The sequence below is a fragment of the Diadema antillarum genome, unplaced genomic scaffold (genome assembly GCF_040938485.1).
Source record: "Diadema antillarum isolate AM-2024a unplaced genomic scaffold, OU_Dant_1.0 seq00000981_RagTag, whole genome shotgun sequence".
NCBI classification, from domain to species: Eukaryota; Metazoa; Echinodermata; class Echinoidea; order Diadematoida; family Diadematidae; genus Diadema; species Diadema antillarum.
In genome coordinates, this window is record NW_027271821.1 from 88058 (window position 1) to 149005 (window position 60948).

The 60948-nt window shown below is 39.2% G+C and overlaps 4 protein-coding genes across 4 annotated transcripts in view; 2 read left to right on the forward strand and 2 right to left on the reverse strand.

The window, feature by feature from the left end:
• Positions 1 to 15047, reverse strand: part of LOC139742174 (protein MTSS 2-like) — a gene marked incomplete at its 3' end in the record, with an annotated part of 94808 nt that extends 79761 nt beyond the window's left edge. The window contains exon 1 of the mRNA XM_071652748.1: positions 14517 to 15047. Coding sequence (XP_071508849.1) covers positions 14517 to 14585 — 69 coding nt within the window. The remainder of the gene's footprint in view (positions 1 to 14516) is intronic.
• A 10371-nt stretch (positions 15048 to 25418) lies between these two features.
• On the forward strand, positions 25419 to 33758 carry LOC139742150 (proteasome subunit alpha type-7-like). The gene is made up of 6 exons (XM_071652718.1): positions 25419 to 25551; positions 28795 to 28921; positions 30006 to 30130; positions 30612 to 30734; positions 31662 to 31844; positions 32736 to 33758. The coding sequence occupies exons 1-6, from the start codon at positions 25450 to 25452 to the stop codon at positions 32841 to 32843; spliced, it is 768 nt and encodes a 255-aa protein (XP_071508819.1). The 5' UTR covers positions 25419 to 25449; the 3' UTR covers positions 32844 to 33758.
• Positions 33759 to 43171: 9413 nt separating this feature from the next.
• On the reverse strand, positions 43172 to 53791 carry LOC139742151 (dihydroorotate dehydrogenase (quinone), mitochondrial-like). Its single transcript, XM_071652719.1, has 9 exons — positions 53780 to 53791; positions 52029 to 52238; positions 51127 to 51326; positions 48349 to 48431; positions 47012 to 47202; positions 45907 to 46026; positions 44897 to 45050; positions 44145 to 44304; positions 43172 to 43223 (listed from the first exon to the last, which is right to left on the reverse strand). Exons 1-9 carry the CDS (start codon positions 53789 to 53791, stop codon positions 43172 to 43174), a joined length of 1182 nt encoding a protein of 393 aa, XP_071508820.1.
• A 610-nt stretch (positions 53792 to 54401) lies between these two features.
• Positions 54402 to 55615, forward strand: LOC139742152 (tartrate-resistant acid phosphatase type 5-like). Its single transcript, XM_071652721.1, has one exon. It carries the CDS (start codon positions 54540 to 54542, stop codon positions 55578 to 55580), a length of 1041 nt encoding a protein of 346 aa, XP_071508822.1. The 5' UTR covers positions 54402 to 54539; the 3' UTR covers positions 55581 to 55615.
• Positions 55616 to 60948: the final 5333 nt, after the last annotated feature.

Here is a 60948-nt window from a genome sequence, read left to right on the forward strand (position 1 = left end):
TTTACACTTCATTTCAATGCAGGATTCATTCTAATGTTGAAAGCACACAATCACATTCATCCTACCTGTACACCTTCTCAGTATACATGTAGTTCTGCTACTATCCATAGTTTCAGTTGCCCTCCTTTAATGTATATACTGTAGACATAAAATAAACATGACTATTGATACAGGAAAGTTTTATTTTGGATCTTTATGCAGGTAAATAGACCTCTTTGTATTACAAATCAAAAAAGCAAAGATTATCAGATTCTATGCTAGTCTTTATGTGCTCAGGCATTTAACATGCCAAACATTTCTAATACCAGCATTCAGTAATCCAAGCAAACTTGACATGTACAATGTAGTTATCAAGTTTAATAGCGCGCTCAATCAGGTATAGCAAGGTGCTTCAGTCCAACAGGAAGGCCATGTGACACAATAGGGATTAAAGGGATTAGATCATCTCTATTCATGGACATCTGTGCCAGTGGGCAAAGAAAGTGCTCCAGCATGGGTGCCAACTAGCAAACACAGCACAGTAAGGGTTTTAAAAAAAAGGTCCTGTTTACCTTTGGGAGCAGTGATTTAAAAAAATGTTCAAGATATCATATTTGACGCATCTATGTCTAGGTCCATTGTATCACAAAACATCCTTGTTACCATATTAAATTTTTGCAATAAAGCCTAGAATATAAGGAGATATCAGTATTTTTCTCATTAAACCATAACTGCAGGCAGTTTAGGTTGGAAAACATTTTTATTATAACTATTGTTCACATTTTGTGTATTTAAAGGACAAGTTCACCTTCATAGACATGTGGGTTGAGTGAATGCAGCAATGTTAGTAGAACACATCAATGAGAGTTTGAGGAAAATCGGACTATCCATTCAAAAGTTATGAATTTTTGAAGTTTCTGCTCAGTCACAGCTGGATGAGAAGACTACTATAGCTTGTGATGTCACATGAGTACAACTACAGTGTATATAAAGAAAGTATAAAGAAAATTCAAGATATTCTCACTTTTCTTTCATAATAAAAGAACACTCGACTTCTCTCTTTCAGAAGTCAGGGGAAATAACATTACCCCTAACATAAGTCAGTTAAATGTCGAAGAAATGTGCACTTTATTCAAAAAGTCAAGTTTTGTGAAATTCTCTTTTTATTTTCCTTATATTGTTGTACGCATGTGACATCATGCACTGTAGTAGTCTTCTCCTCCAGCAGTGATTGCACAGATACATTAAAAATTCATAGCTTTTGAATGGATTGTCGGATTTTCCCCAAATTTTCACTGATGTGTTCTACTAATATTGTTGCCCTCACTCAATCCACATGTATATGAAGGTGAACTTGTCCTTTAACAATACTTAACTTTGATTATACAGATTCAAATTTTTACAGTGGTTGTTTCTATTCCCAACTCACATTTTTAGAACTATTTTAAAGCACTAATGCTGGGTTTTTGTTTCTTCTGCAAATGGTAAATTATGCCTTCAAACTCTCTAGTCTGTGTAAAAATTGTAATCAAGTGCAGTGTAGGTGATGTGCTCTACTAGTTGACCCCATCCCCCCCCCCTCCCCCACATATCAATATACAATTTGTAATTGCATACAGAATCAATGTAGAACAAACTACATGATTAATTCAAAAGCGATAAGGGAATGTTACTGCTCCCTTTTAATTATAATGGATATTGCATGCAATATAAACTGAGAATTGCCAGCTACAAGTAGCATATCTACGGGCATGAAGTAACAGTGGCACATTCATTATTGTAAACCGCTGATTGTTGTGCACACCACTGAACTTTTGTTCTAGGAAATAAAAGCTGCAAACATATGGCACAAAAAGTGTCATGGAGATTTTATTATGTGAGCGAATGCAAGTCACAAAAGCAATCTTTCCACTGATTGCACTGCCATGGTAACGGGAGAAAAAAGCACAGAACAAAATCTATTCATCAAGAATTAAAACTACTATATATTCTGCAGACGTTGCATGCCCTCAAAATCCCACACCTCTTTGCAGCAACCTCATTACCAGCAATGCTATTAAAACTGTGGTCAATACAAAGGGAGCACATTGCCATGACAAGGAAAACATGACCTCATCTGCACACATTCTTTATACTGGCTGTGTGCTTTTTGAAGTATAACATGTATAACCGGATTCAACAGCCCTCTAGGATCTAGGATCTGGGCAATCAATACTAGCACATGCATTGTACATATTCAACCACACACACTAAAAAAAAAGAAAAAAAAATGTTCTTTGCGTCAGAGAATAAATGGTCTACTGATCGTCCATCACACAGGGAATGGTGACCTAGCCTTCCTCAAACACAAGCCTTTCCATGCTTTGACAGTTTAGCTTTCACAGAAAACTGCACCACCAAACAACCTTGATCATGAACACACCTCCAACTGTGCAGTCTGATGAAAAAAGGGCGAAATAAAAGGTTGTATTTATTCAACTCTGTCACAGACGCATACAACGATAAATGCAAACACATATATCATTCAGCTCACCTCACAATTGAGTACCATTGACTACTGGTCTCCTTTATATCATATTTCCCAATCTCTGATTTTCATTGTTCCCTTTCCAATGTCCATACAAATTAATATTTGCACAAGTGGTTTGCACAACTTTACAAAAACTCAGAGCATAGTGTGGAAAAGAAGAAAAGATGGGGGAAAAAATTGTTAAGAAAAATGCACTGAGTCATAACTTTAAAACACGAAATACAGAAATCAGGATTCACTGTTCCACTTAAGTATTCAGTACCCTATGCCTGGTCATTACAGTAAAATGTTGTGTCTCACTCTTCTCCTGACGTGCTTTTTATCAGCAAAGCAATCATGCCACAATGCCAATCTAATCCTGAGCGTGCTGTAAATTTGCAATCAAGTTGAGAGTGTCCACATTTTCCTCTTGGGCGCATTTATGGGAATATCTCACAGTAAACCTATTGGGAATTTCTCTGTCTCTTCGGGATTACGATCCATTTTATAAATACATACCATGTTATCATTCGTCATACAATTATCATCACCTTGGACACATACAACTTGTACAATGTACATGTACCTAGGTAATATAATGGACTTTGTATACGGTATGAATGATCATGGTAAAATATCTACCCATGTAATTACCAGCATACAGACTGCATTAAATTTCAGCAATACAGACTGTGATATACAACATCAAGTATATCGTAGCTTGAAGTATTCAATAGAGGTGGGCTTTGATGTTGTTGTTACTTTACAGTATTTTGTTGGGAAAGAAAAAAGAATACTGATGGGTTCACTGTGTATTATTCGGCAGAGAAAATTCAAACCATCATTCAGTCATTGTATTGGGATTTCTGCTACAAGCACATTGTCTCAACTCATTCCTCATTAGCATTGAATAGGACTAATTGTAATATGAATCATCATTATTTGAGGTCACGAAAAATGCTCTGTATATAAGCCATGAAGAGATGATGGTGGTATATCAATGTACTTTATAACTCCACATCAGACTTATATGTACTGGGCAAGCCAAGAGCATAATTTGCAAAACATCATTTTCATCTCATGTCAAGTGCATGTGTGTAGGGGAGGGGTGGAAGGGGGGGGGGACATCTAGAATTCATGGGACTGGTTAAATTCTCCTTCATCACTACTTCTGAATGTAAATGCACACAAGTGGAATAAATCTCCCGCGTGAAAGATGAAAGGGGCAGAAAATCCAGCAAGCTTCATTCAAGCTTCCAATATCATTCTCGAGAGGGGAGATGGGGGATAGGAGAGAGAAAGAGAGTGAGGCGGAGTAGAATGCAAAGCACGGAGGTTGTAATATTTGCTCAGTCGAAACAGAATTGCAGAGAGCCTCACACTCTTCATTCATGAAGAATCCTGACAGAACCTCACGGCATAACGGTTTATACTGGGTGCTGAATGTGTAGGCTTCATTTTTAGCTATAATTGCAGGCACAAAAAATGAATGAATGAATGAATGAATGAATGAATGAATAAATGAATGAATGAATGATGGATGAATGAATGAATGAATGAATGAATGAATGAATGAATGAATGAATGATGAATGAATGAATGAATGAATGAATGAATGAATGAATGAATGAATGGATGGGTGAATGGACGGACGGGCGGAATGAATAAAGAAATAAAGAAAGAAAAACAATTTTGATGAATAAAGTAAAACAAAACAATAAACTTGAGTCACAACCATCTAGAGAAAACATAACCTTGTTTTCAGATCATCATTGTTATCAGTTTTGCGCCAAAACAAATCTTCAAATGCAGCAGACCAATTTAACTGGGGTATCCCATGGGTACTATGTGCAGGAGCTGTTCTTCTCTGAAGATCTGATGATACATTCAGAAGTGTGGCGGACAGGCACTGCATGTACCATTACTCCAGTGTGCACAATTTGCTCTTTTGCATGCACTCTGTTGATGCAGAAGGGCAGATGTCCACACCACTTGAGAGGGATGGTCTTTTATACAATGTAGCAATGATCATCTACAATCAACATGACGATGGCCTGCAAACAACAGCATAAAGGGCACTAGTGCATATTTATGTACAATAAATACACTGCACATACAGCGTATTTCAAGCCTTCTGCCAAATCAAGAAATTCAAGCGTACATCCTCATGTGCCAAGCACTGGAATAAGGCAAAACCTGCTTTTACAAACGAGTGGAATACCGAATCAGCTGGAGTTGGCCATACCTGCATAGTAGCAGGAGGGACATATTTCCCAGGTCATTGACATCCTCATCTCAGTGAACTCGCCAGCTCGGAATTTCCTGTCATGTTACTTTCATCTCAAAGATGTTTAGTGTATGTGTGCAACACTTGGTTTCAATCCAATGCTATTCAAAGTCTGTATCAAGTTGTGTATCACATGCTTTGATGACATGTGTGTTCTTGTTGCATTATGTGTAAACCTGACTAGTTTTTGCATATAAAAATGGTGCGTCTCCTCTTAAAACTTTGAATACAAAGCTACAGAAAGTAATGATTTCATGACAATAAGTTCAAAGGAAAAATATAAGTCATTACATGAAATTATATGTCATACAATGTAATGTACAATATAAAGAATTAAGACTAAATATGCATCACAAACATAATTCAAAGCAGCTACAATGCATATTATTTATTACCCTTCATATGCTGCATCTGAAGAGAGAGTATTGTGAACATAAGAAACCAAGCCACAAGTCAATGCTATATAATCGGTAGGCAAATGATACGAAAAATGTGTGCGTGCGGCATTTCTATGGACACATCTCCTCAGCTTATAGCAACAGAATTTTTGGACCGTCCACCCCATGCACTGCACCACCAGGGGCATCCCACATCCCACATTGCCTCCCTTTGAAATGAGATCACATGTGTGACTACGCAGGAGATCAAAGTAATGGAGAGAATTTAGGGGGCAAAGCATGCATGCAGATGATCCTCACAATTCATGCTTGAACTTCCGAGAAGCCGGCAACTGCTTCCAGCGTGATCAAACTTGACCAGTGATTAAAACCTTCCCTCTACAACAGCAGATGACAGGATGCTATGGAGTGATGAAAATCAGGGTAAGAGTGGATGGGAGTAGGGAAGAGCAGGATTTCACAAATTGTGAGATTGCATATATACATACAACATTGTATATGGGCATTTCCACAGTATAAGGGTACATTTCAGGGATGTCACTTTATTTTCTGTTTCCAATGTGCATTACCCCCCCCCCCCCCCCCCCCCATAAAATATGATCTTTTACAACAGTTTCATGAGAGAAAACTTTGCCCCAAAATTGCTTCAAAGATGCAATCTACTAGAATTTTGCCAAAATAAAAAAAATTGGGAGGGTAATTATGTAATGATGGACAGACATCTACGGAATGTATATTAGCATACATATTGTATGATGGTCAAATAATGAATGCTCACTGAAAATTTGTTGTTTTTCAATAGCATGGCCTAAATTGGTAAGAAATGATAGTAACAGCCCTAAAATTCTGAACACTGTGTTTTCTATCATTTCTAGACTTAGTGGTGAATGTACATGTAGAACATGGACGGACAAAACTATCACATATTCGTCTGTCCATGTTACGTACGCATGGTACGTGTATGTTACCCTAAAATTTTTCATTTTGGCAAAATTCTACTAGATTGCTTCTTTAAAGGCAAGCAATTTTGGGGCAAACTTATCTCTAATTAAACTGTTCTGAAAGAGTGTATTATTGGGGGGGGGGGGGGGTATGCACTCTGGAAACAGAAAATAAAGCGACATTCCTGAAAAGTACCCTTTTACTCTGGAAATGCCCATGTGCATGTACAAACAATGTCTGCTCATCGAAAAATAAAACAAAGCACACAAAAAATCCACAGCACAGACAAACATTACCATGTAAGGATTGCAGGGCATGATGTCAGAGACCGTGTGTGTGTGTGTGTGTGTGTGTGTGTGTGAGTATGACAGAGAAGATTTTTTTTTTCATCAGTGATCCAATTCATCTTCATAACAAACTTAACCTTCATACATTATGTACAACAAACATTGGACCCATGATCAGAGTTTCAATGTAATCTGATGATAGTGTACCTTGTACAATGTACCTAAAGTGGTTAAGCATCAGTTATTACATCATAGAAATAAGAATCTGAAATGCAAACAGTGCTTCAGAGGTCACAATTAGCAGCTGCTGGAATTGGATTAGCTGGAAATACATATATGCAGTACTAAGACAGTTTTGAATCGAGAAGTATCCAAGATGAATGTTTAGAATGTTCATCTTTCATTATACAATGGACACATATGCGTGGCTGTAGGCCTACACTGTTATTGTTTTCATGGATTTTGGAGTCATGACTGTCTCTCCAAAGTATAAATTCTTCAATGTTTACCATTAAATAATATTATAATCAGGTCTTATTTTTCTCCAAATAAAAAATCATTGCAGAGTCATACAGTTATACATGCAGTGACTAAATCTTACAGTACGTAGAATGTACAATTGTGAATGTGATGTATTATACAGATGATTTTGTATCATACAGTACATAAATGTACATGTACAATGTAGGTGCCCTACACGTGTCGGTATGTGCAATAAATATTGCTCCTGAAATGAATCGTTTGAAGGCATAAATGATTCTCTTCATTTTTTCTTTTCTTTTTTTTTTTTTTTTTGGGGGGGGGGGGGGGGGGGGGGCAGACAGAGCAATGTGCTTCACCACAATTGTACACTGTAATTATATTACTGTAATTTTACAGGCATATTCATTACCATGACAAGCTACAGAAGCTGAGCATACGTGTGTACATGTATACATTCATATACTGCATTCACCAGCCTACATGTAATGGAATATGAATACTTCATTGTATTCAGTGGGAGAAATCAATATTCCCATTCCCGGGGAAAGAGATTTTCACAGTGCTGCTGGCAGGACAATCCCCTTAATACAACGAGACAAATATCTCGTCACATACAATGTATGATGCACTAGACACTGTATCTGTGCTGCTTTCATTCAATTCACCAGACATGAAGCCTTGAGAATGCATGAATAGCTTGGAGTGTAACGCCATTCATGCAGGCTATGATAATTTCATAAATGGTTGTTGGTCTGTACAAGGCCTGCTATCATCCGTCTTCCCGCGGCATGCTTGCATGGTAGCAGCACGTCATCACTCCCCTTTTTCAAATTGATTGGCTATTAATAATTAGGGAGGGAGCAAGCATCGCATAAAAAGCTGGCTGTGAAATTATCTCGTCCCGCGCACACTAGAAACAACCATCCATTGCATCCGTGGACAGTGTGGCATGCATGGTAGGGTGTGGACACTATGAGGTTTCATTCTGCAGCTTGAAATGGCTTCCATAGACCTATAATTAAAGGTTTTGACTAGAGTTTGTGTCCTCTCCATGAACTCAATGCCAGGACAACACACTGCAAGCAGAAATAAGGCAAAGCACAAAGGTATCTAAAGTAGGTATGTCTTCAACTCCTGATACCATTTACACGCTTTGCTTAATGACTGTAAAAAAGTAACTGATATTGGAATAATAGCAATATTTACTATAAAGTACATGTATATTGTAGTTAACAACAAATACATTTATGACTGAATACCTAGAGATATGTCTACAATGTAACACATGAGATCCACTAATTGTTACAGAATTACATGTATGAGCATGAATCTTATCATTCAGGAAAAGGAAGTCTTGGAATAGAGACAGCACTATAAGAGTATTAAATGAAAGAATTGATAAAATGCAAAATGAACACCATATTGCAGACTGATTAAAACACTACAACATATCATGTGCTTCCTTTTTTCATTGAAATATTTCATAAACTGAGAAGATTGTACAATCACAACTTTATGCAGCTAGATAAAGGTTTAGTTTACAATTTCATTTGCAAGGGTGGCAACGAACTTGTCGTAAGACGAACTTGTCGTAAGCAGAACTTGACTTTGCTGTCAAAATCATATCATGCATATAACATGTGTACAAGTGCTGTACAATTGAGCTTCTTTCACAGATTCTATGAAATTACATAACGTACCATGTACCAAAAAATAGTGAACTCAATTTTCACCCTGTTTTCTGCTGAAACTATAGAGTTTTCTTATTTGAAGGAAAATACAGCTCAAAGACAGGGTTTGTCAGAGTGAAATCAATGAGATTTACATGTACAATGTAATCCATTTCCTATGGAAACCTGGTGGCCTGTGTATTACAAGTCTATGGGGACTTCAGAATTCAGGATGGAATGGGTTAAACACAGCATATGACAAAACTGAGGTGGATTGTCGCCTGAACACTTCTCCCTCAGGAATCCTACACTATGGTTGAACTGCAAGTGGCAAGACATAATGTACTGAAAATTTTTATATGGCAAGTAGGCCTATACACAACTGCTTATATCGTTATATCAAATAATAGTATAGTGAGAAGGGAATCAGAAGAGGAGTGTACAAGTAAGTAGGAAACAAATTAAAAGAGAAACACATTGGATAGAGAGGATTTCAGTTGTATATCTTGGATCACACAAAACTGACAGGGAGCAACATGTGTTGAAATACATTGTAGGTCAGGTATGTACTGATGTATTGCACAGTCAGAGAGGGACTAACTTGGCACTATTGTATACTGTATACGCTATATATTTCGCGGGGGTTTTATTTTCGCGAATTTCGCGAGTCGTGAGCTATTCGCGAAATTAATAACACACGAAAATATTACCTTCCAAAATGAATCCCTTGCCTTGATGATACGAACATTTCAGTACTACAATACCATGTCACGGTTTACCGAACAGACCATACTGGCTAAGCTTGTTTACGCACGTCCACGTCTAGCGTTACTTACGAATACTGTAGAGAGCCAATCCATTATCGCAAGGGGACTGACTACTCGTCAGAAATACTAGCGCGATGGACTTTACCACTTCAAAAATGTTGAATTCTAACTTACTAGTTCGCAGATTTTGGCAAGTCTTTTTCATGCAGTGTATAACTAGTATCATTCTTATATGCTAGTAAGTTGAAAATTCACACTTTCTTTGCCACTTCATATTTTCTCTGGTCCCCCAGTCGCGAATTTAACCACTCGCGAAAATTTGTGACAGCGGCAATTCGCGAAAATTTATGTACGCGAAAATTATAGCGTATACAGTAGTAAATTAATAAAATCTGTTATGTCTGAGAAGGTTCTGGATGGACTTCAACATCTGCAGTCTACAATAATGTAAGTCTAGCATCCATTGACTGGCACAGTGACCCGGCATTCCAAGGAACACGTGTACAATGTACAACTGTACGTGTACCTTGTACACCTTTATTCCTGAACAATCAATCATTTGCTATGTTTGTTGTTAGCAGAATATGAACACATTACCGTTCCAACACACCTAGCCTACAAAGGTTATGTACACACAGCATATGACACAGAAGTTATCGCCACACGTTGGATTGCATTGTTGACTTTTGCCCACACGTGGGTGCATTATTCAAACGGAACCAACACACACACACGTCAACAGACATCCTTGCTTGCAAACGCTAAAATGCAGTTAATGTAGTTTCACGGCTATTAACACAGTTATCATTACAATGTACGTCTATAAACTTTTCCGAAAAAAGACAAATTGAAGGACTCCTGACATGGATACAAGTTTCTTTTTTTTCACACAAAGCAGAAGGAGTTAGATGATCCATACAGTTTGGTAGCTCTTAGAAGAATGAAGACATTTATCTATAACTTGGGAATTCCCTTTTCCTAGAAGAATCAAGATAGCGGAAATTCCACAATGATTACGTTTGACACGACAACAATGACAGGCATAGAACACTTTTCACCTGAACTCAACAAGTTACAAGAAAAATGCTAAAACTGTATGAAGAATACAATGTAATACAGTGTACATGCTGTAAATTGTCTTTGGCAATTTAACATGAAATTCACTACCGGTACTGGGAAAGACATTAAAGGGCATTGTATTCCAGTGATTATGCACTTGAAGAAATTGATATCGGTATTGGTACAATTACACATACAGTACAGCTAATAATTACTGGGGGATAGAAACTGAAGGAAAAGGAACCAGATACAATCAAACCTGTCTATAACAGCTATCCAAGGAAGATGAAAAAGTGGTCATTATAGACAAGTTCTTCAACATTTTTTTTTTTTTTTTTTTTTTTTTGGGGGGGGGGGGGATTTTCATTTAGCAGCCCCATACGGAAGTGGCCGCTAAGACAGGTTTGACAGAACTTTGTCCTGGATACCCAATATCAACTTTGCAATATACTGCATATCATACAGATTTTTTTTTTTTTTTCCCATGAGCCCCATTTTGGGGTAGATAAAGTTATCATTCTTGATGAAAAGTCGAAACATTGATTAACTAGTGTTCAGTCACAGGGAGTATAAACATGTACCCCATACTAAAGGCCCACTGGAAAAAAAATATCGATAAAGCATTTAATATGTTTTTGTTGTGCCATTACACTGGCTGCAAAACCCACAGCAAAAAAAAAAAAAAATGATCTACATAGTACATTGTATGTCAGGAATTTTACAGCAATGAGAAAAAAGAGCAAGTATTATTCACACTTTTTTAACATCGTAAGTGGCAAAATTCACACTTTTTTAAGATCTTGTTTAATTGTTTGTTTCCCCCCCCCCCCCCCCCCCCCCCCCCCCAGGATACACACACCAGCATTGTACAGTATTTGATGAGAAGCTTCGAATGAGAATTCAAAATGTGAAGAAAGAGTACAGTAGTGTTTTTCACTGTCAATGTTTACAAATGCCCTGTTGAGAGCACTGCCCTATCACTCAATGTCTTGGTCAGACCTTGCAAATGTATACATGTAATACTCTTATTTCTTGGGGGGGGGGGGAATAAGAAAGTCTACAGTACCACACAAAATTGAATAGCATCATAGGCAGAATGATGAGTGTTCAGTTCAAACAATTACATCTCTGTTCATTCTGATCACATGATGGCATCAAGCGACAAATATTTGATCTCCATAAAATCCATAGTAATGTACATTATGCATTTTACACTGAATTCAAACAGACTCTACAGCACATCACACTGACTTCCAAGGTCTGACCACAATGTTTCTTGAAAGCAAACCCCAGACCTCTCCCTGCACAACAATTTGGAGCAATTTTGTCGACTCAAGGTGGGTAATTTGCCCGTTCTACATTTCGCATATACTTTACACACATTACTTTACTAGGGTTTGCAAATCTACTGAATGACCAACATGCAGATATACAATAGTTTGTGTGTGTGTAACTTTATTTCTTATGATTTCCACAATATGATCTCCAAAAGGTCTCCAACATTAAGAACGTTACTTTGATGCTGATAGGTCAGTTGAAGAGAGGCAATTTACAGACCCTCTGTATACCCTCATTGCCAATCTTGATATAAGAGTTGGCCTATATTGAAATACATGCACATCATCCCGAGTGTGATGAAAAACAAGTGTCCACGTTGCAGCTAAACCCAGACAGCATCATAAACACAAACAGAAGCCCACACAAAGGGAAGGATTGGAGGTAACCTTACAAGGACTTGCAAACTCGCTCAGGTAGAAACACAAAAGTACATGTGGAGTGATCGGCTATTGTTGGCCCGCGGACTTTGGATGGTTGGCTGTCTACAAAGGTTGCCGGTTATTCAGAGTGGCCCAGCTGTTGCTCACGTCAGCCACTTAACCTTCAACGGTTCATAGGGCAAAGAAATGTCCATGTACAATATGTAGGTGCTATATTTTGTGCCATGTGTATATCAATGCATATAATGATAAAAAGTTGTATGCATGAACAGTGTATAAAGATGATGTATGAGCTCTTGATAGTTGCAGGCCACTCCTGCACCATGGTAAAGCGAGTATAGACACATATAAAGTGTCATACAATGTGTAGTCAATTGGAAGACAAGGACTTGTTTTGCCTTTAGAAGCAGCCGACCAGTAAGCAAATATGTAAATTATTTGAATCAGCAATGTATATAAACACACTACCAGTGGAAGGTTGATTTGCACGATGAAAGGTGTGATCAGAGAGTGATTGTAGAATTAAAGAAAAGAGTCAGAGAGTAAATAATCCATGGAGGTAGAAAAGACTACCTCCATGAATAATCCAAGGCCCCACCCCCACCACATCCCTGCTGGTCTTTAACCCTTCAAGTACCCATGCACTGAGCCATAATTTATCCCATGACTTTTCCAAGTCATATTATCATCACATTAATTCCCTACACTTGTGAAGTCCATCTTCTGCAGCAGGAGAAGGACAAATCCACTCAGGTGTGACAGTGCAGCAGCTTCCAGATGACTGTCCATTCACAACACTGCCATTCAAAAGGATTAATGGGATTACGCAATACTCATTGACTGTGAGTTTTTCAGGACATCTGTGCGGATCAACAAAGGAAGCGTGCCACTGGAGGCTCAGATCAGAAACAAAGCATAGTACAAGAGTCAGTATAAGATCCATTTTACTAATTCAAGCTACGGATCAAAATATAATGCCATGGATGGATGTCTGCTATTCTAGATTTTCTGATTATCTGTTTTACCTTTAGATTGTTGTTGTTGTTGTTGTTGTTTTGTGTTTAGTGGCGTTTTCCATTCTCTTTAGAATATTTACGCCAAACACTTATCTATAAATTTCTTTTCCTTTTATCATTTTTTTTCCAAAAAAGAATATTGTAAGGAGTATCCTTGGTCAGCTGTCGGTACGTCTATTTGCCTGCTTAAAATATTATCGGGCTATAGAAGATGTCAGGCTACCAGACGTAATTCCAGGACTAAATTTGAATAACACAAATCATGCACCATAAAAAAAAAAAAATAAAGTCTACAGTGCAGTGTACAGTGGCTACAACATCATTAATACCACAAATTTCAGCAGATGATCTGCATACGCAGTGTAGACTCTACAGTGTATCACTTGTACAGGCAGCTACCGGCAGGGGGTAGTGAGCCAGTAGCTACCAGTAAATTTTCAATTTCTTAACAATCTATACTCAATAGCATGAAAAACCCGATAATAAACAAGATCAACAGCAAACCAATTATACCACAGAAAACTTTTCTAGGGGATGCACATAGGAAAAAGCATTAGGTGCATTTCACATGTATTGCCAATAAAAGGGTAGGGGTATGATTCATGATGTCGGTTTCAAAATCTGAAATATAAAAGCATTAAAGGCATAACCCAGCGCGTCAAAATAAACAACCCATACGTTCGAAGCAGTTATCTTGGAGCATGTACTGCAAATCGCATTTTCAATGCGCACCTGTGGATCCAGAGTATTTTCTTTACATGTGAGTAAAAATTGGAATTTAAGGCAAATCGTGAGATATTTTATTTCTATTGATAGAAAAACATTAGGGTGTCAATGTGTTGGACATCCAACCATCACATCACAGAGACTCCAACTCTCCCGTTTTCGACGGGAGATCTCCCGCCGAAAGCCCATTTTTGCAAAATCTCCCGTTCTCCCGTTTGAGATTTGATTTCTCCCGCCCTGGCTCTGTGTCTCCTGGTGGAAAGGATTTCTTAATTATTGCTATCGTATGTTGAAAAAATAAGCCTTGGATAGCACCAGAGAACATCTAGAACCATAGAAACTTCGCGCTTCGCACACATCAACTTGGAGTCTCCCGTTTGCTAGGGGTTTCAGGCGGGAGAATCTCCAGATCAGAAGGTGCTTGGGGTTGGAGTCTCTGACATCAGACCATGAGTATGACCATACTTTGTTGAGCTACATTTGTAGTTTGTGCTGTCTGGGTAGACTAAACTTTACACTGAACTCAAATGAACTTTGATACTAACTAACATTAGTATTGTATGGATTTCATAATTTGAAGTGCCATGCAGGATTATAACACTAACAGTAACACTTCAGTTCAATTAGACCTATCATTCTCTAGTTTTGACTTTAGGACTCGGAGGTTATACTAACCTTCATATCATTCACAACTGTTTGGAACAGTCCTCCAAGAACACTGCAGTCTCTTTCACTACCTTCCATGGTGACAATGCTATCCAGTCACAAAACAACAGAAAAATAATAATCCCTTCAGGGTAGTCCACACGGCTGTGTGATCCGACTGACACGCTGCTGGTCTGAGCTGAAACCTATTGTTTGCCCGTCCGTAGCGTTGTTGGAAGTACGAATCGCCGCGGCACGTCGTGAGAAACCTTCCGAGCGGGGATGGATCGGCACGGGCCGAACCAGGACGGCGCCGGATGACGTCCAAAGGGACCTCTCCTCCACGACTTTGAGGGCCGCTGGATATACTCACTACACTGCGGTAATAATTAGATGGGATTTCCAGTCAGTAAGTTACTTTTCAAAATTTATGTTGCCTACACTCCATGGATTTTGCCATCAGCCGAATTCCAGTAATTGCAATATCACTTGCATGGGTTTTGAAACGCACTGGAGTCCCTCACCGGGTTCACTAGCGCTGTATGAAGCATAGACACGTTGGGCTAGGCTAGAAATTGGTATACGAGTACGTGTACTACATTGTTACTGCCTGCATGCATTGCTATGCTGTGTGCGGTGTGTTTGCCCGATGGCCCTGTTAGCCAGGCTACACAACAGCTGTTCGAACCTGCCGCACTGTACTCTGTGTGGTACGTACGGTAACGTGCACGGCGGAGACTGCGCGCGCGATCTCAACCGGTGCATTCGTCATGCGCTTATTACTAGTATGCAAAATGCTCAATAAAGCAGGGAGGTGGGAACATGTCAATATAGTACATGTATTTCGCAACTTTTCATCTGATCCGGATTGTTACTAACCAATTGCCAAGGGTAATCATGATACTATGTATGGGATGACCGTCGTTTATATATGATTTTTTAATTCTTTCGTATGTTCCCTTTTCTTCTGATTACGTTATTGCTGGAATTAAGTGAATGTACAACATTATTTTTAAAGAGAGAGAGAGAGAGAAAAAAAAAAAGAACACTGAAGATATTTAACAGTAGACCTCTGTCTGATAACTACTCAGTACTGCCCAACATCCATTTGAGAGGAATATTCATAGAATGATCTTACTTTTTGGACATGGCAATGGGGAGAATAGAAACACAAAGCAGACAAAACTACGTTACCAACGTGGTAACAAACCAACCATCAGAAACGCAAAATCAAAGCGTGTCGCTATGATAATAATAATAATAATTATGGACTAAAAATTGCTACTCACACTCCCCCCCCCCCCCAAAAAAAAAGCGTTCGAAGTGACCTGTTTTTAGACACACGGTATCGTCAACGTTATGTTTTTGTTTTGTTTTTCTGTCCTCACGAAATAGATTTTTGACATTTAGGGAGGTAAAATCTTAAAGAATGATATGAAGATCACTTCTACATGTAAACTGTGTGTTGAAGATTAAATGCAATTAGTTGTAAATCTGACATCTGTTAAACTGAATTCTGTATTTCAGGAAAGTGCCATTTTATTGTTATTTTCCAACTTGTGTGAGAAGCACTTATTCAAAATGTCATTTGGTACCATAGCAAAATACGCCATTTAGGATAGGATCTATTATGTTTCAGAGACGGTGACATTCAATCTGTTGGTGGAAACTTGACGTGCATGTTATGGTCTATTTTCGAGGTGTCGATCACTGGAACATGGGTTCTTTCCAGCGCCTTGTCTGAGAGTGATCCCCTTACGCAGTCAGACTGGAGGAAAGGGGGGGGGAGGAGGGGTCTAGTGTGTAGGGTTGTCATTTCCGGTCAGGTCCATGGTCTCCTGCATGCAAGACCATGACAGTGACGTGAAATAGTAATTTCGTTGTCATGGCATGGGATCCAGTGAAAGGTTTGAAGGTTTACAAACTTCACTCTGTAACATCTGGCCAGGAAGAGACGGATGTAGGTATGGGACTGCTTCACGTTAAAGGAGTTTTCGACACTTCACAGATTGTGTATTCCGAATTCAGAGGCAAAATGTATCTGTTAATGTGCGTTATGGTTAGGCACATTACACAGCTGAAATACATAGTACATGCTCCTCATGTTGTGCAGTCCTTGGTAATCAAAGTGATGTATCACATAATTATTATTCTACCTTGATTTACCTTGATGTTGGGCATAAAATAGTCCGAACTTGTTTGTCCCTTTGTATCCTCCTGTGATAACCATCGTCAGCATTATCTATTATAGGACTATAAATAACAATATTTTTTGGAATGAATGATTATTGTAATTAAAAAAAAAGAAATATCCCCTCCATAGTCATGATTAATGGCTCATCGTCTTTAGTTCTGTCACACGCTATCTGGAGCAAATTGCCTCGTATCCAACATGCCAGCAGGCCCTTTTAGTTCTTTGACCCTGATTGACTCTGTGTCTGGAAATGACAATCAGATAATGTTGTTAGTAAGACCACAGTCTTAGCTGTTGGCAACCAACATAGAATTATTTTCTTTTGCTGTGGTGGGGTCAGAATAGTGAATAAAACTATAAATGCCCGGTATGAAATATGATTAATCTAATGCCGATGTAGCACTTAGTGGACGAAACTGCGGACGATTTGTCAGCAAACTCTCGAACACTTGAGGGCAGCATTCAGAAAAGGTCCATGCGCTTTTTTCGAAAGCGTCGATAAAGAACAGAGCGATACAGTGAGCATCGAAGAAAGGGGGGGGGGACAGAGTACAACGCAACAAACACTTGCAAAACTAATGGTCTCAATGTCAATTCTGCTGAAACACCTGAAGTCTTGAGTCTTACTTTATCAGCGAAACTTGATTGACTGATTAATATAATTTTATAGACAAGGACTTGATAATCTTCTAGAAACAACAGCGGGGTGTTGAAAGAGCAGAATCTGCAAAAACATTCTTCTCCTTACATCGTATTTATTATTTAATTTGTATTCCCCGACAGAAATACAAGTTCTGTTGAGGGGAAATATAATTCCCAAATGCCTGCAGAACTGTCATTTTTGCTGTAAAAAATATACCCATAAGAAATATGTGAAATAACGCTACACTACACAATTTTAGTCGGGTAACGACGAAAATGCGAAATATAAACAAAAAAGGTTAGCCGGAAGTACAGCCTTACAGCATACCGAATTGTGGTTGCTATAATATACGTACTTCCCCCCCCCCCCCCCCCCGCCAATCTATTAGCGATAATCGGCAGAGGATCAGGCCATGATAATAGCAGTATCATCTACCGATCCACCGATCCACCGATCGCTATCGAGTGAAACGCATGCAGCTTCGGAAAATACGATCGCTAACATCAGGTAACGTTTTACCTATGTAACCACTACTGACAAAAACAACAACAACAACAACAAACAAACTCCTGAAACCGAAGAAGTCATATGCTTACGATCGGAATTATTTTACACTTTTGATCTCACAGCAGTAGGCCCTACTCTAAAACAACTCATTATCCTGGCTAATCTGTCAGCCAGACAAGGTTTTTGGTAAAGCCTTTCGAAATATTTATTGTTATTATTATTATTATTACTACTAGTATTATTTACGGTGCGCTTTTCCCACAAGGCCCAAACAAATTCCAAATGTGGTGGAAGATGAATTATTTTGAGCCCATCTGAGAACTATGTCTTGGCTTTATTATTGTCCTCGAATTCTAATGTGAGAAAGAGGAAAGTTTTCACAGACGAATGCACCTGACAGTACTGATACTTAGTAGTCACACGCGCTATCACAATCAAAACATCTCTTGAAGCCAACGCGCATCATTCTGTAATGATCATACGTCATAACACATTCATGCGCGTATTTTTTGTTGACCTGGATACAACTCGTCAGTATTGTAGCGATGATGATTTTGAGGATTATTCTCTCAGTGTCAGAGGTTATATAGTTTATGATCTCTTATAGACTCTGAATTGATCATCTTCTTGGATATCGATTATGTCGAACTTATCACCACGAGGTGCTGAAAACAATCATCCTGGTCATTCTGATCACCGTCGGTGAGTGGGTGCAGAAAATGCATAGCTCAAAAACCATAAAATGATTTTCAAGGATTTTCAAGACTCGGTTTCGCAAAGATCTGAGAAGTGTAGGGCCTATAAGTAGGCCTACATGACGCAATGTATTCGCAAGGATAACCCATTACAGCTCTTGAACGTTAAATTTATTACATTTCATATTCATTTGAAGTGTCTTGTATGAACGATAGGTCCATTGATTGGTATTAATGTTCCTTTCTATAATATTGTGTTTCCTTATTGTTCCCTCACCTGACAGCCATTTCTCAACTTTGGGATGTATAGGTGCCTATGTGTTTCTCGGTACTCAAACGTTATTTCTGTGTGTTATTAATTGATTGTTAAAACGTTTATACACACAGGCATGGTATGACGGAAGGACTTTAAAGGGATCATATAGCTTTGGTTGACACCTAATTTCAGGTTTCTAACATTTATTGGTGAGATATCATTATGAGAAACCTCTTTTGAAATATGAAAGAGTATGTAATTCTACGAGGAATTCAATGTTTATTTGATGAAAATTGGTTTTGAAATGGCTGAGATATCAAAAAAAGAGCGATTCCAATTAAGTGTGGGACCCACACTTTCTTACGATCACTTTGTTTTACTTTGTTTTTTGATGTTTCAGTCATTCCAAACCCGATTTTCAACAAATAAACTTTGAATTCCTCTTAAAATGGTATGCTCTGTGTTTTCTTGGTATCTCGCAAAAAGTTAAAAGCCCAATTCTCAGCTCCACCCATACTGTACCATCCCTTTAATAAGGAAGAAGGTAATTCAGATTTTTTTTCCCCCTCTGTTTCCTCAATATTGTGTAAAAAGTTTAGAGACCAACGCTGACAATAAAGGTCTCCTTGAGTCTTTTATTCTTACCGAAGTGGAATAGAGGCCTTTGCTAATCACCATCTTGTAGCTCATTGTTTTGTTAATGTTGAAAAAGAAAACTGGTGTCATTAATCTTTTGTTGCTGTGGTTATATCAGCCTGTCGCTTTGCTAAATCCCCGACTGTTTTCTATAGTTCACTGGCGGATCCAGCGGGGGCGCACCGAGCGCGTGCTCCCCTTTCATTTTTTTAATCAAAATAAAAGAAATGAACAGAAAAATGAAGGGCGGCGCGTGCGCCCCAACCCCCCATTCATTTTTTTTATTATTATTATTGTAGTGGTACCATAAAATTGCGTTGAAGCTTCCCCCTTTTTTTACTTGTCAGCCGATGAAACCCGGAAGGAAGTGGCACCACAAGTAATTTTCGCCCCCCCCCCCCCCTTTACGGAATTCCTGGATCCGCCCCTGTGTAGTTCGTCTTTCCTATCGGTTTGAAGGCCTATACACTAAACCAGACAAAAAAGTTGTATAAAAAGATCTATAGACGTAATCTTCCAAGTATCTTCGTTTGTAAAAGCCATTTCTAAAATTTCAACAAAAAGTTGATGAAAAATTACACATTCCATCAACTTGATACTGGCATATATACCAAGAGTAGCAATTATTCCCTTGCTCTTTGGAAGCAGTTAGTCAAGTGCTCTTTCATTACGCTAGAAAAAGTGAATTTTTGTAGAATTCCCTTTATATTTTCTTGTGGTCCCCACATGACGTCATAACCTCCAGTAGTCTCCTCATCCAGCGGTTCCATCACAAAAATTCATAACTTTTGCATCGATTATCCAATTTTCCTCAAACTTTCAAACTGTTGTTGTTGTTGTTGTTGTTGTTTTGTTTTGTTTTGTTTTGTTTTTGTTTTTGTTTTTTGCTTGTTGGCTGACTAAACCCGGGAGTAGTCAACTTTTTCTAATTCTGAACCCCCCCCCCCCATAAAAATCCTAGTTATACGGGCCTCTTCAACGGCCGAGTATAATGAATGGCCTTGTATAGGCTATAAATATGCAGAGCGCTGTAAGCACTATTTGGAAAAAAGTGAATGATGTTTCGAATTTCAAAACGCTTTTAGTTTTAGTTTTCTAATTTTTAGTTTTTAAGTTGCCTTTCACTAAAATTTCCAGACTCCCTTGTGTGCATCCCAGTTAATGGTCAGTATCAGCCAATAAGAAAGGGATATTTATATCGATATGATAAGTCATTTTATATTACTTTAAATACCCACCCGACCTACTCGTAACATTCTGACATCTTTTTATCTTTTCCTCAATCTTTTATCCTGTTTTCCTCTTTTATTACTAAATCCTTTTTTTTTTTTCATATCTTGTGCGCAATGGTGATGCAACCGAATTAGGTTGGTTTTATCTTCTCAATCAAGTAATCATTTCTTTGAACATTAACTATCATGTACAATCATTTTTTATTAGAGAAAAATACTAGTAGTCTTTCAAACATAAGTCCTCCTCAGATACGTTTCTGTTATTTTACCGTATATACCATTGCGTTTATTCTCTCCTTCTTTTATACCCGCTCTTTTGCATTAATTACCGATATGATTATGTAAACGGTTTATTCTTTGCACTATGATACTATTCAATCCAGGTTGAATCATATCATAACTCGTATGGCATCATAGAATCTAGTTTGCTTGTGTCCACGATGGCACGTGCTGTATATAGTTTCATTTTTTTCTTTTTTTTTCTTTCTTGTCCTTCCTAATCTGATTTTGTGTCAGTTGACATTGGTTCGTTTGATTTTTGTTGTATTATATCCTTATACACTGTGAAAACATCGGTGTTAGATTTAACACCATGGGTGTTAAATCTAACACCGATCAAACATCAATAGAGGACCACACCCACATGTGTAGAAAATGTATTGTGACGGTGTTAAAAAGTGTTCGCCTGACACTTCGTGGTGTTAATTTGACACTGTGGCTGGTGATATTTTTGACACTGCGCGAGATTTAATTCAATAATGACAGCGCATGGTGTTGATTTGATATTGGTGGTGTTAATTTCAATGGTATAACACCCGTCCAGCTTCAATAGGGGACCACACCAACTGGTGTTACTGTGGTGTAAATGTATTTACAGATTTTTTTTTTCAAAAATCAGGTAATTTATCGGAAAATTCTTTATCGTCTTGTTGAAGTTCAAAATTAACAAAAAGTGCAGTAACTAAGAAACTATTCAAAAAACAATTTTGAATTTTGAATGACACCCGGAGGTGTTAATGTAACACCATGAATGAGCACCGGAAATTTAACACCAGCTCGGTGTTTCATATTTAACACCGGACTTTTTGCAGTGTAGTTTCTTTAATTCATTATTCACAACCTATCTGAGGATTCCATATTGTACAAGCTTTGCTTTTTATAGTGGGACCCTCCATTTCCATTCCCATCCTAATTCTATTGTGCTATGCATAATATGTATCTCAAAAACATACCCCCCAAAAAATGTTTTATTTAGTTTATTCGTTTACACTTGTATTTTGATAATTTGTTTTTGAAATTATTACAAATAATTATGTTGAACTTTGAAACGGCCCCGTGTTAGAAATTCAATGTTGGTTTAACACCGAGAAAATTGAATTGAAGTATCGCCGCGTTCAATTTGATTTAGGCCTACGTACGTAAACGAAGAGAGACTCCCTTTTAAACTTTAAAGTCTTTTTCATTTTTACTGTGTTGATTATAGATCCTAAAATTAGGCCACTTGCACGAATAAGAGGAAACAAACTGATGGAATTCTTAATTGTTAAAAAAAACCGCTTATATTCACAAGCGGAAGCCACTCGAATGCTTGAAGTGTTCCTTGAAATGAATGCACTGAAAAAAACAAACCAACTTTTTACAAAAATAGCTATATCAATCCCTATTTTTTGTTTAAATGTTATCAATTTCATCATCATCATTGACGTCGATCATAATCACTCATATTTTTATAACACATGTACACACATACATGTACATGTGAAGGATACAACGATGATACATGTACATGTAAGCAATGCACACAAAGTTGGATTACCTGTGTATAGCGGCCACCTGTCTATAACGGCCACTTTTTCCGTCTCCCTTGGGTGGCCGCTATAGACAGGTTTGACTGTAATGTGATATTCAAAATTTTTACCATGCCACTATCCTGTTTGGGTAATAACGCAGTTAATTATCGTCATCAGACATGAAGATTAATCCTCTCAAGTCACAGAAAAATAATACATGAACCCTGGCTGACTTCTTCCTCTCAGCGTTTTTTCCACTAAAATCTATAATTTGCTGATTTCATTTTCATGCTTTGTTTTAGAAACCACCCTGCGGTGTCGGACGGGAGATCGACGCATGATGACCAGACTGAAGTGAGGCAAGAGCGGCGCCTCTTTCCGACAGGGAAACGGATCGCCTGTGCCACTCTTCCCTATACGAACGACAGCAGCGATGATGCGGATGACGATGACGACGCCAACGATGTCGACGTCACATTCTTCGCCAATGCGCGATGCCGCCTGATGCGCGTCGCCGGGAAGCTTGGCCAGATCCTCCGTGGCCTCACATTTGCTTACCGCGCCAAGTACGGCACGATCCGTGCAGTGGGTAATGGTTGCATCTTCGACCAACTCCTTGACGAAAAATTAGCCGAAGTCTCCTGCGATGACTGTCAGTGGGAGGAGATGCGACTCCTCAACACTCTGGACATCCTCGACGCCAAGACTGACGCTCTTTCCAAAGCTGCGACTTGCTACAAAAAGGCAGCATACGCCTCGGATTCAGATTCGGAGGGCGATGTGGCTGATGAAGTAGCGAGGAAGGGCACTTCCCTTTCGCAAATTACTTTCTTTGGCAACGGTGAGGATGTGCCAGACCAGTCGCAACACAAGCAGTCCGCCTTAAATGCTATAACAGTGTCTGGTGTCAGACATGGCTTCGTGTGTGCCTTTGTACTGGTATGTGCAATGCTCATCAGATTTGTCCTTAAGCCAATCTGCAAACACACCATGATAAATCACGAGATTGGAAAGATCATGGACAGCGCTTTCGTCGAAAGAGACAGGACACTTCAGGAAAGACTGAAAGGTGACAACTGGTTGATGGTAAAAGATCGTTTTCATATACCTGGTATAATACAGCGCTGCTTGAATTTCAGTACGTCCGATTCCGCCGAACTAAGCACCAAGTCACAAAGACGGCCTCTTAACGTGGTGGATTTCTTTCGGTACAGGAACATAGCTGACTCACTTGGAAGAGACACTATCGGTATTTGTTCTCATTTCATCAAGCGACTAGTGATGCTCGAGAAAGAGATAAGTCACTTCCAGAAAAACCTCAGTAGTGTCAACGACCGTCCACCTAAGAGGTGTAAACCGTACAGTGACAGGGACGAACTACTTCGACGCGTGACAATCAAGGGACAAGCGACGCAGGAGTTTGGTGAGATTTCGTGCACCAGCACCAGCAGGTACGACTGTCTCGCCAGGCAGACGTTGGTAAAATGCATCCTACGACTGGAGAGGAAAACTGAAGGACTGCAGCAGTTCTATTGCGCCTGGAGGAGATCCCGAGGTGTACCACCGATTGGGATGGCGTCCCAACCGGGATGCGGCCGATGGGCAAGGAAGCTCCGGGCGACCCATTTACGCTTCCAACGGCTTTCGGGAGGACTGGTTATCAGAAGATTCTATGATACTGCAGAAAGGACACTTGTTGAAAGAGCGTTCGGTGGTAACGCAGCGAACGTGATGAGTGGATTAAACGCCATTTCTCTTCTTTCCTAAATTTTTTATTCCTCTATTTTTTTCGCAGATAAAACTGCAAGAAATAATAAAGATGACGTTATATCCGTTTACGACTTTATTCTTGTGCTATCACTCGAATCTAACAAAATATGCTCTGTGCTCAATTCGTAACCTGGGATTCGTAACCTGTAACTGAAATAGAATCAGACCACTCATTGCCTTGACATTCTTCATAACACACCCTGACAAACACACGCTTATGCACACAAACACAATATAATACACAGTTAAAACAAAATACATCAATAAAACACACGGTTCTGGGCTTGACGTTGCATGAGGAAATTGGTCCAAAGAATTAATCGCGCATGTTGATTCCATGTCATTTTAAGATGTTACAAAACGATGTATGCGTGTACACAATGCAATGCGATATATAAGGCGAATTATTCTCTCATGTCTTGTCATTGTTTGGTCTAGTAATAGGGTCAATGGTGTCCCTATCCATCACCTCGCCTGCTTCGACTCGAAGAATCTCTGGGAAAAGTCGTGGATTTTGTTGTCGTCGTTGTTGTCTTTCTTGTGTTTGTTCTTCTTGTGTCCCTTCCCCCAGTTTTCCGTTTTATGAGAGCAAAGAGCAAAGGGGGGGGGGGGAGGGGAGGTGCCCGCCGGAAGGGGCTCGGCCCTATCCCCCCCCCCCCCCCCCACCCCCCTTTCGGCGGGTCCCTGCACAACACTTATTTGAACTGTTTCCTTCCCTGATTTCTGTTCAGACTGCTGTTTCTTGTTGATCCATTGTGTTATTAAGTATTTTTGCAATATCCATGTAGAAAATTAATTTTATCTGGCAACCTCCTCAGTTTTAGTGTTTTTGTTTGTTTGTTTGCTTTTTTAATTGAAAGACTTGGCAAATTAATGTACTCACAAATGGTTAAAATTTCTGCAGCGCTTCACTTTTCTGTCTGATGTTGATTTTCACATCACTTTAGGTACTTCTGTCTGACAACACTGATTACTGTTGTACTAATACATTAATTGATGTTACACATCCAGACACGCATGGCATACTCGTTATGGAAATTAGATCTAGCCAATTAATAATCATCGATCAGTGAATAATTATTGATCTCTTCCCTTTCATCAGTGATTTTTATGGTCCTTAGAGACAGAACGCATCGAGAGAGGGCGCCTTTGAAAGAAATTGCAAGTCAGCGTGTACGTGTGTAGTGTGCCAATGAATAAAATCTAAAGACTGTCTGAAGGCCACATTTTACTCCCAAAAATGAGTTCCAGGTACGACAGAGCCATCACTGTTTTCTCTCCAGATGGGCATTTATTCCAAGTTGAATATGCACAAGAAGCAGTTAAAAAAGGCTCAACTGCGGTGAGTAACGCGTGTTCAAGTCCACTAAAACCTTTCCATGTTCGCAAGCCGTGGTGAAGATAACGTAGTCCCATGCGAGTAAGGTCTTGTAGGGTTTATGAGTTTGCAATTTACAACTCAACAACTGTCTAACTTTTTAGTTTTACTCTGTGATTCAGTCTGAAGTATCTCTGAGGCTCTGAATTTGATGATATGTACATACAATAGTCTTAAATACCTTAATGATATTGGTATCTGAGCAAATAGCGGAAGGGAGGCCAACTGTGATACATTTCATGGAATCATGTACCGGTACCCCTTCTCGCGCTTCAGCCAATTCCGCGAGGACACTGCCTGTAGTGTACTGTATAACTATTAGAGTGTAATTAACAAAAATCTTTTTATTTTGACTTTACATACAATTGAAAAGCAGAACGTTTCCCCAAAGCATCACTGTGCTGTTGAATGTTGTCTCAGAGTAATGTGGCACATGGGGTTTACACTATGAGAAAAGTAGTCAACACCACGAGAAAAATGAAGTTTGACAGACAAATTAAAACCTGCCCACCCACAAATCCATTGCCAGCTATTGGTAAGTTTTGCCTTTTGGCACATAGGTTAACCCGTTGAGGACGAGTCCCGAGTATACTTGGGCAGGTGTCTATGGGAAATGCGTGTTGTAGCAAAATCAGTCCGTCCTCAACGCCAACGGGTTAAGAGCACCAGTATTCGGTCAGCTACCGGTTTTCGGTCACTTATCACTAGTTACCAGCCAGTAAGTTCAACTGTCACAACACACGCAAATCACATCAATTCACATACTTACACACTCATTCACGACAGGAAACACCCTTAGCGTTAGCCCCCTCCAAAAATCCATCCAAAATCCCAAATTTTACCGTCAAAAGTGCAGAATTGGCGCTACTTTCTTAAAGCGCGCGTGGATAAGGCCCAGTTTTAAGAGTATGGGTCACCGAAAAAGCGCTAAAAATCGAGAAATGGGCCGTTCTCTCATGGGATTTTTTGCTTATCGCAAGCTTGGAGTGTGATGGTAATCCTCAAAAACGCAAAAGAAAAACAAAATTTCAGTACGTGCCGATACAGTGTCTCAATGTACAAGGGTTGAATGCAAGTGTAGAGTCCCCAGTATTCGGTCACCAACGGGCACCGCGACGTCCCCGATGCAATTTTGCACCAACAAGGTAGCGCGCGCGCATTTTTCAGCTGCCTTGAACATGCATTGACTTTGAACGCGCATATCGCGTGACTGAATACTGGTTGCAGTTAACGTATACTGGGGAATTTTCAAGGTGATATATTTTGCGATTTTGTGAAATTCTGTGCGATATTTAACAAAATGAAAATTGAGATTAAAGAAATTTTATATATTTCACTGACATTGCTGTAGATATGATGTTTTTGAAAAATATTGCAAGAAAGCTTAAAGGGGAAGGCTAGTAACTGATCAGTGGGAATCAGTGGAAATGCTGGGAGATGATTGTTCCAATCCTTATGGGATTCATTCAAGAGTACATTATATATCTATTGTTGTGTGAAAATTATTTGCTTCAGAATGGTCTCATATTCAAGTAATGTGCAGTTTCATGTTTCCAGGTAAGCATGCCTGGTCAGTGACAGGGCATTAAACTGCACATTACTTGAATATGAGACCATTCTGAAGCAAATAATTTTCACACAACAATAGATATACAATGTACTCTTGAATGAATCCCATAAGGATTGGAACAATCATCTCCCAGCATTTCCACCGATTCCCACTGATCAGTTACTAGCCTTCCCCTTTAAGTGACCGAATACTGGGGATGTTACCCTATAGATCCTACACGATCTCTATTACCAGTACAGAAAAACCAATGCTGGAGTGATGCGACCGGATTTCATCATGACAAAAAGGATGTCAATTCACCTTGTTATAGCTATATAGCTCACTGTGCAACGCTTGAGCAGAATTTCTGGCAAGTCATATGTGTGCAAAGTAATGGACGTGCGCACGAGTGCCAAATATCACCATACCAGTGGTGTTAGGTAGTATCATGACCTGGAAATAATTTCAAAATGGGATGGCTTGGGTCTGTAGAGCTATAAATCTTGCAGTATCACATATCAATGAAAATGTTAGGGTGGCACATCCTATTACCGGACGCTTTTCTTTGTGGCTTTGAATTCCGTACTCATAGAATGAAATTTCGGCTAAAAACAACACCACTTATTCACAGACTCATGGAAATTACGAATTCAGCCAACTTATGTCAATTCTTCGTTCCAGTTATTAGAAAATATGCTTCAAACATACCCCTCTAAAAATAGTGGTTTTTTGCACGGTTCAAAATCGCATTGTATTACCGGACGCGATTTTCGTAATCGAATAATCGAGGTCTTTCGTACCTAATCCTTGCACCAGAATCACAATTCATCCCACAAATCACCGTACACATTCTCACCGAGCGGATGACAAAAAAAAAAATCGGCAAATGAGGCTCAAATTTCGTATTTTACGGTAAAATGTCTGTCTTGACCATTTCGAAGAGTTCACGCAATAAAACCTTGTGAGAAATCGACAACTGGTTAGATTATACGTGCTTTGTCTATGGGAGCTGCACGCGCGGGCGATGAGTTGCGTGCCCCTAAGCGCACAACTATTCCGCATCGTTCGCGTTTGAGGACGATAGCTACAAATTTCCGATATTGATCAGTTAACTTTTGGTTCTAATAGAATCTTCAGCATTTTTCCTGTATGTGAGTGGGATTTCATAGAATTTCAGTCGCGAAATGTGATTCAAACATGCATGAATATTAACTATGACGAGGTGCGGGTCACTCAACTATAAATTTGAGGTAAAATGTGAATTTTTTCGTGTTTTTACATTTTTATGTGGCGTTTTTTGTGATTTCGTTCCACACAAAGTTCTGTGAGGCTAATCTACGAAGTCTCGCGCGTACAGAATGTCATTAGTACGCAAAAATGTGCGTGTCCGGTAATACCATGCGTCCGGTAATACCATGCTTGCCCCTACTTGAAGATATACCAGGTACAGCTTAACCAATAAAGCCTACATCTCCATGAACATTTACTCAAGGTGCACAAATATTAACTGTTCCTTATTTTGTGGGATAAATGTGGCCAGAGAAATGCACTGTATGTGAGACACTAAGCTTATGAGTTACAGGTATTTCCATCATCTCCTCCCCCTTCTCCCTTCCTTGCGTTATTCACACTGAACATTTTTCTTCTGATGATTTCAGGTTGGTGTGCGAGGAAATGACCTGGTTGTCCTCGGCGTGGAGAAGAAGTCTGTAGCCAAGCTTCAAGAGGAGAGGACGGTTAGGAAGATCTGTGTCCTTGATGACCATGTCTGTATGGCCTTTGCAGGTAAATTATGTGTACCTTTGCAGGAGTATACAAAATGTAATTGCATGGAAATGAGTTGCAGCAAAAGTTACAAGTTCACATTATTCAAGTTTTGTTGTATTTTCCAATGATGTACAGAATTAGGATGCGTTCAAGCGCTCTAAAGCGAACCAAAGGGAACTGAACCAAAGCTTACCGTACCGAACTGTGCCAGTTTTGGAGGGTTCGAGTGCTCTGTCGAGAAAGCATACCTCACGAGTTGTTTTTATAAAAGGTCAGGCATTTTTGTAGCAAGAATGTCATCCACCTAGCGCTTGAACAACTTACAGCTGTCCCGAACAAAGAAAATGATGTCTTTCCATTGTGACGTATGCGCATGATACGCGCATGCTTTACAACGAACTTTTGGTACGCTTTGGTACGCTTTTGGAGCACATCGGGAAGTGGTCCACTTTTGGCTCGGTACAGTATTGTACGGTACACTTTAGGAGCGTTCGGGCACTCCTCTGGCGCGGGTACGGTACGGTACAGTTCGCTTTAGGAGAGCGCTCGAACGCACCCTTAGATGCTTGATCTACTAATTCAAAGAGTGCTGAAAATTATGCAGTGAGACATGAACCCATCACCAACTGCTTGCAGGAGGGCAGGGGCACAACCAAAAGACTAAATTGCATGTTGGAAATGCAAGAAGAAAATGATATTTTAAGAAGAATGCATTTGCCCTTGACTGTTTTCAGAAGATAACATCAAAGAATGTTAGAGGTAATAGCCTTCATGTTGAAGCCTTTCAGTGCCACATAATAGAATATGGAACGTTATGTAATACACACTGTTGTTGAGGTACAATTTCAGTTGACTACATGTATCTTTGATGAAATGTCTCTCTTTTTCTTTTCTTTTTCTTTTTTTTTTTTGCCGTTGCACAAATTGAATGAGTGATTGATTGATAGATTTATCTTTATTTTAGTCATTAATTCTTCTAACAGCTATAAAGCGTTGTGGGACTCATGTAAATGTGTAAAGAACCATGGTAGTAAAGGCAAACGTATCCCACTTTCATTGATCACACCATGTTCTGACTGAATTCTGATTCTTTACCCTGTAGGTTTAACAGCCGATGCTCGAATCCTGATCAACAGGGCTCGCATCGAGTGTCAGAGTCATAAACTAACCGTGGAGGATCCTGTCACAGTAGAGTACATCACAAGATTTATGGCCCAACTTAAACAGGTAAGACACGCACACAATATGTGTTTCACATACCAAGTAGTCATAAAGAGCTCTCATTTTTATTGTTCTGCCTAGTCTATGGTCCAGTGAAACCTCTTTCATTGATATGATCTAGAATAATGAGCAATTTGTTTGCATTTCTTTTAGATGTATTCTTACTGCATGTGTATCTCAAAACAGAATTTAAGACATACACTTGTACAAAGTGTATTCATTATACTGTATAGTTGATTAAACTGTACACATTTAGAGTATTATACCTGTATGAACTTGCTACATTGATACACATGTTTATGTGCTTTGTTATTGTTTTTTAATGTTTTTGACAGTTATGTTAAAATGTATTTGTCTCAGTTTGTGAGCTCCGTGGCGGGCCAGTCACGGCATCTGTTAGTGATTTTATATTGTACCTGTAAAGGGATTGAACTCCTGGTAGAATTGCACAACTGGACAATTTTTCTTTTCCTCTCTCTCATTTCAGCGTTACACACAGAGCAACGGTCGTCGGCCATTTGGTCTCTCCACCTTGATTGTGGGGTTTGACTATGATGGCTCACCGAGGCTGTACCAGACAGATCCTGCTGGCACCTACCATTCGTGGAAGGTAATGGGTTGACCCATTTGCCCCTTAACCTGGTTTATGTCATTCCTGTATCATGCAACCATGTATTTCAGCTTCCATGATTATGCAATCAGTTTCTCCAAATTTATTTAAAACTGTAAGATTTATAGCTGCATTCAGTGAAAGAGGCTAACACAGGCTGGGCTAACGTTACACAAAACCTTGTGATGCTAAAAGTGTTGATCAAATACCTGAATGATGTTGAAGGAGCTGATCGGACTTACAGACCTCATGATATTGAGGGCTACATTGTTTTCATGCTATTCATGGTTTTAAGTATCAATCACAATCTTGTAAGTGAAATTCAGCGCCAGTCACATGTACACAGGGATGTGTCTCCACAAATGCATGTTTTACACTTGCAATTGTATTGATGAATTAATCAAAGATGCATTCAGAGAAATGAAAAAACAACAACAACTGTTGACCTATCCCAATTGTAATGTACCAAAAATCATGTCTGTTTTTCTTTCTGAAGTGTATACTTAATGTTTTTATACTGCACAGGGATTTTACCATTACATGTCCTCAATCATAAATCCCCCTCATTGCCTTATCAGGGGTCGCACTTAACTTTTTTTTTAAACTAGCCAGGCGGACTACTTAGAATCAATTTTGACACTGAAGCAATATTTTGGCTAGCCAGACGGACTAGTTACTTCAGAAGTTTATGATTTTTAGCTAGTCCGACATGATTTTGGGTGGCCAATGGCCAGCGGACCATCGCCAATTTCGAACCCTGCTTATGATAGAGGTGTGCAACAAAGGTGTATCATAAGTTATATTTTTACTAGGAGTCTGCGATGTCAGTTCCAGTCTACACCTCAAAATTCACAGGAGGTAAAGTTGTTGGTTTGTAGCTGCCATGACACGTCCAAAAAGTATTCGTTATGTTCTTTTTGTTGTCAGGCCAATGCCATCGGACGCAGTGCTAAAACAGTTCGGGAGTTCCTTGAGAAGCATTACTCGGATGAGATTGTCCAATCTGAGAGAGAGACAGTCAAGCTGGCGGTTCGAGCCCTGCTGGAGGTGGTCCAGTCTGGAGCAAAGAACATCGAGCTGGCCGTCATGAGGAGAGGCGAGCCTCTCAAGGTCAGTTATCAGGGTTGTATGATGAAAAGGGTAGTCACAAAATAAAAAAGCATTAGTACAGTAAAACTTGTCCATAGGAGCCACTCAAGGGGGATGAAAAAAGTGGGTGTGGTAGACAGGTGGCCGCTATAGACAGGGTCGTTAACATGGCTTTTCTCTTGGGGGAAATTGTGTTGAGTGGTCGCATTGTATGGCAGGTGGCCACTATAGACGGTGGTCGCTATAGACGGGTTTGACTGTACTGTGTCATAAATCATTCATGAGGTCATGTCATCAGAAACAGTATTAACAAATGTGCATGAGATAAAATAACTTGGTCCTTGCTTTAGTTTGAAGGTGTTATGATGGACATGTGGTTGGATGGTGGTTGTAATTATACATCTAACATCTTGTCCATGGCAAATCATATGAGTCATAATACACAGAGTTGAGTAGTGATAGAATGGCAGTGCAAAGGATGAAGTAGAAGGTGGTTGTTTGAATCGTCGTGAAGCAAGACGACTGCGCATACACAGATGTAACTGTGAAGTAATTCAAGTATCATGGCATAACATCTTGCTACAGACGCTGTAGTTACAGTACCTCCTAATGATTGGTGTGGTGTATTATGCATTAAATCCCAACAACAACAACAACAACAACAAAAAGTAGCCAGCTATAGAGTACTGAGTGATGATGTCACAGTCTTTTGTTCCAAACATGGTTAGCAACCGTTGTATTCACAGATGTATGGGTTACGTGAAGTTGTTTAGAATTGGATTCCATGGCAATGGATGGCTATGACATCACACTTCAGTATTCTATGATGTAGGCCTATTTGTAATCATCCATAGATGGTATACTTCAAGCAATTACCTTTCATACTCTGTCTACCGTAATTTTCTTCCCCAGATGTACGAAGTCTCAGAAGTTGAGAAGTACGTAGCGGAGATCGAGAAGGAGAAAGAGGAAGAGGCAGAAAAGAAGAAGCAGAAGAAAGGCAGCGGTTCATCCTCATAGGACCAGCTAGGCCAGTGTTGTATCATTTCTCCTGTCACTTCATTGTATGCATGTAGCTTGTACATTGGTTAGGAATTGTAATTATTTACAGAAGATCCCTCACCTTTTTTAAGCAGATGGGTATCTCACATGAAATTCACTCGTAGAGAGCTTCTTATACATGTTTCCATTCCTGCCTGCTGATGTTGATGTCATGTCAGTCATTTGACATTCTTACCGTACAAAGAGAGTGAAGAAAAGGATGAACATCCATCTAGTTTTGTTGACTGATGAATATATAGGCATTGATTATTAAAGATCCACATGATTTGTGTATAGACACAAATGTCACAGTAGAAGTTGTGATGTTGCATCTCACAAACTTTATACTGTATGGTTTTGAATTGTGTTTTGTCCACCTTGCTGGCATCTCATTTGTTTGTTTGTTTGTTTGTTTTTTCTCTCTATCTCTGCTGTATTACCAGATAGGCCTACAGTAAACTCCAAGTAAGTCGAGACCTAAAATGTAAAATAATCGCAAAGTTGACAAAAATAAAAAGTCCCAAATTACATTCAAAGCCTTTTGTGTGTTATTCCTCTGTACACGCAGAAGTCGAATATTGCTTAAGTGGACACATTTTCTTCAGTCCCCTCAAGATCAACTGATGCAGAGTTGACTGTATTTCATAATTTGTATGTGAAATCCATAGAATGCCCCAAAATGTAGAAAAAGACTCTAATTCCAAAGAATCAACTTGTCTATGGCAGATGTGCTAGAATGGCATTTTGCATATTTCAGGTTGTGATATTTGAATTGACGAAAGGTCATCCCCAGTTTACAAACTTACACACACAGGCAGCCAAGCTAGTGATGGTCAGCAGTCAAGATTACCATTATAGCCCTTGTCCAGTGTGAGATCACTATTCATTATTTGGCTGTACAGTGAAACCCCGTTATAACGAGTTCGGTTATAACGAGGAACCGCTTATAACGAGGTGATCGCGTCGGTCCCGTTTTCCTTTGCGTGTAAACCTATGGCAGAACGAATCGGTTATAACGAGTTCGGTTATTACGAGATTCCGGTTATAACGAGGACAATTTCAGAGCATCATGATAAAGAAAAACATAAGCAATTTGATCGGATATAACGAGGTTCAATTTCTTGACTAAATTGCCGCTTTCAAACACGCGACAAACGATACACTGAAAACCGAATTCACGCTATCCACGTCTTTTTCCCGTTTTGCAGAGAACCGTTCCTTCCATGTTTCTTCTTAATCACGCGATAAGACACAGGAATGCCTTCCGATGTTCCTACTGAATCATTAAACATAATCGTTCGATTTTTTTTTTCGTAGGACACGCGTGCGTGATATTAGGGCAGAACACAGTGCAATGAGAAAAAAAAAAAGAGAAAAAGATAACGCATTCAAAAACTTCATGTAGCGACACTTGCGGCCAAAAATGGACAATTGGAATGCGTGTGCAACTCATCACTATATCCTTTCCATTTTTAGTTCCGACTTCCAGTTCTTTTGCTGGTTAGCGAATATGAGTGTGGATGATTAAAGGCCGAAATGATTAACGAAATCATCGCGATCTTAAAATAGTTGAATAACGCATGTTAACCTACTTAATCGGTGTTCAGAAAAAGAAACAAACGCATTTATTAATTTGAATAGATCTGGATTTGTTTATTATCATTTAACAACAAATGATAATTTAGATATGAGTGTGTATGATTAAAGCCGAAATAATTAATGAAATTATCGCGATCTCGCCGGGTGACAGTAGCGTAAAAATAGTTGAATAACGCAAGTTAACCTACTTAATCGGTGTTCAGAAAAAGAAAAAAAACGCATTTATTAACTTGAATAGATCTGGATTTGTTCATTATCATTTAACAAATAATACTTTAAATATGAGTGTGTATATTAAAGCCGAAATAATAAATGAAATCATCGCGATCTCGCCGGGTGACAGTATATAGCATATAGTTGAATAACGCACGTTAACCTACTTAATCGGTGTTCGGAAAAAGAAAACAGTTCAAGGATGTACAACACGCGAAGAGATTTTCGAAAGAAAATAACGCATTTTTAATCCCTTCGGACGCAACGATCATACATTGTATAAAATTACAGCCAATGATTCATGAAAATATCGAATTCCCGTTGGGCACCAACAGCGTAAAATACCTCGCAAGTTAACGGTAAACAATGCATGTATGTTACTCTAAAATCATCGCGATCTCGCCAGGTGACAGTAGCGTAGAAAATAGTTGAATAACGCATGTTAACCTAAATCAGAGAAAGAAACAAACGCATTTATTAGTTTGAATAGATCTTGGTTTGTTCATTATCACAATTTTAACACTGCATTTCACGATGGAGATTTTTCTTTCTTTCAGAATGGTCTACGAGGTACAGATTTGCGTAAGAAGGATCACAACGTAACCTTCCACATTCAATCCTGTCGCATATTTTTCAAGAACAGATGTACAAAACGCGAAGAGATTTTCGGAAGAAAATAAAGAATGCATATTTTTAATCCCTTCGAGCGCAACGATCATAATTGTACAAGATTACGGCCGAAATGATTCATGAAATCATCGCAATCCCGCTGGGCACCAACAGTGTAAAAATACCTCGCAAGTTACAGTAAACAATGCCTGTATTTTACTCTATTTGCGCTGGTTTTAGAAAAAATTAACGAACAAGAATTACAATAAAGAATTAACTCATTTCAACCCCTACTTTTTCGTCTAATTCACAAATAATTTCCCTCTATTATATCTCAATATTAATGATCCATAAGTGTGTAATAACAACGTGAAGATTGTTCTACAGTCTGATTGATAGGTACAAATGTATATGATTTCGTGCTTATGTTTTTCTTTGTTTTTGATGCGTACGGTTATAACGAGGTACCGGTTATAACGAGGTAATATCGCCGGTCCTAAGGACCTCGTTATAACGGGGTTTCACTGTACTACTATCTGAACCCACTGCTAGTAGGTGTGCCGGGCCGCTAGGCCCCTGTCAGCCCAAGCAGTATAGCTCTTCTCATTTGTCGTGATTCGCAGGTTGTCAAATACTAGTGCGTCAAGTGGTCAAATGATAGCTCTTGTAGATGTGCGCATGGCTGCCAGATACTGGTCATTAAGAAGGTTTTGGCAGCTTGTATGTGTTACTGTTATGTTGTAAGATTGCCTGCACGTGGAGAGCTTACTGTCTCATTTGACCATTGCTTCAGTGTCATCCCCTCCCTACCTTTCTTACATTGTCCTCTAGTAGAACCGTTGTATAGAGAAATGTTTGCCGAATGAGGCACAGTGCACTCACATGATATCCCCCCATCATGAAGACAAAGAATGCAGGTTTCTGTAGATGCATTTGAAGAGATGATACATTGTTCATTTTCTCTGCAGTCTAGTGAGATCATGTGATCATGTGTTCTATTCTATTTGGTCGATTGAGGTGATCCCAGTACAATAGGCAAGATGAAGGAGAAAAACTAGTAACATAAGTTGTCTACTATGTACCATTTTGTCCTCCACGACTTTGCTTCTAATTGGCCCAGAAATAAGATAATGGGTATGGATATGACACATATTCTTGATTGTTCTATTACTTTCTATACTTCTACATGTATTACAGCAAAGGGATAATGTATCATATCTTATGTGCGGTATAAAAATTGTCATTACATCATAACTATGAGCATTTATCTTTTTTTTCAACAAGTGCAGTTACATCTTTCTTACATCGACTTGTGTACATGACTCCAAGCACATACATAGCAGCTCCTATGTACTCTCCTGGCAGGCAGATGTTTATGTTGGACCTTTGCTGCTAAGTTCTGAATTAACGTCTCATTTCCAACATTTTTCATGAGAATAGGCTTCTGTGAGATATAAAAATATTCACGCAACGGAGATCCTACCTCGATATTGAGTTTGCTTGCAGGCAGTACAGTACAAGTGTAATCACAATTTCGAATTCTAAGATACGATTCACTTTTAGTTTAATAATAAGAACATATTAAAAAAAATATGAAAACTTACTTGTCCCCGTTTTGAACACGGCAGTGGCACTGTTAGTGGAAAATCGTAACTCATCTCCGAGAATCTGGGTGCCGAGGTTTTCTTGCTGTTTAGGGGCGAGCTGGTTGAGCTCCATTATTTTGTGACAGGTCTGATGGTGGTGTGAGGTTGGTGTGACTGTGCAAAATGGGCTGCGTTTGTGTGCATCTCCATACAATTGTACATATACAATCCTACAGGGGTACAGCTTTCCCTTTCCTGCAGATGGGATACTGTATACGCTATAATTTTCGCGTACATAAATTTTCGCGAATTGCCGCTGTCACACATTCTCGCGAGTGGTTAAATTCACGATTGGGGAACCAGAGAAAATATGAAGTGGCAAAGAAAGTGTGAATTTTCAACTTACTAGCAAATAAGAATGATACTAGTCTAGTTGTACACTGCATGAAAAATACTTTACCAAACTCTGCAAACTAGTAAGTTAGAATTCAACATTTTTGAAGTGGTTAAGTCCATCGCGCTAGATTTCTGACGAGTGGTCCCCTTGCGATAATGGATTGGCTCTCTACAGTATTCGTAAGTAGACGTGGACGTGCTATATGTACGTAAACAAGCTTAGCCAGCATGGTCTGTTCGGTAAGCCATGACATGGTATACTAGTACTGAAATGTTCGTATCATCAAGGCAAGGGATTCATTTTGGAAGGTAATATTTTCACATGTTGTTAATTTCGCGAATAGCTCCAGACTCGCGAAATTCGCGAAAATAAAACCCCTGCGAAATATATAGCGTATACAGTATACATTGTATTTACCAAGCCATGTTTTCACCTTGTACAATTGCCACATACAGTGGACTCCCGCTTTAACGAAGTGCTCGGGTTTGGTAGTTTTCTTTCGTTATATCAAAATTTCGTTATAACCGAACAAACAAACAATAAAGAACATAGAGCTCATAATGTTGGAGCCTAAATTTTGACTTCGTTGTAACCGGAATTTTGTTATAGCCGTGTTCGTTATAATGGAGTCCACTGTATCTTCCCTTTTCTGCCAGGTCTCCACGACAAAGAGGAAATGGAACTGCACATGGGCATGTGTGATGTTTGGAAGCGTGCCTCATCCCATGTGCCAGTGTATATTAATCACATTTACTGTGTCCAGAAATTTGTGCATGACTTGCTTGTAACAATGAGAACTCAATGGAACTTTCAATCTCAGCCAAGAGGTTTCTCTGCTGTGGACATGATCACTTCAATATGTCTGCGATAATTTCTATAATATAATTTTGTAATTAATTAATAATACTTATAATTTTGTAATTAATTAATAATACTTATAATTATTGTTTTGTCTGCAATTTCGTGTAAACTTTAAAAAAGAAAAAAGAAGAAGAGAGAGTTAAATTCAATGTTGCAGTAATGGGTGCTGCATTCAAACTGTACTTGTGTCTGTTAATCAACAAATTTTCTGTGACATTCTGTGGCAAGGCCAATAAAAAAGTGATTCATTTCTTTCCAAGACCAGTAATTGATACTCCTGAAAATTTGTATCACTGTGTCATGATGAGTACATTCTACAGTGTATTGGAACAAGGAAGTTATGTACAGTTGTATTATACCATGCAAGCTGTACCAGCTCAAAATTCTGGGAATGAGTGATGGAAATTCGGCCTGGTATGTTCTGGCCATATTTTTACACTTTTTTTTTTCTCATAATAAGGCTATGTATGTTTTGCAGTGGCCTACATGTATGCTTCACAATCAGGAACACACACACACACACACGAACAACACTACACATAAATACGCTACACATGGTAATACATGTATATACAATACCTGCCATTTATTGTGTACACTGTACAATTTATGTCATGATTTCACTCTTCTACAAAATGCTGGGCACATATGAATGTAAAATATTCCAGCCTTCACAAGTACCATAGCTGAATCATGTTTGTAATAGGACCCTTGCAGTAACTGTCCCTCTGACATATTAGAACATTCATGTTACTTGTATAGCCAGTATCCCTCTACTAAATCTTGGATCTTTCATAAAGAGCTACAATGTATTTCCTTCTGGATCAGAAGTACCGGTAGTTGGTGAAAAGGTAGCTCCGTCATATCACACTGATTAAATACAGCACTATTAACTTTAATAGTGTACCAGGAATTTAAAAAAAAAAAAAATGTAATGCAAACTGTGAGTTCCTTCCTGCTTCAAAGGTGCCCTGAGGACCTGTGCCAATGCACTTATGTTTCTTTCATGGTGTCTATTGCAGGACGGAAAGCATTCAAACACTGAAATGAGGTCAATTCCAAGAAGCAGTCAGGGAGATGCTCATGTATGGTATTACATGCATCTCATTAGGTGCAAATACATGTAGCACCCAAATCAAGGTGGTTTACAAATTCTCTTGTCAATGGAGAAGTAGTTCATCTTTAACCCTTCAGAGACTAGGTCCTGAGTATACTCCAGCAGATGTCTATGGGAAATGTATGTTACATGAGAATCGGCTCACCCTCAATGGGTTAAGGGAGTGCCCAAGTAACAGAAACTTGGCAGGTCAAGCTGATTGGGACCATGGAATTTTCTCATTTTATTCAGGGATAATAACAGAAGCATGTAAAAGGAATGGGACCTGCAAAATTACCATGTTATAACAGGAATCTCACCTAGATATACCGGTACGGTACAATGTATTGAAGTCTCACTGTATTTCAAAGCATTTTCTTGCACACTGGTGTTCAAATCATACCATACTGACAGAATCAAAGAGATTATCCTGTTCTTCCATAAACATGATTACCTTCTACAAGCATTTCAAATATTAACCATTTATTAACTAGAGGTTTCTTGCACTCTCAACCTCTTTTCATAGAAAGAAACAGTTAATTTTGCACTATTACTGGAAATTAAAATGGAAAATATGGTGAGACAGGGATGATATCAACTACATGGACAAGCACATTTCCACACACCCCCATCCCATGCATGCACAAGCATACACATAAATATACAACAGTGGCAACAGTGGTTTACAGACCCTAGAGTGGGTACAGTCATGAGCAATGCAAGTGCTAAAGGCTCAATACATGGTTCTACACACATATTCTGGCACAAAGGCACTCTTCCTCACAATGAGATTTGGCCAGTCTACACATAATGCCATTCCATAACATTCTAATAGACTGGTTTGCTAAAACATGCAAATGGTATGTACGCCATCAGAACTAAGGTTGGTCCTTACAACCTGAAACCTTGCACAAGGCTTGTTCTAAAAAACGAAAAGAACAAATATTTGCATTACAGGCTGTGATTACTTCCTCAATCCTATTGGATGGAGTTGTTACATTGGCATAATTGACCTTAACTGACCCACAGCACATCAGTCAATCGCATAAAAGAATTGACAAAGTTTCCTTTTGCGGTTACATCTGAATATTTCTTTGTTACCCCTTGGACTGTATTGCAATAAGATGATTTCCAACTGGCTGATGGAATCACAAGAGAATATAATCTATAGACCACCACACATGAATCTTAGATGTTAATCGGATTAACATTAGATTGGACCTTCCAAAGCTTGCACAAGAAATTTCTAATTCTGTGTCCCCTTCTATTCACCTTGCTGCTTTGTCTCGCTCATTTCACCCTAGGCTTCAAAATAGATAATACTGGTGTGGCGGCAGTGTTTCAACATGGATCCCTGCTAGACTAAGTACCTCTATTCAAACCACTGACATTTCATTTTTAGCACAAACAAGCAAAGTCTGTGCAGACTTGTTCCACATAGCCATGTTAAATGAAACCAATGTAGTACAAATTCTACACTGTTTAATTCCAGTACTTGTAGTTCCCACACCATACTGGAGATTCGCATTGACCGAGTCATATTCCTTACCAGCACATTTACAACATTACTGGGACACACAGTGTAACTGCTAAAGGTATTTGAAATGTGCCTTGTCTTTCATAATTCTTCAGTCTTTTCTGCGTAACTTTTCCTCAAAAATATTTTGAACCTGTAAAGTCAAGGAATACTTTGTGTCAAACAAGTCATGCATTCAGATCTCAAAGATCTTTCAGCTCTTATCAAAATAATCTACATAAGATTACATGTGACTTTACTCTGCATAACTGTAATAGGTAGTATGAACACATCAACTCTTTTAAGGAAATATTTTTGCTGAGAGAGAGAGAGAGTACAATTACAGATATTCCTGCTGTAGCTCTCTGTACACAAGATTGCATTGAACGATATGTATCAATTCTGTATTGGGGTATTTGTTCCAAGTTCACAATACCACTGCCATAAACTGGCTGCAGCTAAGCTGGTAGCTTCACTGCCTGGTAAGCTGAAGGTGTAGTAGGGTTCAAATCACAGGCTGATTCCTTTTTGTCACATGGTCTATCGCTTCATCTAACATGATACTGATTATTAATGCAGTCTCTTTTCTGTAGAGCTAATGGCAAAAACACATCTTCTCACAATTCCAGATCATGCGTTTTGCTGATGGAGAAATGTTATGAATTAATTGCCATAAACTGCAACACTGTCCCCTAAATCTTTGAGGGTTATAGTGCCAATCACACCGATGTGAATTAATTGATCCGAATCATGAAATTCCATCGTAATCTGTATCTCAGGACTTTTTGCCAGTGTTTTTTCCAGTACAAATCTCACTAAATAACGTAATCAGTCTCACTCTCCAAATCACAAGAAATCTTGTGATTATTGAGGAATTATCACAATTTTTTGAGAAATAGCACAACAGTTTGCACTGGGGTGAGTGTCTGAATGACAGAGGAAATAATCTTGGTATCTTCTATCCCACTATTCAAACCACGCACACAAATACAAGGGCAAGGGTCCTCATTTGGGTAGATTTCAGGCATGCCTGGTTTGGTTGACAAAATATCGCAATCAACAATAAGCAACATATTTCTCTCCATCTGAATGGGCGCAAAAAAAAATCATGGTATTTGGATCACACTCAAATTCCTATTACTTTGTCTGTTTACACCCATCTATAACGTATAGCTAGTATCTCACCAACGGAGACGTCTCCGCGACCTCTCCAACTTATCAGTCGCAGCAGTCTCCAACATAAAAATGTCTTGCGGTCTCATCAAGGAGACGTCTCTGAGACGAGTTATGGCAGGTTCCAAAAAATTTCAAATATGAGGGAGCCGTTGCAGGATCACCTGACTTGATCTAGGCAGGATGTCAGCACGCAGATAGGTCACGTGGTTTTTAAGTAGGTCAAACAGCGTCAAATAGAATCGCGGAGACATCTCCGCGACCTCTCACCAGTTTTTCTGGTCTCCAGCAGGTCTCGGCTACGTCTCTGAGACGTCTCTGAGACATTGCGGAGACGTCTCAGCAGTCACAGATATGATTAGTCTCCGCGACTGATGGAGACATCTCGGAGACGTCGCAGAGACTTTGCGAAAAATCGAACATGTTCAAATTTTTTGCGACTAACAGGCGACTAATCGGGCGGAGACGTCTCTGCAACTAGCAAAATCTAGAGTTGCAAACTAGTCTCAAGCCCGGTGAGATACCCCCTTGAGGGCTTGCAGAATTTCATTCATCCTTTGATATAACACAACAGGGAGAATACGCTTAAGCTAAAAAAAGAAAAGCTTATAAAAGGAAATACCTGATCCCATGTAATACTGAATATAGATTTCCCTCACACCAGGAACCTTTTTGCGCATTCAAAAACATTCAAGTTTTGTGACTACAACCACACTCCCCAACATTCTCCTGTTAATTTTGCTGTGTACATTTATTTGTAGAAGCAAACAATGAATAAGCCAGAAACTGCACACTCAAATATATAAACTCAAACAGCATTTCTTCCACTTCAACTTCTCAAAAACCTTATAGCACTCTGCTGATGTGACACTGGGTTTCACATAGTACCTGTTAATCCCATAAAACTGTTATTCAGTACTCGTTAGTTTTATTTGCTTTGCGTGCCTGTTGCTTGGTTTGTTTCAAATCATCACTGATGTTGACCTGGTAATGGATGCAGGAGTATAAAAGACTAAAAAAACCTAATGATGTCATCGTTAATGATGGCAAACCCTGAATACCGACATTGATTCCGAAGCAATGGAGACGAAATAGGCAAACACTTATAGTAGGCACATCCTGAAGCACAAACACACCACCAACTACCGGTACATCACACGCCTGGTGCGTAGCAACTGTGGTTCATGACGTACTGGTATCATCGGACACTCTGGAGACTGGTCTCTCTCTCTCTCTCTCTCTCCCGCCGACTGTCTGCTACCTGTGGTCTGCCCCCACTGCCTCGGCCACCGAATTGAAGCCGTCCCTCCTGCAAGATCATTAAGGAAGTAATTTAATGTACAGTACATTACAGGATGTGTAACAACACTACCACCCCTTGCAATTCAAGTCATCTGCTAGCATGCACATCACATTTATCAGGGCTCCACACTGACATTTCTCTCTGGTGGCCATTTCAGGCCACTAAAACCTTTAAATTTCAAATTTTGGGGGCCCGGAAAAAGAAATGTAGTGGCCTGAAATGAAAGGAAATATAAAATTTCATTTTCAATTTTAGCTGCCTGGTTGGGCCACCAAAAGATAACCTTTTCAGAAATTTGGCAGCAAAACATCAATTTTTGGTGGCCCCAGGCCATTGGACCATCGCTGATGTCAAGCCCTGCATATTATGTACCTCCCTTGGCAGTCACAGACTTGAGGCATTTTATCAGTCAGTGAGTAAGTAAGCAAGACCTTGTCTGCAAGGCAAGGTTGTGATTAAAAAGGATACATCCACGTTCTGGCAAAATTTTGGAAGCTAATGTGCTGTTTCACACATGGAAGAATGATACTGGTTAAATATCTCAACCCAATGAAGTATCATAAGATCATGAACTGCAGATATTTCTTTGTGTACCTTAATAAATACACCATAGTGCAGTGTTTATAAGACATTGCCAATGATTATAAACCACCATTCCTGCACCTTCTACAGCAACAACTCAAGCTTTAATGCCTGTAGGGCTGTTGCTTTGCTCTGACCAGCAAAACTGCAGCCACTGCAGGTTGCAATTGCAAACAGCTGTAAGAACCAGACCCCAAAATCAATATCATGAAACAAACAACAACAACAACAACAACAACAACAACAACAACAACAACAACAACAACAACAACAACAACAACAACAACAACAAATAATAATAATGATAATAATCATTCAAGAAATGCTCATTACAAGCATACTTACTTCAGTAATTCTTCTAGTTCTCTTTTGATTTTGGCCGGAAGAGGAGGACCCTCATATGCAAATGCGGTGTACAGCTGAACTAGAGAGGCACCTGCTCTGATCTTCTCATACGCGTGTTGCCCATTGCTTATTCCGCCCACTCCAATGATTGGCAATTGACCTTCAATGATGTAAATGAGAGTGTAAACAGTATAGGTAGAGAGAAATTGAAAGCAATGACGTAAAACACAAAACAGTCTATATACATTTTCTCTGGTGTCCATGGCCTATCAGATTTGTTTTAATCTGTTGACTATAGATGCAACAAGTAGTTAAAAGAAAAGAAAGAAAACACAACAATGACAGCTCTAAGTAAGGCTGTACTACCTCTACCATCAACTAACTGATTCAAAGATACTCTCGAAATGTCAAAAGCAGAAGGCTCATCAAATACTTTGTCAAGGCACAATTCTGCATGTCGTCAAAACCAAAACTGGCAACCAGAAATATTTTTGAAAGTTTTCATTTTCAGGTGATTGTCATGTTTGGTGGAATAACTCATTTTTCTTTTACTAGTGTAAATGTATGTGTGTGAGCAGACATACACACATCAGTCATGGTTGTACAATAAAATACAAAAAGCAGAGTTTGAATTGATCTTCATCTGATGGACATTGCAAATTACTGCATCTAAACTATAATGTTCTCAAAGATGTTTGTGTGTCTTTAAAACTTTAACACTATGTGATATAGTCCTGAATAGGCTGCTTCACCTTTTGTCAGTTTGTACATGTCTCTGACTGTTGCGGTAGAGAGCTCCCTAAGAGGGGCACCACTCAGCCCCCCTGTCTCGCCCTTGTGCACTCCCTGTAGGGTGTCCGGTCTGCTGATGGTGGTGTTTGTCACTATGATGCCTCCAACTCCATTCTACAAAAGTACCATGGGAATAATTTTCACGAAATTTGACTAACACAAGGCAAAATGAGCCCAGAGAATCATGAATTCCAGTATACATGAAATGATAGTACAGGATCAACATGAAAAGAAAAATCAAAGAGAAAAGAGGGAGATATAAACATGTATACACTAATTCAAAAGAACATAATTATATGTCCATTTTCCTATTTCTTTTTTATTGGCAATGAAAAAGAAATAAAAAATCCAAAGCAACTGTGAACAATATCAAACAAAAACAAATAAATGACTACATAGATGTAGATAGAAAAATTACAATATCTGAAGCGTAGTGCTTGGAATTGTTGAACAAAATACATGTATGCAAATAAATCCAAATCACGAACCACGTTTGAAGAGTTAAAAGAGACTTGTGGAAGAAATACACAGCACTTGACAGTACGCTCAACAAGATGGCAGTTTGTCTCACAGATTCAGTTATAGAAGGGACAACTGGTAATCAACTTTCCTCAACAGGTGCAGTTATTATTGTTGAATAATATAGGGTCACTCAGCACTTACAGTCATCTGTCACACTTTCAACTGTTATCAAAGAGAGCAAAGCTCATGCAAGGTGCAAACAGTCTGTGATATGTACAGTGCACTACCGTTACAATGAACATGGTTATAATGAACTTCCACTGGCAATGAAATAAAAATTCAGGCCGCAACATTATCGGCTCGATGCTTTTTATTGTTTATTTGTTCGCTTATAACGAAATTTCAATGTAGCGAAAGAAAACTGTTGGTCTCGAGGACTTCGGTATAACGAGAGTCCACTGTACCTGAGGGTAGACTCTCCCCTCCGCCCCAACTTCCTTTCTCTCACCTTCTTGTCCATGACAACGGCTGCAATGTCCTCCTTATCCTTCTCTGAGAGGTCGGGAGAGATCTTCACCACGACGGGTGGCTTGGGCGAGCAGGGGAGAATGTCTCTGGCAGCCGACACCTGTAGGGAACCAAGAAGACATTGGCACATGGTGCTGCTGATCAATTTATGATGGAGAACTGAAATCAATCAATCATCTACGCTTAACACCCTAGTTACACTGTGAGATTACACTGCCCAATACCTTCAGTACACAGCATCAGACACGGTGTAATGCACTCCTGCTGCTCACTCTGTTTGTGTAACCTTAGCCTTCTGGGAACAACAACTTCTTCCAAAGTGTTGCTATCAGAGACATGCAGATTTCTCCTGGAGCATAGGTACAGACAGATTCTGAAAACCATCAAAGTTTTCTCTGATTCTTTTATTGTAAGGTAGGCTACACCATATTATACATAATAGATACACAAGCATGATCAAGTTATTGCTAGTTAACTCTTCTTCTTAAGCAATGGAAAGTAGACAAAGATCTTGGGCTCTGAAGCTGAAAAAAAATCAAAACAAACAGACTTAGCTGAGATTAATGAGATTTCAACCCCATCATATGGTTTTAACTTCATGATACCAACTGTTCATGTTTTTGACAAACGTCTTGAAAAAAATTGGAATGTAAACTTTAAGTTTTGTTGTGGACCAATCACAATTTCTATAAAGAAAAATGGCAAAGCATTTAGGTGGATATTTGATTAATCTCACCTCATCAAAAATGATGCATCCTTGTCAACAAGATGCTCCTGGATCTTGCGGATTGACAAGGTGTATTTTTTTCAAAACTTATGTCAGCTACCACGCAACATAAAGTTCTGAGACTGGTCCAAAACTATGTAAAAATTCCAACAGTACTAAGAGGAATGACTATCTCAGTCGAGGATCCAGGCAGGGGTGCACTGGGTACCCGCCCCCTTTATTTTTTTGTTAAAACAAAAGAAATACGAAGGAAAAAATGGAGGGGATGTGTGCACCCCTTTAATTTTTTAAAGGTGCTCCCCCCCCCCCCCCCCCTTTACAGAATTCCTGGATCCGCCCCTGTATCTGCCATCTGTACCTGCTTTACGAGTTGCTCTAGCTGCTGTCTTCCCTGCATGGACCTCAGGCCAGGGGTGTTGGGACTGGACACGTTGATGACCAGGAAGTCTCCAAAGCAACCCAGTTTCCTGACCCCCTTCACGTAGTCCTGGACCGAATCCAGCGAGGTCTTGTTCTTCCCGAGATTAACTCCCACGATGCCCTTTTCAGCTGGATACATTTGGATTTAAGATGCATGAAGAAAGATTAACATGAACATTATGATTAACTCCAATGACTCCCTTTTCCCCCAGGACAGAGATTTATGTTAACCCGCTGAGGACCAGCTGATTTTGCTAAAACATGCATTTCCCATAGACACTTGCCCGAGTACACTCAGGACTCGTCCTCAACAGGTTAATACACATTACGAATGACATATAAACATGGATATCTTGTTCTTCCTGAGGTGAACTCCAACAATGCCCTTTCCCCCTGGATTGTTACATAAAATATGCGTAATGAAAGATCAATGCACATGGATTTCTGGAGTATTGCTGTAATGCAAATGGACATACTATCAATTTGAATTATCCACATGAAAATTGTCCTCAGTCATATTCTTCATGCCTATCTGATTTGTTGTTATTGTTTTTTTTAAACAGTCACATATATGTAAATGACACACCTTTCATAGTAAAGGGTTTCCCAATTGAGTTTTGAAGCTCCTTCAATTTTCCACACTGACTGTACTTTTGTCTACCTAACAGCAGAAATCAATCAGTGTACTCTTACTTGAACTGGTACAAACATTCACAACAAAAGCACTGACATAGAGATACAAAGATCAGCTGTGTGAGAGAAGGAGAGAGAAAAAGAGGGAAAGAAAGTGAGAGAAGAAAGGAAAGTTCAACATGATTTCAACATTACTGAGTGCTCCAGAAATTCCCCGAAGGTTAGCAATCCTTAACCACAGGGCCAATTATACTTGAGCACATGACTTTACCCTGGGACATATTAAAACTAATGCAAGGATACAAGTGACACAACAATGCCCTGTTACAGGAAATTGTTATCAATCTCTCTGGCTTCACACTATCAACAAACTCTAACAATGGAACTTGCAAAGGTCATGAGGAACTATCTCCATGATTCCACCTTGGAGCTGAACAAAGTCCACAATGAATTTTACTGATGTAAGTGTCTGCACAGAAAGTTGCCATCTCATAGAGTGAATGACTAACTCTACCTGGTATGTTTCTGATCTATACACACAAAAATGACACACAAAAACAAAACAAAATTAAGATTAAGCATTAGTGCTGCATAATGATAGACTAAAATCTATTCATATTTTGCTAATAATCAGGAAATTACCTTGGGTTTTATCAGAGACTTGTTTTAGTCTTCTCAAGAGCCTTTCATGCACCACATCATGTCCAACACTGTTAAAACCATACCTGTAATTAAAGAAACACACATTCTCAAAGATAAAGGTAAAGCACCAATAATAAGACAAGTGATCGCAACAAATAATACATGTCTCATGCGAATACAAATCACTGCCAATATTTCCTCTCATGGTTTGTTGATGGGCATCTGTGAATTTCCCCTACTGAGGTACTGAGGTAGCATTTAAATGTTTTGTTATGACACAATATGTAGAATTAATCATTCAAATAGAGGGATGAGAAGCAGTAGAGAGAAAGGGAGGGGGCGGGGGAGAGTTAAGAAACCTGTCAGCCACAGTTTGCATCGTTTCTAGAAGTCAAGCTTTGAACTACAATAGCTTCACTAGTAAGTGATGCTCCACATCAAAATTCTTCATGTGATCTTCAACAGTGGAAACCACAGCACACAACTACTATGGCTGCACAGACGGCAATGAGACAGAGCTGCAGCACGTCAAATTATGCATCTATGCAAACTAGGATCACATAACAGTCACCCCAACGCTGTTGCAAATAGAAGGTAATTTAATGTTTTAATGTCAACACACATTCAACGCCACTCAGAGCTTTTAATTAGTGACCATCACTCCTTTCAAAACTTATCCTTTCAGATAATATTGACATAAATATTATCACACAGTGTCACTACAATTTTACATTAATAACCCGTTCCTCCAGCAATTCTCCGAGAATCTCCAATGCCCCCGAACAAGATTTTTTTTTTTTTGCAGGTTGACATGGAACACACAGGTTGGTAATCCACCTGTGCGAAAGCAGTCAAGCGGTACATGTATCCTGTTTTCCATAGTCAACTACGTGTGCCATCGAACAATGCAAAATATCTATCGGGCGCTAGGTATCGGGCACTGATGGGCTCACACACTCCTTTGTTCTACACTAAAGAGGCACCTGAATAGGGTCAGAGAAAGCGAAAATCTACTGAGCTCAGCCTTGATTGCTATGTACATCTTCAAACAAGTTTCATACCAAAAAGGCGCACACTTCATTGGAAAAAAAGGCAAATAATACTACGATACATGCAGTTTTCATACAGAAAGAAAACTGATAATGGCAAAAGAATCTCTAATATATCTAAGCTATCTTTATGGGCAGTAGAACACAAATAAACACGAATTTAGGCCACAAAGGCAGGGACTCTTGTCTACATTTTTGGAACCTGGTATAATAGGTTCAGCTATATCAGTTGACACCACGGGAACCTGTTTTATGAAGAGTTAAAATTGATTATATAGTTGATTTCAACTGTAAGTCTCTGGCAGCCTGTGTCATAAGGAAATTTAAAATTGATTTTATCTTTTGATAAAACGGGGCCCAGGTTGCCATAAGGAACAAGTAAAAAGGAATATATCGCAAGTGAAAGCAAAAGTGTCAAGTTTTGGGGAATTACTGCAATAACATCTCTAATGTTTTTAATGTGTGTGTGACAAGAACTACACTCACATAAAATTCACTCGCAGCATCACTGACAATACCAAACAACAACAACAACAAAAAAAACCACCGAAAAACAAACAAGGAAGCTCATGCTGCTCATGCTTCCTTTATGGCAAAATACTTCCTCTATGATGAAATACTTGTAGCTTCACTTTCATACTGTAAGCCCAATTGCTTTCTTTTTACATCTTCATAAAATCTGTGTACTCAGACAGATTCTAGGCCTACTTTAGTTTGACAATGCAAAGAAGAGCTCAAATGACATTTTCGCTCAAATAACATTTTCACCCAAAGCATGAAATTAACTATATAACATTAACCCTTTCAGGACGGGCTGATTTTGCCGCAACACGCATTTCCCATAGGCACTTGCTTGAGTATACTCGCGACTCGTCCTCAACGGGTAAAGGACAATTCACATAGAAGAAATTATTGTTTTTCTTAAAAAGCAAATCTGAAACCACACCTCCAACAAAATATGTAAACTTCCTAAAAACTCCAGAGAACCCCCCTAACACCAACAAATAAGGCCAAAATTGGGTCCTTCTGAACTCTACAAAAATGAAGCTGATCAAGGTAAAAACAGCCATCAGATGCACAAGTGAGCAATGTCCAGTTACTCTATATAAGGTTGCATCACATATGTAGCTGGGCTGGCCACAAAATCTGACACATACCACTGAGAACTACATGGATTACTTGTAAGTTTAGAGGAAATGAAAGGGGAAATCTGCAAACAATAAAACAAGATAAGCAGCAGATAGAAGGCAAAGGCAAACTAGCTGCAATGAAAAAAAAAAAATAGAGAAATGAAGAATTACTGTAACTGTCAATGATCACATACAAAAAGATGTTGATGATTACTTAATTAAATTGAATTAAATCGGATTGTGTTTTCGTTTTGCTTAGCCCTAAACGGAGCAATGAATGCTTTAATGCAAACGACTGGAGGACTGGCAGCTTTCCGTCCTTTCTGAAGTACAATGTGTACCAGTACTAAGCAACGAGGATTAAGCCAAGGGGCACAAAATGCTGCTGCCAAGTCAATTGAATATGAGGTGCCTCATAATTGATGGTCTGTGTTTCTATCCACACAGCCACAACAGCTCCTCTACATGAATCACCATTAATGATTCTTGCTTGCATATTTTTTCCTACTTTAAAAGCAAACAGACAAACAAACGAAAACAGCAACAACAACAACAACAACAACAACAACAACAATAACACTTCAGCTTAGGAGGGGCACCTGTTTATAACTGCCTTGTCCTCTGGAAGCCTAAAGACCCTCGGTTTGGGGTTTCCTGGCTGGGGTTCAGGGGTGACACTGCCCACCTCAACAAAGCCGAATCCCATTTTCAGCAGGCCGTCCATGGCTTCCGCATGCTTGTCGAACCCTCCGGCCATGCCGACTGGGTTTGAGAATGGCAGACCCATCACCTCACTTGCCTGGGTATCAACCAAGGAACAAACAAACCACAACATGTCTGTATGGGACTGCAGTGCATCATTTACGTAATCACCACTGTATAAGACCATAAAATAAGTTTTAAATTCTGATCATTACCAGGTGTTGTGGTCAAGATAGTTGGGAGAACTTTAAACTTAGACTTTTCTGACCAAACTATTTGGCATTTCAGCAATTCTTGTGATATGGAAACCTATACTTTTCTTTCCAACTGCCCCATGTCCATGAAAACTGTTACTGGAGCAAAACTTTACATCAAAATCAATGTCTTCAAGTTACCACACTGCAAAACACAGAACTTTTATTCATCTTTGTTTTTAGGTGTTGCCTGGGACTCAAAATTACCCCATGCAGCTTAAAAATGTTTATCCTTGCATCCTACAGTCATATGTAAGAACCATCCCAGATATTTCAAACAATCTGTTGCAGACATTATAGCACCATATATTGGGGGAGTGGGGAATTCACATACATGATGGGGCCTACATAAAGCCACTATGCTACTCTCATTAACACTGCTTGTGCTGTCATAGGCGAGTGTGAATTTCTCCAGTAAATTTCACTGAAATTAGCAAGGAGGAAATAATTTCATTAATTGTACCGTACAAAAAAAAATTCTTCTTAAATTCTATGGTATATTGATATTGTATATCCTGTCTGTGTATATCCTGTCTGTGACCTACCAGTCGAGGGGGGTCTTTGTATTTGCTCCATGGCACCAACCCCCAGGCTGCTGTCTTTACTGCCAAGATGTGAGATGTCTCGCCGTCTATCAGTCTGAAGGAAGGCATCACAAAATCACGATAGAATTTCTCGTTGCCGTTGGCAACGGCGATGCCCACAAAGAGCACGGACCCTCCTCCCAGGACGGTAGCTGCTGTCTGAAGTTTCTTCTGTGATCACCAAACATTGTAAGATTTGTAAGATTTTATTAAACTCTGCTGACCCCTGATCGGAAGTATGAGAGTTTTTACAAGAATATGTTTTAATGCATACAATTGTTTGCATTGTGAATTGATTAATTAAAAAAAATACAAACACTAAAACTAAACATATATGTTGTTTTCAGCACAATCACATTGTAAAATGCACTGGTTGTTAGGTAAATAAATACCATGGTATAGTCAAATCCATCTATTTTATAGTGACCACCCGCAGTATTCTCTTTAATGTGGACCACTCAACGCAATTCCCCACACAAGAAAAGCCATGGTAATGACCTCGTCTATACATAGTGGCCACCTGTCTACATCAGCCACTTTTTTGGCTCCCTTATGAGGTGGCCACTGTATGTGGACAGGTGCAAGTTTGACTGTACATTAATTGCTCTTATCAAATTGCCAATTTTCTTTTCCATTCATCAAACACAGGGCTGCCAACATCCACACTCCAAAATCAGGAAGATCCCAAGACTGCTAGAGGCTTTCATGCAGATATTTACACAAAAGGCATTGTAACAGGCATTAGTATTAATTCTGGATTGGAGTCAGCATTTCAATTAGACAGAAAGATCCGTCTGTCCAGGGGAGTCTTTTATTTTTTTGACGTTATCGCTCTCCTCCGCATGAAGCCAGACGCAGTCTCCGTGGAACATTTCCCCGACGACCAGATACAGACCGATCTTTCGGTCAACATTTCAATAAGATTCTTCTTTTACCTGAAAGGTAGTAGTTATGAAGAAATGGTTATCTTTTTTTTTTATATGAAGAATATCCTCTATTAAGGATCAGGGAGATCCGAAGACTTGCTCATAAAAATAACCGTGGTAATCTAAATTAGATATTGTCAGATCCAGGCTAGAATAGACCTAGACTAGATGTCTAGTGAAAGCTCTGTATTTAAAAGACTGCAACGTAATCAAGGAAAAATCCTCCTTGTTGGAGTCACACTGACATTCTATAAGCTATATTCTGACACTGTCTATTTATAACAAATTAATTTACTCTTGTCTGACTTGTCATGGTGTAGAATACTAGAAATCATGGTGCCTCAATAAAACATGGTGCCTTAATAAAAACAAAGCCACCTTTTACAGATAAAGAGTTGTTTCTACTTCTTCTACTTCTACTTCTATGGTGCTTCTCATCAAAGCCTGTTCAGCAACTGGATGAGGGTTTGTGGTGTGGTGCTTCAGACAGTGTCAGTGGATGCCATTTGTGCTTTGTGCTCTTTCAGATTACAGGTGCTCACTGTGCAAGTAAAAATAAATCTCTGCTATGCTTAGTTATGAACAACAAACACACACACACCCACATTAAACTAAAGTCATTTAGCTCTAACATTGTCATTAGGCCTCTACTAATGTTAGATGACTTTTCCTTTCTTTGAATTGGAATAGAGGTCTAGACTGTCATATCCACAGACCGCACATATGTTACATAAACTTAATTTGATTTACGCATTCGATGCGTGTCACACGTCAGATTCTACTCACTTTCAGTGACATTGTTGTTCTACAGCTGAGCACCACATTAACTTGCTTGTTAAGATCTAGAACTGGTACTGGTGTATATATAGGAGCCTTCTTATTACATGTTATTGGTCGAAAACAGGTTAATGTGGATACAAATCATACAAAAACGCCTCCGTTCCGTAGCGTATGGGATCTTCGTGATAACAGCACGCAGACCTACCGCACAAGGTCAGGCGTAGGATCTAGGGGAAACACGCGCGCCGATGATAGACTCTGTCTTAGTTGTTCTCTACAATGTTTCATTTTCGTGAATTCTAAGCGTCTCTTTGGGTCAATGGTATCATCGAGTCAGTCTAGATACGAATAACTATTTTTAAAGATAAGAATTATAAGCAAGATAATCGAAAAGGAATAAGAGTGTACCCTATTAAACAGCTGTCACATTTTGTTTAAAAAAAAAACTTCTACGTCTGAATTGAGCCTAATTTAATTTGGTCACCTGATGATATATAGTACGTCACATGACAATGTTGTATCATTCTCATAACCAAAGAGGGCACGCAATGTGAATCATGTTGCTAGCCGGCTGAGCTACAAAAGCCAGTGTTGCTGAGGAGAGGCTACAGACGGTACCTCCCGCTTGATTTCTCCGTGCAGCGGCCCATCGAGTCAACAAGGTTATCATTCTATCCAAACGTCTGCTTAGGTTTTTGCGGGTTTCCCCTGCCATCGACCATTCGCGTAGCCAAAGATAAATCTTGTGAATATTCTAGTTCTCAAAATGGGAATCGAGAGGGCCATTCGGGTGTCTCTGCTGTCGGTCGTAGCTTTGAGTGCTTGTTGTGCCCTTGCCCACGCGCTGCCAGCAGCGAGTAAGAACGCCGTATACTACGGCAAGGAAAATGCTCTCAACTACCTAGTGCTGGCCGACTGGGGCGGCCAGCCCGGCGCTCCGTACTACACCGAGTGTGAATACAATGTTGCAAAGCAGATGGGTGTGATTGCGACGAATTACGACTCCAAGTTTGTCTTGGCACTGGGAGACAACTTTTACTACGACGGCGTAAAGAGTGTAGACGATCCCCGCTTCAACGAGACTTTCGAGAACGTGTTCACCGCCGATTCCCTACAGGTGCCCTGGTACGTTGTTGCTGGGAACCACGATTACCACGGCAGTGTTCAGGCACAGATCGAGTACTCCAATGTCTCAGAAAGGTGGCAGTTTCCCGACTTCTATTTCGCTGAGCGCTTCCAGATACCCAACACAACTGACACGGTGGCCTTTATTTTGATTGACACTATTATGCTGTGTGGAGGAATGGATCTCGATGATGCGGACATCCACAAGCAACCATCGCAAGCCAGTGAAAAGAAATTGATGGAGGCCCAGTTGCTGTGGATTGAGGATCAACTGAAGAGCACCAGAAACGACACGTATGTGATCGTCGGGGGACACTATCCCGTGTGGTCGATCGCCGAGCACGGCCCGACCAAGTGCCTGGTAGACCTGCTTCGTCCCCTGCTCATTAAGTACGACGTCAATGCCTACTTTTGCGGTCACGATCATAATCTCCAGCACATCCGAGAAGATAACTCCAGCGTTGAATACTTCGTCATCGGCGCAGCGCACGTCGTTGACCCCTCCGTGGCCCACCAGGCGGACGTACCGGCTAGCTGGTTGAAGTTCCATTACGCTGACCTGACGAGTCTTGGGGGCTTCGCGTACGTGGAGGCCACATCGTCTGGCATGGATTTGACATTTGCCGACGGCGTGGCGGGAAAGAGTCTCTACCATGCCACTATCATGCCAAGAAAAAAGTGATATGATTTGTTTCTAGCGTGCACTTGTTCCCCTAGCAGCCGTATTATCCTCGCCTCAAAGCTAAACTGAAATTATTATTGCTCTTTGCGTGTTGTCGTTTGTCGTTTCGTCTTTCCTTTTTGTCTGTCAATCTTCATGAATATGACACGAACCTTTGTGAATCAAAGAACAGATGTTATATGCAAAATGAAGGCATGTAGAAATTGAACAATTAAAGAATATGTGCAATTGGCCCACCATGGACCCATTCTCTCAACTGAGACAGAAATTGGTTACTCCCAAAACGGATATACGTTTGTTTGTTTGTTTGTTTGTTTTTTCTGTTGAGATGATGGGGTGTGATGAAACGGAAGTAAATATTGATTGTACACGACAACATTCCTGATATGTGATAGACAACCCGATGATATATCGTCCTTCATTCAAATTTATGAGTAAAATTACTCGGGGGAGGAAAGATTTGACTTTCTTGTAAATGACGATACGCTGAAGTCTTGCGACTGTATTGTCGCATGCAGCTGCACTGAAATGATGTTCATTGTCCATGTTGTTTTGTTTGATATTGGACACCTTTCATTTTGTTGTTATTTGTTCATGTTACAAAATGAGTAACTTTTTGTTTGTGTGTTGCATTGATCTGCTGTGCAGGCCAGATATACTGGATGGTAATAAGATATTTTAGTGGGGTAGCTTAGTGAAATTATCGTGACACGGCGGACAAAAGCATGATTTTTTCACCAAAGGTACTTCATGATGTACCTTCTCAAAAAATAGGGTGCTCCAAAAAAATTGATGCTGGGAAGGAGGTCAGAGGTCAAAGGTCAATGACCTTTATTTGTGAAATGGGTTTTTTGGCTATTTCTCAGGTCAGGAATATCCAATCTGGATAAAACTAGGCAGGAAGAATATTGAGAACAAGTAAAATATTTTGATTGAATTTGGAGTGAATTTTCCAAAGGTCAAAGGTCAAAGGTCAATGACCTTTTTTTCTAAAAATCATGTTTTTGTTTATTTCTCCAGGTAGGAAGATTCAATTTTCACAAAATTTGATATGAACGTTATATAGAAGGTACCAAGAGTATAAAGCAGGGGTCAAATATAATTGTTGATTTGTACGTTGCCATGGTAACCCAAAACTAGGGTTTTTAGTTGAAGTTAGTTATAGGAGGCTATTTTTCAGTTTGGAAGAGATTCCATTTGAATAGGTACAACTGATCGACGGGATGTATAGAGGTTTGAAATACTTTTGATTAGTGTTAAGTGGTACGTTGCCATGCCAACTACATATATAGATTTTGGTTAAACTTAAAGGAGACTTTAGAACGTCCATGAATTTGAAGAGATTTCCATCAGGGTTGGTGTGATTGATCAACAAAAAGTCGCCAGACAAAGATTTTTCACCTTCATAGCATGTGGGTTGAGTGAATGCAGCAACAATAGTAGAACACATCAGTGAGAGTTTTAAGGAAAATTGGACAATCCGTTCTAAAGTTATGAATTTTTGAAGTTTCTGCTCAGTCGAGGCTGGATGAGAAGACTACTGTACTTTGTAACGTCACATGTGTACAACGATATAAAGAATGAATAAAGAAAATTCAACATGTTTTCACTTACAAAAGGAGACTCGACTTCTCTTTCAGAAGGCAGGGGGAATAATATTACCCTTAACATACGTCAGTAGCAAGTCAAAGAAATGTGAACTTTACTCAAAAAGTATGGTTTTGTGAAATTCTCTTTTTATTTTCTTTACAATGTGCGCATGTGACATCATACACTGTGGTAGTCTTTTCATCCAGCCGCGACTGTGCAGACATTTTTAAAAATCATAACTTTTGAACGGATTGTACGATTTTTCCAAGTTTCTGTGATGTGTTCTACTAATATTGTTGTATTCACTCAATCCACGTGCGCATGAAGGTGGACTTGTCCTTGAAGGACAGCTTCTGAAAGAGCAGACTCTAAGTTTTAAAATGATGTATCACTCAATTCAAATGGATTACCCTAACCTATCTGAATAATAATACCGGTACTGGAAAGAAAGCACACACTCTGGATAAGTATGAACTGAGAAAAGAGGCTGCATTGTCTATTTTAGCGTTTAATCTTTACCAAGCTGTCTCATGTCACAATGTTTGTCTTTTCTTCCCCCCTCAAATTTTCATTTGAGTTTGTCATTATAAATTTTTGATGATAAGAACGATGCCACAAGGCATTGTTTCGTAAAAATGCTTCAACTGCTCCTTCAGGTCCAAAATCTACATCAATATATATAATTTTCCTGATCTCCTCAACATTTTTCCAAAAATAAAGCACACACCTTTTATGCATTGAGTCCTCCTTTTTGTGGACAATTAAAGGCAAAAACCCAGAATTAGTGCTTGAAAATAGTATTATTCTTAAGTGTGAGTTACGGATAGAAAGAACCTCTGTTAAAAAAAAAATGAATCTGTATAAACATCAATGTTAAGTATTGTTAATAACACAAAATGTGAACAATATTTTTATAATAAAATGTTTCCAGACAAAACCGTCCGAAATTTACATTTTAATGAGAAAAATACTGATATCTCCTTATATGTTTGCTTTGATTGCAAAAACTGTATGGTAGGATGTCTTGTGATACAACAGGGGGGAATTTCATGAAGCAGTTTGGTCGGATATTTTTCAGACAAACTGTTACAAGCTACAGAAATCCTTGCATCTGATTGGCAGAGAGCAAATTTGTCTGACAACTCGTCGGACAAAATGCTTCATGAAATGCCCCCAGACCTACACATATTATGCATGAAATGTGATATCCTGAAAATTTCTTTCAAGTCACTCTCCCAAAAGTATACATATAGGACCTTTAAGTTTTTCTTGTGTTTGTTCCTGGCAGAGTACTAGTACACAAACTCTCCAATCCATGGTGACCTAACGGGAATTAAGGAAATTAAAGTGAATATACTGAAAACCAAAACTACGGATACCGATAACTTACTTCATTCTCCTCTCCCCACCCCATCCCACCCCTTCTTTTTGGTTTCTTGATATACAAGTAGATCTAGCTGACTTTGATAATTGTCATTATGTAACATCATCTTCAATTGACAAGGCCATAAAACTTAACAATCATATGCTGCTGGACCATTAGGGGTTAGTTGAACTATTGTTGTTTTTAATGTACCATACTTTTTCCTCCTATCAATCACATGTATTTTGGGTGGAATGTACATTGTACTTTGACATAAAGCGTCATAGAATCAACCACCTTTGGGGTCGGGAATTTTGTCATATTATAATGCTTATTGTGATTTAGATTCTGCTCTATGCCGATTCTGTTTTATTTTTATCAACTTTGTAAACTTCCCCATAGACTTTGTTCACAAGCCAACTACATCCCACCCCCTTTGGATAATGTGAACCAATTAAACATTGCTTTTACTTTTGAATAACATGTCTATACATAGCTATCAGACCAAAAATATTCAAACCGCTTTCAGTCTTTATGAGTGAAATTACAAATAAAATATATATTTAAAAATATTCAAATTGTCTAAATTCAACTTCATCTGTGAAAACAAACTTTTACCCTTTTTGAACATTTGAATAACCCCCATAAGAAATAAGAAATATATAGAGAGGGGAAGTGCGGACTATAAAAATTGCTTGCGGGAACCGGGTAATCCCTGCGCTAATATGGAATTCACACAATCTTGGAGGAAACGGGTTAAATTTGTTTGGAAATATGTAGGGCAATACCCAAAACCTTCAGTTCTCAATGGAATATGCAGCTCTTCTACTGGTAAACTAGTGGTACTGGGAGAAAAAATGAGCTGTGACATATGTCCTACACCTGGTTCAGTCATTGCCCAAGATTTGAAGTATCTGAGCCAGAGTCATACTTCACTCTTCGCCATTTCTCTACAGGAGGTAGACAGTACTAAAAAAATCCTTTACCAGAAATAATATCAAATCATTTAATGAAAAGGTGCTTAAGAAAACTGGACTCTTCCAACACACCTCCCTCAGGTCTCCAACACAGACTAAACCACCTGTTACTATAGGAAAACTAGTAAAAACGGTGTATTATTGTAAACATGCACATAATATGTCGTATTAAGGGTCTGAATTTCAAGACTAGCAACCATGTACATTGCATTGCATTGTACAGAAACCTGGCGAATGCCCTGTGTATAGTCTTTGAATTCAGACATTATTGTTATAGACAAATTAAGGGTATTTTCTCATTTTTTCTGTTGGCGGATTTCTTGGAGCACCCCCTAATTTTGATCCTCATATATATACAAATGTCTGAGGAAAAGATGACACTTTTGTCCGGCGTGTCACGATTATCAGTATATTTGTCACTAAGCCACCCCACTATTTACCTCTCTCCTATCAATATAATGTTCAATATGTTCTCCCCGTACATACGTTTGATGCACTCAACACTAGCAAATTTGAAATCATTTTTGCATTCATTATGCATCAGTCGAATTTGTATAAGGTTCAAGATAGTTCTCACACTCACTGATGCATTATTTTACAAAATTAACCTTTGATCATGCAAAATACAACTTATGTTATACTATGATGATCTATTCACTGTTGAGACCATGCTTACATGGTACATAGGATTGATGCTCTATTGGAAATCCATAGGTTCATCAAATTTCGCCCACAGCATCCCAAACATCCATTGACAAGATTGCCTATATTATACCCAGTGCACCATGTCCCCTTGATCCGGGTGTTAAAATTTCAGGGACTTATACATGGAGGGGCATTGCTTACTTATCAAGTACTACGAGTACAACCTTAGATCAGTTATATCATGAACATATGCACAGAGCCTATAAGATTCTATCCAAAGAGTCATAGTTATGCCAATGATGAAGACGATAAGGCTATACAAATGTAAGTAGGCCTACTATATAAATTTACAAATACCACATGCTTATAGTTACCGTAGATTTTTTTTATGTTTATGTTAATTGTTATTGTTGCCCTACTAGAGATTGGCAAATGTTGTAATGCCTTACTATTTGTTCCTTATCAGCCCTCTTGGACGTTAGGAAAAATAAGTCAGTTGGCAGTTGCTCTCAATGCCCCTTTTCAGTGCCTGATTAAGTGACGGTATATTCTGGCAGAAGACAAACAAGTGTTCAGCTCAGTACTTTTAATATGTTCATTGTACTGTTGCAATCAAAGCCATATTTATGTGATACTTGTATTTATTCTTTATAAAAACCAGGCAAATCAAACTGACGTACGTCAAGACAAATTTGAAAATGAAAAGTTAGCTTACGACAATGTTGTTTACGGGCGTAGGACCTAATATGTTGTATAATTCAATATAAGAGGAGGTGATGTTCAGATGAATGAT

Coding starts and splice junctions, on each gene's coding strand:
- LOC139742152 (XM_071652721.1), top strand. CDS start 54,540: ATGGGAATCGAGAGGGCCATTCGGGTGTCTCTGCTGTCGGTCGTAGCT.
- LOC139742151 (XM_071652719.1), bottom strand. Junction 51,327..52,028: donor ACAAAGACCCCCCTCGACTG/GTAGGTCACAGA, acceptor GTTGATACCCAG/GCAAGTGAGGTGATGGGTCT. Junction 48,432..51,126: donor GACAAGGCAGTTATAAACAG/GTGCCCCTCCTA, acceptor CTTTAATTACAG/GTATGGTTTTAACAGTGTTG.
- LOC139742150 (XM_071652718.1), top strand. CDS start 25,450: ATGAGTTCCAGGTACGACAGAGCCATCACTGTTTTCTCTCCAGATGGG. Junction 30,735..31,661: donor GCACCTACCATTCGTGGAAG/GTAATGGGTTGA, acceptor TTTTGTTGTCAG/GCCAATGCCATCGGACGCAG. Junction 31,845..32,735: donor GGAGAGGCGAGCCTCTCAAG/GTCAGTTATCAG, acceptor TTTCTTCCCCAG/ATGTACGAAGTCTCAGAAGT.